General features: G+C 51.9%; 5 protein-coding genes across 7 annotated transcripts in view; 1 reads left to right on the top strand and 4 right to left on the bottom strand.

Moving 5' to 3' along the window:
- DNAJC16 (DnaJ heat shock protein family (Hsp40) member C16) overlaps positions 1-8,250 on the bottom strand; it is a 34,755-nt gene extending 26,505 nt beyond the window's left edge. The window contains exons 1-3 of the mRNA XM_021683465.1: positions 8,084-8,250; positions 4,220-4,286; positions 2,854-3,193 (exon numbers count right to left, since the gene is read on the bottom strand). Of these exons, the coding sequence (XP_021539140.1) occupies positions 2,854-3,193; positions 4,220-4,286; positions 8,084-8,250 (574 nt within the window). The remainder of the gene's footprint in view (positions 1-2,853; positions 3,194-4,219; positions 4,287-8,083) is intronic.
- A 3,851-nt stretch (positions 8,251-12,101) lies between these two features.
- CASP9 (caspase 9) lies at positions 12,102-29,148 on the top strand. Of its 3 annotated transcripts, XM_044913887.1 has the most exons (11): positions 12,104-12,235; positions 14,980-15,180; positions 15,283-15,361; positions 17,395-17,406; positions 17,893-17,927; positions 18,467-18,643; positions 18,865-18,954; positions 20,160-20,307; positions 25,621-25,800; positions 26,441-26,550; positions 28,356-29,148. In XM_044913887.1, exons 1-11 carry the CDS (start codon positions 12,104-12,106, stop codon positions 28,443-28,445), a joined length of 1,254 nt encoding a protein of 417 aa, XP_044769822.1. In that variant the 3' UTR covers positions 28,446-29,148. The 3 variants fall into 3 exon arrangements, with proteins under 3 accessions (XP_044769821.1, XP_044769822.1, XP_021539139.1); XM_044913886.1 differs by lacking the exon at positions 17,395-17,406 and adding an exon at positions 17,203-17,207 and having other exon boundaries at positions 12,102-12,235; positions 14,980-15,365; XM_021683464.1 differs by lacking the exon at positions 17,395-17,406 and having other exon boundaries at positions 14,980-15,361.
- A 9,415-nt stretch (positions 29,149-38,563) lies between these two features.
- Positions 38,564-44,726, bottom strand: LOC110575364 (glyceraldehyde-3-phosphate dehydrogenase-like). Its single transcript, XM_021684379.2, has 2 exons — positions 44,716-44,726; positions 38,564-39,281 (listed from the first exon to the last, which is right to left on the bottom strand). The coding sequence occupies exons 1-2, from the start codon at positions 44,724-44,726 to the stop codon at positions 38,564-38,566; spliced, it is 729 nt and encodes a 242-aa protein (XP_021540054.2).
- Positions 44,727-50,697: 5,971 nt separating this feature from the next.
- On the bottom strand, positions 50,698-56,826 carry LOC110574688 (chymotrypsin-C-like). Its single transcript, XM_021683463.1, has 8 exons — positions 56,710-56,826; positions 55,507-55,598; positions 55,313-55,410; positions 54,314-54,439; positions 53,225-53,361; positions 52,278-52,423; positions 51,299-51,451; positions 50,698-50,759 (listed from the first exon to the last, which is right to left on the bottom strand). The coding sequence occupies exons 1-8, from the start codon at positions 56,747-56,749 to the stop codon at positions 50,745-50,747; spliced, it is 807 nt and encodes a 268-aa protein (XP_021539138.1). The 5' UTR covers positions 56,750-56,826; the 3' UTR covers positions 50,698-50,744.
- A 5,316-nt stretch (positions 56,827-62,142) lies between these two features.
- The window catches only part of EFHD2 (EF-hand domain family member D2), a 16,205-nt gene continuing 9,721 nt past the window's right edge, over positions 62,143-68,626 (bottom strand). The window contains exons 2-4 of the mRNA XM_021683462.1: positions 65,867-66,014; positions 64,847-64,981; positions 62,143-63,707 (exon numbers count right to left, since the gene is read on the bottom strand). Coding sequence (XP_021539137.1) covers positions 63,576-63,707; positions 64,847-64,981; positions 65,867-66,014 — 415 coding nt within the window. The 3' untranslated portion in view covers positions 62,143-63,575. The remainder of the gene's footprint in view (positions 63,708-64,846; positions 64,982-65,866; positions 66,015-68,626) is intronic.

Genomic DNA, 68,626 nt, shown 5'->3' with positions numbered 1-68,626 from the left:
CTATGGATCTAAATTCAGCTTCTTACATTCTTGTCACTTGAGTCCCGACTTACTATAATCAAACAGCATGACAACCCAAAAGAATAGCAAGATCTTCCATCATCAAAGATTTAAGGACATTAAAAGGCCATACGGCATGGTGTGCGATGCACGGACTTAGGGCCAGACTACCATGGTTCAAATCCCAGCTTTGCCGAATGCCAACGGTGGGACCCTGACGAGGTTCCCAAAATGAGCTACATGTCTGTAAAAAAAGGGATGACAGCAGCACCTGCCTTGAATGGCTGTTGTTTCATATGCGTTGACAGAATTGTGCTAGGCGTATGGTAAATTCTCCATAAATACAAGCTAGTGTTACTATTTTCATGTCGTCATGTGCAGTATGTCCAAACGTAGTTACGATTTAGAACAAGTTCTCAAATCCAGCTCTTCCCTGAGTTCCCTGCCCATCCACTGGCTCAAGTCAGAATGCAGAGTCAATCTTGTCCCCCTCTCTCCTTTTTTCCTCATTCCTCACATTCAGGTGGTCTCCAGGAGCCAGGTCCCTCCAGACTTCCACGATCCTACCTCTCAAATATCTTACCCTTGTCCACCTCTCTCTTCCTTCTGTCCTAGTCTGGTCCAGTGGTTGCTGTCTTGCCAGGGCTGGTGACCTCCCTGCCACTCTTCTGACCTTCTTCAATCTGTCCTTCAAGCGGCTCTTACAGCTTTCTAAAGTGTAGATACGATTAAATCACGCCTCTACGTGACAATTTTCTCTTGGCTTTATTACACACTGTAAAATAAAGTCCAGCTTCTTGAGCCTGGACTTTAAGGCTCCTTACTACCTGGTCCCAGCGTGCTCTTCCTGCTTGCTCCCCCTCAGCTACACCAGAGTCACACCCTGCGACCCCCTCTCCCCTGGATGCTCTTTGTGTCTCTGGCTGCTCTGTTCCCTCTGCCTGTAATGTTCCTCCTTGGTTTCCTGCCCATCCAACTTCTAATTACCTTGTGAGACTTAGCTGAACGTAAGTCAAAAGTCAGTGCCTGGTAGCCAGTGAGTTCAAGAAAGTAGACTCATGTATTTGAGACTGATTTTTAAAAATTTATAAAATAGGTGTTTTAAAAATTTTTACTTTGGTAAACCAGAAAACCTAGCTCATTAGAAATTCCCTAGGGCTCATTTTACGTTTGTGCTTAATATATACTAGAAACTTAATAGATATTTTTCTCATTTAATCTTCGTATCAATCATGTTGGTTTGACATTATTACACCCATTTTAGAGATGGAAAATGTGTATTAAGTAATTTGTCCAAGGACACAAAGATAGTAAATGACAGAGCTCAGATCTGAACATTGGTCTGCCTGGTGCTCGCTGGAGCGGCACATACACTGAACACTGGCCTATGACTCCCAAGCCCAGGGATGGGACACAGGTAACCACCATGCTTCGCTCCTTCACGTTGTTCACCTGGCATGTTTAAAATAGAATGTTGGCCCTAATCTGACTTTGGTGTAAACGCATTGCCTTCCTAACTTACGCATTGGTTTAACGTTTATGTTCTGCTATTGGGTCTGAATGTCGGCTCCTAGACGAAGGAAGTTAAATAGGTTTCAGTATACCACCTAGTGGGGTATAAAATGCAATTACACTTTTTGACGAAGAAGCTGTTCAACCCAGGGGCTTCCAGCTGATCTCACCCTCTCGTTCACTCATTATGCACCACCAGCAAGCATCTGCTGACTGCCCACCACATGTTTGACACTGTGCTAAACTTATTTCCTCATCTTCTTCCAAGAACTTCTTTACTCAGTCTCACGAAAGCATTTCAGCACACTGGAGTGCTTCTGAACCATAAGCTGAAAATTTCTGTTTTAGGATAAACGAACTAATGGTTTTCACTGGTCTGTTCTCTCCAGAGACACCCAGGCTCTTGGCCCCTGTGATTGAGTTTGGCCTTTTTTAGTTACTCAAGAATAGGTCTGCTAATACCTATAAAACACAACACATACACACACACACACAATTCAGTAATTCCAACTTTTCAGAGTCATTAAAATAAATACCCTGTCTGGATTGCTGGCATTTTCCTGGCACTAAGTGGTAACCATGAACACAGGAAGGGCTAATCTGTGATCCAGAGTGGTAACCCATGACCATGAGTGTTATGGACAGAGCTGAAGTCCTCACCCCCAGTACTTCAGTATGTGACTGTATTTAGAGATAGGGCCTTTAAGGAAGTAATTAAGTTAAAATGAGGTCGTTAGGGTGGGCCCTAATCCAGTATGCCTGGTGTCCTTGTAAAGAGATTAGGACACAGAAAGAGAGAGAGAGATACCAGAAACATGCACATGGAGACACAACCATGTGGACATGCAGGGAGAAGGCGGCCATCCGCAAGCCAAGGAATGAGGCCTCAGAAAAAAAGAACAAACATGCCGACACCTTGATCTTGGACTTCTAACCTTGAGAGATGTGAGAAAATACATTTCTGTTGTTTTGTGGTATTTTGTTATGGCAGCTCTAGCAAATTCAATCATACTGATGAGAACAATCTGCAGATCCCACCAGCATCAAAACTGATGCTTGAGGGCTGCTCTGTTCAACCAATAATTTTTAAATTTCTCCTATGTACTAGGCCCCCAACTAGATGTTAGGAAACTATACATATAAGGCTTCAAATTCGTAGTGCAAAATGAGAATGGCTGACACATTTTTTCCTCTGAAAATGTGTCCCTGGAAAAACCCCAGTCACCATGAACTTGTGAAGAGAAATCTCACTGTCCCTTCTCCCCAGGAGCCCATAAAATTCAAGATACAAAAGCTACCTTCTTCTATAACGACACCTTCTAGCAAATAAAATTATCTTACCCAATCCTTCCAGTTCTTGAACTACCTCTTTCCAAACAGGCTCGATGTGGATACAGCTAAAGCACCAATCTGAGGTGATCTTGATGAGGTAGGGTTTCTTGAAGCTATCTGGAACCACTTCATTCACGTAGTGTGAGAAGTGCAATAAATACTTCTCATCAATGGAGTCCCGCCGCTCCGAATTAAAAGGGAAGTGAAAAAAGGACTCATCAAAGTAAAAATTCTCATGGAAATGCCGGAAGCGATATTCCCGCTGTTGCGGCTGCTTCTGGTAGCCCTGGTTCTCTCCGGCATCTCCATAGTGATCGTAATTGGACCTCTTTTCTTCATTGGAAAGAATCTATAAGGAAAGACAACAATAGGAAATCTGTGAAATGGAAAAAGTTTCACCCCAAGGACTATCCTGTGAGCAGCACGGAAGACACAGGAAGAAAAGAAATGTTTAAAGCTATAGCACGGCTCGACATTCCGCATGCAGTCTCCGACATGCCAGGAAACTCCTCTCTCAATAGAAACGTTCAGTATTTCAAGACCGAAAGACTTCAGTCCTTCAGATATTCGCGTTCATCTTAGCTTTAGAGATTTTGAGTTCTCAGAGTAGTCGACACATCAGTAAAACAAATAAAACTTAACATAGTGTTGACCACAAAAAAATGGCCTAGGTCATGCCACTTAAGTTGGAATAACTCAAACCGAGATAGGAAAAGCTGCGAACACCAAAAAGTCGCCACAGAACTGAGTTCAGTGTCTTGTACGTTAGCTTTGTTTTACTCAGAAATAACTCTGAAGTCTACACTTCGAGAAGCTGTTTTAGGATGATGTGCCATTCTATGAGCCAAGCGCTGTCTCTCGAAGAGCATTACCATACACAAATCAGGAAGCCACGGACTTATCTTTTGTGCACATTCTAGACCAAGCTACTTAAGGTGACCTGTTGGAAAATTGTTGAAAATCTTGTGTTTACATGTACCTGTAACCTTGTGCGACTTTAATAAATACAGGCACACCAGTCTTTCTTTAATAGAAGCTCTAGTATATATGCTGCTGAGGTGAGCATGTGATAAAAGTTCCTACAAAGGAAACAGAGACCTACATTTAGGAATTCTGAGAATTCTACAATTCCAATTAAAGCCTTTAAAATAGGCCAGTTTTTTTGTTTTGTTTTGTTTTTTTTTTAAGGGCTGAATTATTCAGGCACCAATTTCAACATATTGGATGTGGCTGAATATGCTTTCTCTACCGTCATCTAGAAACTGGGTCAAGGGCATTGGGAGCGTGCCCTTTTCTGAGAGGTCTTTACAAAACTGGCCACTTAAAAAAATATTTTATCAGAGCTAATGGATGCATCACAAGTTTGACATGATACCTCATAAGCCTTGCTAATTTGGATGAACTTGTCTTCTGCTCCAGGATCTCTGTTTTTGTCAGGATGCCTGAAACACAAATGGGCAGGCAGTGAGCGTGGATTTAATGTTTTACACACAATTAACATCTTGTACACACAGTTCACTACATCTGAGGCAAATGGAAGCCCATTCTGTTAGGACGATTTCTTAAAAATAAATGGCAGAAGCAATCACTTGCTTCACGTGACCATAATAATTAAGTGAAACTTTGAAACAGGTGTTTCTACCCAAAGCACTTCAGCGGGGCACATTTTCAAAGCGCCAGGGAGTTCGGCAGCATCCCACTGAGGAAGGGTGTGCTGTAGGCATGTCTTTACCTGGTTCCTAAACACTGCTGAAGCTGGTTCCAGGCTAACGACACTGAGCCCTAAGAACCGACTTCTCTTCCCAGGATGGCAGCATCTCATCCCAACGTTAGAATGTTACCAAGGAAGGGATTTCTTCTGACAACTCAGGTAGACACAGGAAATAGCTTTCCGATACGGCGTGAATTCATTTAAGTGTCAACCATGTTCCAAATAGCATTTGGCTGCTGATGTTCAAATGAGAACATTTCAGTTTCGTTATTGCTCTGCTTGTCCCTTTTTGCCTAAAGTGGCCTATAAATGGATAATGACTTCTAGGCCCCATGTTTTAAGAGGTGAGAAAAATCTACAGTTTATGCAAAGTGATTTAAACTTCTGTTACAACTAATGTTTGCTACTTTATACAGCTGACAAGTAACTGTATCCATTTGCGGTCATACTTATTCTGTAATCTGCCTGTGCTTATGCCAGTTTCCACTTTGGAGATTTTTAAAGTCCTGGAAAGTAGGGGCTAGGTTTTACTTCCTTAGGATCCCCCCAAGACCTAAATCAGTGTTTTATACTGATTTTTCAACGTTCTTTTTGTTAAGAGACTCTATCACAGAGCCTATTCTTCATGTAACCACTTCTGCTAACTTTTAGTAAATTTCCTCTAGCAAAGGTTCAGGAAAGAGAAACAAACCACCTGGAAGCAAATGACTACTAAAAACAGCACCAAGTACATTGGAATAAAGAAAATTTATGACTTGATCAGCTTATTCTGGCAGGAACATGTTTGAATGAATTATACCACATATTCTGATTTCTCTAAAAATAAACTGAAAATGGCTGGCTGTTGAATTTAGACACCATTCCTCCCTTAACTATTTAGTTCTCATTATGGATATTGGTGAGAAAAAAAAATGTCAGCTGGGTATAATGAAAATAGTACGACTTAAGGAAACAAGATGGTGGTTCCAAAGCATGTTTCTGGATGACCAAAAAAAAAAAAAAAAAAAGTGTTTTAAATATTCAAACTTAGGCTAAAGGCTGAAAAGAGAGAAATGATGCATTCACACAAATGAAGATTTAACATACAGAATGTGGTAGGGGAAGAAGGATTGGAAGGGGCTTTTGAGGAGACCAAACCAAGGGGAGGGCTGTGAGGGTGGCTGGGTTAGAACCACAGATCCTGACGCAGACAAAACCAAGGCCAGAGAACAGGGGAAACCACAAGACAGTTTCAGGTTATAAGGGATATTTTCCTAATTGCAGGACACTACCACAAGGTGGCAAACGTGTAGAAAAAAGGATAAATCCAGCTCTAGGAAAGAACTGCCCAATACTATTTTCAGTGTGTAGGAAACATGTCACCGACCGCAATATGATACACGTCCTTTAAACCTGGAAATGAAGAAAATACTGTACTTGGTATCTACTGGCTGTAGAAAAAGTAATACAGAAAAGTCATAGACAAATCGTCTTACTGTTCCAGTGACTGACCATGTTATACCCATTTGTTTCCTATCAAGTTTTAGGACGCCTCTTTCTTGGGGTGTGAGGGTGTTTATTTTGCCAATGTAGATGACAACAGAAAGGCGCCTATGTTAAAACTTAATTATTAGGAGAGAAACATAGCTTTCCTGAGAGAAAAAAGTCACTTGAAATGGTTTCACCAAAGAAGGAGAAAGCTCTTGAGAAGCTTAAGAAACATTACTTAGTAGTAAAACCTAGCAGAGGAGAGTTACAAACCCAATTCAATGATTAACCACTTCCCCCGGCTGCTGTTCATTCCGAAAAGTCAAACTGGCTATTTTCAGTGCATATGAAGCCATCATGAAGTGAAACCAACGATTTTAGGGATAAAACCCTGCCATAGCCAAAACGGCGACAAGGAATAACACAGTGAAAATACAAAGGTGAAGTAAAATTTTAGACTTTCCCTGGATGATACTCTCTATATTTCTAAGGTGATGAATGACTCCTAGAGAGAATCTAATTAAGGAAGAGAAGCATATGACTCATTTAATTAATAGCATAACACCCTTTCAGCTCTGGAAGACAGAAAAGACAAAGCTGTACATTTTAATAAATCCCACATACTCAAGCGATTTCTGCTTTTAAAATGTTGCCAAAGGCTAGTACCCTGTCCAAAAGAATGTTGCTGCCTTATGAATTTATTGCAGATTTATGTATTTTGCTTTGAATATAAAGAGGCAAGAGTTTGAAACGATTTTGCTGTAAAGAGAATCCCTGGAAAGGGGCCACACATAATCAGATTGTGTTTTTAGTATCGAATTCTGGATTCTCTGTGATTGGAGTTTGGTTTAAAATATTTATGTATTCAAAACATTGTATTTTAAACTATATTTTACCTTTATCGCAACCAGCTTAAAACTAAGTTAAGTCCTTCACTGAAGAATAATGGTGCCAGGCAGAGTCATGCACAGCCTGCAATGTCATCTGCATGGGGAAGCTTTGCTTCCGCCTAGCTTCCTGCCCGCCCCAACACTAACCCACTCAGTCTTACGTCTGCTCAGACGTGTACGTGATTAGAAAATAAAAAAAGCAATAAACTACTATTGGCACAGAAGGTCAAGCTACCGAGCCCAGAAGTAATACTTAGTAACAGTGAGCCTAGGTTTCCCCACAGGTAAAAGAGGGACAGCATATCTCCCTCATAGGGTAATTATAAGGTGTAAATAAGATAAAAAGCATAGAACCTGGAGCCTAGCACGCAGTAGGTGCACAACGATCGGTCTCATCCCAAACCTGCTTTTATTATCTATGACTGGCTCCCCCAGCTTCTAGTCACCTGTGCCCTTCCCATCCTTTCCCCTCCTGCTGCTCCCCTCCAGCTATATGATCCAGATACTTCTACTTCTTTGGCATGTCCAAAGCATCGGGGGAAAAAACTGACGATGTCTGTCCGTAAGTTTTAAATTCATTGCTATCCTGCTAATTCACAAACACTTGTATACTCTTTAGCAAATACAAAACCTATCTAGGTAAAATCATGATTTTTCTACAGGATGATTTTTAAGAGTAATGTACTCAGTTCCTGAATATTGTAAAATTGAGGGCAAAAAGCTCTTACTCTAAATTTTCTTGAAAGCTTAATATTAATAATTTAGAAAACAGGATTGGAGGGTGTTCCCTTCAGCAATGACACTCATAAAGAGTTACTTTATGAATAACACATCATGGGGATGGTTAGCTGATCCATGGTTGATTATTTACACATGTATTTTAAAACTAAAGCTCCCTTTGCCTTTAACATTAAATACGCTAGCAGCATCTAGGGTAATCCTTTAGGCCAAAGAATTCTTAAAAGTGGGTTTCATAGCAACACAGGCTTTGGATCTCATCACTAAAAATTAAAGAATAACATGAACATTAGTTCTCCCCAATAAAATATTTTAGACAGATACATATATTTATAGAAACAGAGATAAATAAAAGCTAACCATAATTTAGGCTTCATTCCCCTACTAAAACTGCTTAGCTTATATTAAACTGCTATTTCTTTGTTTCACCTACCATTCCCGGGCGAGCTTCTTATAAGCCTTTTTAATATCAGCCTGACTGGCTGTTCGGCTGACCCCTAGGACTCTGTATGGGTCAAAATCCAACGCAGACAGAATTTGCAGGATCAGAACCAGAACTATCAAGAACTGCCAGGAAATGCTCAACTTTTTCACTTCCATTTCTCTTCCTTTCCAGAGCTGAAATGATCGAAGAGGCAGTAAGTTTCAGTGGTAGAAACCTGGACAGTCTTGCTTTTTAGATAAAGGGATAAGATATATAGATGAAAAATAAAACAAACAAACTCTATTTGGCAGGAAAAGTGTCAATCTGTTTGACCAGGTCTTTTAAAATCAACAATTTTGCTACTATTTTTGAATATATCATACATAAGAACTATAATAAATGAAAAGATGAGCAGTAAGAATTAACAGCAACTTTCCAGACTCCTTGGATTAGAAAAGCTCTAGAAATGACTAAAAATGAATGAGATGAAGAAATAATAAGCAAATGTGGGAAAACATACATAGGAAAATCAAGGCAACTACATCTTAAATACACTGTTTTACTTATTCTGACAATAATACTTTAAATTTAAAAATACGTGGCTTAAGAACACTTCACTGAGTACAGGCTAAATAAATTCATGAGATTGTAAGATTTGCCAGGTGCAAAACTATGAAATTCAATAGCTGGGACATTCTTGGGGTTAAATAAGTACAAGTAGGAAAGTGATATACTCTAAAAAAACAAAAAACAAAAACGGTTATCACATTGTGTACCCCAATTCTATTCTCACCACACCCACTGGACCAAGAAAATAGGGACAATGCTCTTTAACCATGAGCAATATGGTTATTATAAATGGAGACCAAAGATGAGGAAAAACTGGGGAGAAAAAATTTAGTTTTCCACGTGAAGGGAGATTAATGGCAAAGGCTGTGGACCAGGCAGGGTCTTCAAATGTTAAAGATCCATGTCTGGTGAGTGCAGTAACTGAATTCACTGTGGGTTCAGAAATAATCCTGGTTGGTTAATGAACAAGGTAGTGCTGTATTGCACGGACATTTACAGTACAGAATTATGACCTTTGTGCTAACATACGGTGAATTTTCAAGGGTCATATTTATCTTGACTTTTCATGAATTACAAAAGTTTTAAGGTTCAAGTGTCTAATGCGACACCTTACTTAAGGAAGGCAAAGCTGTAACAGCGGTGGATTTTGACAAGCGGAAGTCTAAACAGTGCGTGGGAGTGCTCACGAAATTGACTCATTTGATTTCCAATTTTTAGGACTGCATGCATGCTGAACAAAAATCCTAAAACAATTCAGTTTCTTCCTTGTTAAGGCAACCTATAACCTATTCTGCCCTATAAAACACGTACAGAGCGCTAAAACTCGGGAAGGTGAGGTAGCTACTGGTTAAGCACACAGGCTCTGGAAACAGTCATATTGGGATCTGTCCTCCACCACTTTATGACCTTGGGCAAGTTAACTTAAACTTGCTAAGCCTCAGTGTCATTCATAAATGGAGGTGAATAATACCACCTTGAAAGGATCAGCAAGGAAGTTAAATGTATGTAAAGGATTTACTGAACATAGGGTCAACAGTCAGAAAGTGATACTTATTATTTTTTCTATCACGCAGTGCAATCGCTGCCTTATTCCACCGTGTCAGTCGCCTCCAGTGAGCAGCCCAAGAGGCGGGGGGGCTGTGAAGTTCTTTGGCTGGCAGTCTCGAGCTCGACTGTACCGGCCTCGGGGCAGGAAACCACCTGCCCAACAGGTAGGCTACCGCCCGCGGGCAGTATTCCCTGGTCAGAGCAGCGGCTCCAGGAGGCACGCTCCAGGTCTGAGCTCCCGCCGGAGGTCGCAACCCTCCAAGAGACGGCCGCCTTCCCCGCCGCCCACCGACAGCCCTGGGCCGGGCCCTGCCGGCTCCCGGTTTTCCCCGGGCCCGGGGGAACCGAGAACGAGGAGGAACTGACGGGAGATCCCCGAGCCTGCCCGGCCCCGCCGCGTCCGCGGCTCCGCGCGTCACGCCGGGAAGGAGTTACCGGGAAAGGGCACCGGCCCAACCGGCTGCAGCGTCCGTGCTCCAGTAAGTCCGCCGGGTCGGGAGCCTCCGCTCCGCAGCAGCGCTAGCCTGGACCTCGGGAGGGGAGAGGGGCGGGGACGAACGGGAGGGGTCACGTGACACTTAAAGGCTCGGCTCACCGAAGGCGCGGACTGAACGGGTCGAGGACTTCTACTTTGCGAATCTGTTTTGACCCTTGCTACCTGCCGTCTGCGCGTGGACCTGGCGCGGTTGCCATAGGAACGAGGCGCGCTCTTTGGCTGGATCCAAAGGGATGATCGTGACCAAGGAGGCCAAAACGTGCCTCCTAGAGAGGCAAAGTCGCGATGCATGATGGGATGCCCCAAAGACATTCGCGATTCAGGGAGGAGTTTCCACTCGTACCAGGAGATGGCCCTCGTCTAGTAACAGTTGCTACGGTGGGGAAGCAATCGCTGGTCCCTGTTTTCTTTAACCCTATTCATAGAATCCTAGAGCGTCGGAGTTGGACGGGGCCTTAGGGAGCCTTTCTAGTCCGACTGCTCCTTATACCGATGGCGAGACTGAGGCCCAGAGAGGGGCAGGGACTTGCCCAAGGCCTAGAGAATCCAGGACTCCTAAACTTATTTACCAAAGCGAGCTCCGCCATAGAATGTGCCAGGGACTGCCCTCAGCACGGGAAAGGGATGCGTGTGTGTGGCGGGGAGGGAGGGGGAAAGTCACAGGTGAATGAGGTAAACTTTCATTGAGCCAATGATATAGGTTCCTTGGGGATATAAAGAAAGAGATTTCATATCCCCCCCGCTCTGTTTTTATTATTTAAAAAAAATTTCCTTTGCATTTATCACCAACACACTGTATCCTTTATTTCTTTATATTGTTCATCGTCTGTCTCCTCCCACTGGAATGTAAGCTTCTAAGCGCAGGGCCTTCTGTTTTGTTCACCTGGATCTTCTCGGACCTCGGCACAGACAGGATCTTAATAAATATTTGTGGAATAAATGAATGAATGGGGCTGAGGTTTTGATGCTCAGGAGAATGGATTCTAAGGTGGACTTGAGTCAGGTTCCGGTTTAAATTTTGGCTGCCTTGTGCCACTTACTACCTCTGGGACCTTGAACGGAGACCACTTCCTTGAGCCCCATCTGCAAGATGGGGGAAAAGAACACTTTTTGGTATTCCTTTGGTAGGACTGTAGTCAAGGACAAGTGAGATAACGCAATGTAAAGTGACTAGCTCAATGGCTGAGGCTTAGCAAATGCTCAATAAACAGGAGCAATTATTTTTGAAATGTGGAAGTGAGCTGTACAAATTGGAAGTTCAGATTAGATTTCTGCCAGTTTTTTTTTTTCTTCCTTGTAGGAGGTGCTAGGGTGGGAGGGAGGGAAGAGGGAGATTTAAGACCGTGAAATGTGGGCTTGGTTGGGTGAGACAGGAGAGTTCGGAACAGTAAACGACGACATCTGGGCACGGGGCGGGGGCAAGAGAATTACGGTTTTATTACCGGCGGGAAGGGGGCTAGAGGACACCATAGCCAGGAGGGGCTTGAATGGGGCGGGACAGACCATGGCATGGGTGTCCCTCTTACCAGCAGTGTGACCGCCTCCGAGTTTTTGTAAAAGCCGAGTGGCCGTGCCTTCTTGCTAGAGATTGGCGGCGCGGACTAGGAGTGCGCTCTGGGGGAGGGGCGGTGACTCGGAGTGAGCCCTGGGGGCGGAGCAGCGACGCGGGGGTGTGTCCTGGGGCGGGGCGGCGACGCGGGGTGTGTCCCGGGGGCGGGGCGCGGAGGCAGAGCCGCTAGGGCGGAGGTGGTGCGGTGGCGGGGCCTAGGGGCGGGACTCGGGGGCCGAGGGGCGATGCGGGGGCGGGGCTCAACGCGGTGGCGGGTCCCGAGGCGGGTCCTGGGCGGCGGGCGGGGCGCCGCGGCCGAGGCCCGGAAGCGGTCCGAGGCCGCCCGGGTCCTCGTCGTCTGGCTGCCATGGACGAGGCTGACCGGCAGCTCCTGCGGCGATGCCGGGTGCGGCTGGTCCGCGAGCTGCAGGTGGCCTCGCTCTGGGACGTTCTGCTGTCCCGCCAGCTCTTCACGCCCGCCATGATCGAGGACATTCAGGTGCGCCCCAGCTGGGGTCAGCGAGGCCGCGCGGAGAGGGTTGCTGAAGTCACAGCATGACTTAAAGGCCGAGCTCCCGCTCTCCACTCCTGGTCTGTGCCCCCGGCACCCATCCCTTTTGGGGAACCATCGTGTGGGAACCCCCTTTTCCCTCACGGTGTTGAGCCCGCTAGATCGTCCAGCGGAACCGTGCGATCCCGAACACCTCTTCCAGGGTTGGCTAGAGCGATTCCACGCCCTGCACCACCAGCATGCACTGTTGGCTGCTGCAGCGCTGTTTCTGCCCGGGAACTAGGCCTGTGTCCGGCCTTCTAGCGTGGGAGGTTCAGGGCACTCAGCTGGAGGGGGTGGGTCACACCGCCTGGCTCTGTGTCCCCCGCTAAGTCACTGAGCCTTGGTTTCCTGGACTGTGAACTGGGGACAACAGTAGTAGCGTGAGAACCAAATGAGCTAATGGATGTGAAACTGTAAGGTCAGAGTCCGGGCCTAGATGGCTGTGCCCTGCCCACTTTGTCCAGCCCCTCCTGTGCTAAGTTTATGTTTTCCTAAGGGGTTTTGGAGATGAGGGGCCTGATGCAGGTAATGGAGAAAATAAACATGTGACGTTCTCTTTAAAAGCAGTTTCATGTCTTACTTGGCTCTCACCACAGGCCACTGAGGTTAGGAGGGGTCTAGGAGGTATTTCCTACCAGGAGGTGTGTTTGGCTTTCAGGAGGCCTCTGGCCACTGCCCTGGGGATTGCTTGCAGACCGAGTGTCCGTTTTCTCCATCATCCAGGAGCTTGGCCTGACCTAGTGAAGAAGTCTTTAATAGGATAAGGGTCATAATGAAAAATTACCAATGAATAATAATATTAAAAAAGTCTCATGAGCATCTGCTCTGTGGCCTGTACTGAGGAGTGGAAATTGTTTGAGGCCATATCCTTGCCTTCAGATACAAATTCAAATGCCCACAGAGGCCCAATGGGTGGGTGCTGCGGTGGGCAGCCCCCCAGCTCCAGCTCATATGGTCATTCCAGCATGCTGGCCCTGTGTTGCCAGATTTTTAAAGAGAAGCTGAAAGTCCTGATTTTGATGTTAAATTCCCTGATTTTAAATGTTAACAACAAATTCAGATTTTAAAAGAACGTCACACGAACGACAAGGCCGCCATTTTGCCACACCTGGTTTGGCTGAGCCGCATGGATCTGGGTCCTCATCCTGGCTTTGTTACATATTAGCAAGTTGTAGTGCCTTTCTGGGACTCAGTTTCCCTCATCTGTAAAGTGGGGATAATTGTAATTTAACCCCTTAAGGTTGTTGTGGGGGACTAGATGAAATGATGCATTTAACACAGTGTCTGTCTTACTGTGAGTGTTCCATAAATGTTGAGAGAAAGGCCCGTAGCTAGTTGTTTTGTTAGTGAGGTCTTTTCAGTGACATTGTAGGTCTGTGCTGTTCAGTACAGTAGCATTAGCCACATGTGGCTATTTAAGTGTAAATCTGAAGTAATTAATATTAAACAAAATAGAAAATTCGGTTCCTCAGTTGTAGGACCCCAGTGCTCAGTAGCCATGTTGGTTAATGCCTGCCATCTTGGTCAGCGCAGGTGAAGAATATTTCCATCATCGTAGAAAGTTCCCTTGGACAGTGCTGCTATAGGATATTTGAGGCCAGGGTGGTGTCTTATCCCTGTGGATCCTGAGGAACTTGGCCAGAGCTGGGTCTGAAAGGATGAGCAGATAAACAGTTTCTTCCTTTTCCCTGTGTCAGTGACCAGCCCCACCATCCTGACACCTGTTAACCTCAACCATTCCTGCACTTTACAGTCCACCTGATGAGTGCCCCAATCCTGTGCATTCTCCTTCTTGATTTTTTCTGGTGTGTTCACTCACTTCTCCATTCCTGCTGCACTGTCTTTGCCACCACCTGATCTGGCTGTGGCTCACTCCCTTCTGTTGTCCACCCTGCCCCTAGGATGATTTTTCTAAAAGGCAGATCTGACTCTGTCACTTTCCTAAAATTCCTCAGTAGCTGCTCACAGCTTTCTTGGCATGACCACACAAAGGTCTCATCCCTCACGACTGTTTCCCATTCCAGCTTACATTTCTCATTTCTCTGAATTCACTCTTCACTTCCTAATGTCCCTGGGGTCTCAGTAAAGACATCCCCTTCTGGAGGCCTCCCTGGCTTCCCAAGGCTGAGTTGGATTACCCTGGACCCTCCTAGGCCCATGTACTTTCCCACCTGACACTTCTGTGTTTGGTGTGTCACTGTTGATTTGTCTGTTTGCAACCCTCACTAGATGTCTGCTTCTTGAGGACTAATAATGTTCACTGCGTTATTTTCAGCACTTAGCAATGCTGGGCTCATAGGAGATGCCTCCAAAATAATGAATAGATAAGCAGGGCGCCTGGGTGGCTCAGTCGGTTAGGCGTCTGCCTTCGGCTCAGCTTGTGATCCCAGGGTCCTGGGATAGAGCCCCGCGTCGGGTTCCCTGCTCGGTGGGGAGCCTGCTTCTCCCTCTCCCTCTGCCTGCTGCTCCCCCTGCTTGTGCTCTCTGTCTCTCAAATAAATAAATAAAATCTTTTAAAAAAATAGATAAGTGAAGGCTGGCAAGTGGCACACACTCAGTGTAACTGCAGGCTCAAATTTTGCCCACGTGACCGATTGTTTAGACTTAGGCTAGATGGGAAATGGGGGGTACAAAATGAGAGTCACAGGACATTGTGTGGATAACACTGCCATGTCTTTCTTTCCAAACAGCATGCAGGCTCGGGATCTCGGAGCGATCAGGTCAGGCAGCTGGTCATAGATCTAGAGACCCGAGGGAGTCAGGCCCTTCCTTTGTTCATCTCCTGCTTAGAGGACACAGACCAGGACGTGCTGGCTTCATTCCTGAGAATGAGTCGGCAAGAAGAAAAGCAGAATCCAGAGGCTGTCAGACCCCTGAACCTCAGGCCTGTGGTGCTTGGACCAATGGGCCTCACACCAGAGGATCTCAGAGAAAAGACGGGTCCATTAAAGTCGACTCCGAGAAAACTCGCTCCAGTGGTGCTGGGGCCTGAGCAGCTCTGGCCAGCCAAGCTCAGGCCAGAGGTTCTCAGACCAGAGGTGCCCAGGCCAGTGGACAATTGTTCTGATGTCTGTGAGTACCAAGAGAGTGGTTGGTGGGTAGTTGGACCTATGAGGTTAATGACCTTGGATGTCCAGATCTCTCCCCAGGTGTGGGAAGTTCTCAGCCATTATTTTTCTAAATAAGCCTGCTGCCCCTTTCTCCCTCTCTTCCTTCTTTTGGGACCCCAATAACGCATAGATGTTTCTTTTCAAGATAACCCATAGTTCATGTAGGCTTTCTTCATCTTTGATCTTTTCTCTTTTTTCTCTGCTGATAAGTCAAATGACTTGTCTTCTACTTCGCAGATGCTTTCTTCTGCGTGACTGAGTCTGATGTTGATGCTATCTGTTGCATTTTTAATTTCATTCATGGCATCCTTCAGCTCCAGAATTTCTGTTTGGTTCTTTTTTATGATTTCTATATCTTTTGTTCACGTGTTGTTTTCCTGATGTTGTTGAACTGTCTTTGTGTATACTCTTGTAGCTTACTGAGCTTCCTTGAGACAGCAGTTTTGAATTCTTTATCTGACACATTGCAGGTTTCTATTTCTCAGGGGTCAGTTTCTGGAAAATTATTTTGCTCCTTTGGTGGTGTCCTATTTCCTTGATTTCTCATGTTTCTTGAAGTCATGTGTTGGCTTTGCATTTGAAGGAGGAGTCACCTCCTCCAGTCCTTACTGACTGGCTTCTTCAGTGCATCTAATTTTGGATTACTTTGCACCACTGGTGTTTTGGAACTCCTCTGCTCGATTCCTGGACTTCCACAAAGGCAGTCTCATTTGTGGATGATTGTCAAAATGGGTGTTCATTGTCGGGGAAGGTGGTAGAAAACTCTTAATTGTGCTACTTTGATGATGTCCCTCTCTCACTTTGTGGATCGATACTACTAATTTGGGGAATGAAAGAATTCTTCAGTTGTGGATAATAGTTATATTGTTGGGGTGCAGTGGGATTTTGGAAATGAGCAATAGTTCCAGATTTGAGGCTGTGAATTACAGGATTCTTCAGGCAGGTAAAACCATTTCCGATTAAAAAATGGGATGTGAGGGGTGCCTGGGTGGCTCAGTCGTTAAGTGTCTGCCTTCGGCTCAGGTCATGATCCCAGGGTCCTGGGATCGAGCCCTGCATCGGGCTCCCTGCTCCACGGGAAGCCTGCTTCTCCCTCTCCCACTCCCCCTGCTTGTGTTCCCTCTCTCGCTGTGTCTCTTTCTGACAAATAAATAAATAAAATCTTAAAAAAAAAAAAAGTTACTTTAAAAAAAAAAGGGATGTGAATGCTTTTCTGGCATGGCTTTAAAACTCTTGAGAGAATAGTTCCCAGCAAGGGGTCCCGGCCCTCTGTGAGCAATGAATGGCACCATTGTGGGATCAGGAGAATAGGCTCCAGTGCAGTTCACCTTACATTGCAACTCAGAGAGAGCCACCAAGTTCTCTTTGTTTAAGAAGAAAAAAGGTCCTCCTACCTTATAGGCTGGTGGGCAGTGGACTTCCTGCTAATCAAAATGAAAACTCATTTGACACTGAAGGAAAAACGATCACCTTTACTCATTTATTCATTCTGCACATATTTGCTGAGGACTTTCTGGGTGCTGGGCTGCACGGATTCTACAGACAGGAAGCGTCCACTCTCCTAGAGCTTCCCTTATGCCTTTCTGTTTTAGAATTTCATATGAATGGAATCATGTCACGTATACTCTTCTGGCTTCTTTTCCTTGGCATAAAGTTTTGTTTTATCCGCAGTGTTGTACATTTCCAGGCTGTGGACTGTTCCCTTGTATGGCTTCTTCCATAAATTGTTTATCCATCAACTTGTTGATGAACATTTGGGTTGTTTCTGGTTCCCGGCATTAAGAATAAGGCTTCGTCGTTAAGCGTCTGCCTTCGGCTCAGGTCCTGATCCCAGGGTCCTGGGATCGAGCCCCGCATCGGGCTCCCTGCTCCGCGGGAAGCCTGCTTCTCCCTCTCCCACTCCCCCTGCTTGTGTTCCCTCTCTCGCTTGTGTCTCTCTCTGTCAAATAAACAAAAAATCTTTAAAAAAAAAAAAAAAAAGGATTAAGGCTTCAGTGGGGTGCGTGGGTGGCTCAGTTGGTTAAGCATCTGACTTCATTTCAGGTCGTGATCTTGGGGTCCTGGGATCGAGGCCTGCGTTGGGCTCTGTGCTCGGCGGGGAGTCTGCTCCTCCCTCTCCCTCTCCCACTGTTCCTCCTCCCCGCTTGTGCATGCATGTGCTCGCTCTCTCTCAGATAAATAAATAAAATCTTTAAGGAAAAAAAAGAATAAGGCTTCAGTGATCATCCACGGCCAGGTTTTTTTGCGCTCACTGCACTCATTTCTCTTGGGTCTGTACCATGGAATGGAATTGCTGGTCAGAGGGTAGGTGTGTGCTTAACCTCACTGGAGACTTCTGAGCTGTTCTGCAAGGTGGCTGTGCCCCTAGTCTCCCACCAGCACCCCCTAATGCTTCCCGAATTCTTGCTCTTCTGTATTCAAAGACCCTTTTCCCACCCCCGTTGGGCCAGGTGTTCACGTCTTGTCTCTCTTTCTATCTCTCTGTTTCTCCAGGTGCTCAGGAGATTTCCAAGCAAAATCCTGATTTGGTGAGTCTTCCTGTGACTTGGGGCCAGCTGCCTTGGCTTTGGGCTCTTCTGCTCTGTACGTCCCAGGTCCTTCCCTCTGCAGCTGTGTCGGGAGCCCAGGGAACTAAGCCCAGCTGTTGGGAGGGTCCCAGGCCCCGTACCGCTCCCTGATGCTGACACAGCTCTTCCTGGAGCAGGCTGTCCGAGCCTCCCTGCTCTTCCCTTGTCTGTGAAGTCAGGGGGTCAGACCTCACAGGAGGGGGTCAGACCATCAGCATCGGCTGTGGGATTGAATCACTCCCACTCGTGTGTGGGGGTCTGGGCTCCATGCCGGGATACTGGGGAGCAGACCCCTTGTGTTTCTAGCCCCTGTGGAGCCATCAGAAGCTAGTTACACAGAAACATATCTCAGTCTCAGTCTCAGTCGTGTTAAGTACTGTGGCAAAAAGAACAGGCTGCTGTGAGAGGGGATTCCAGGGGACACGGGGCCCAGGGGCTCGCCTTCTCTCCAGAGGGGTGCCGTGAGACCCCAGCTGACACTGGTCCTTGTGCTTGGGCAGGCCTACGCCCTGAACGCAGACCCCTGCGGCCACTGCCTCATCATCAACAACGTGAACTTCTGCCTCGAGTCGAGGCTCACGGCCCGCACCGGCTCCAATATCGACTGTGAAAAGCTGCAGCGACGCTTCCGCTTGCTGCATTTCACGGTGGAGGTGAAGTGCGACCTGATGGCCAAGGTAGGGTCGCTGTCCATGGAGAGGTGGGGGAGGGGCGGGGCGGCGTCCTGCCGTACCTGAGCACAGCACCTGGTGTCCAAGAACGGTGGCTCTCGTGACTGTCGGGATGGTCATTACTGCGGTGTTGGCCCCGGGAGCAGGGAAGGTGCTCTGCCCAGGCGGGCCCAGCGTGGGGACTGGATCCATCAGTGCTCCGGCTCATCTGCCACCTTCTCTTGCAGCAAATGGTCCAGGCTTTGGTGGAGCTGGCGCGGCGGGACCACAGCGGCCTGGACTGCTGCGTGGTGGTTGTCCTCTCTCATGGCTGTCAGGTAGACGCTCCTTGGGTAGCTGCCCCCAAGTGCTGAGCTGAGAGGCCCTGACGGAGCCCCGTCCCTTCCTGTGTCCTGGCCTTGTGGGAAGAGCTGTGGGGCCCTGTCTATCCCCTGTTGTCTTCCTGGGAGCCACCCGGCCCTCTGAGGAGTTGGATGCTCCTCCTGGGAGGGGCTGTGTTCCTGGGAGAAGCCAACTGGGAAAGGCAGGGAGGAGATTCTGCCCATAGAGCTCCTACCCTGGATTTTATTCAGAGCCGGGCACAGCACACAGGAGCTCCCAGCTCCTGCCTCCATCCCGCTAGGCATTGTCCCAGGCCCTTTGCCGTTGCCTGGGTGTCAGGACACTGGGATCCACTCTAGGCATGGCCACTAACGTGCTGCGTCATTGTGGCCCAGCCCGTCCCACTGCCTGGGCCTCAGGTCCCCGAACTTTTCATGTGAGGGTTGGACAGGTCAGAGGCTCCAAGCTGGAGGCCTGTAGTCCCCCTGGGGGTTGCACAGTGTTTTCAAAAGTGGCAACTTTCTCAGAGAAATCAGGATTTCCAGCTTCTCTTGAAAAACCACAATGGTCTGGCCTTACTAGGCCACATCCTCACAGAGTGAAACTCTGGCCTGTAGCTGGGCAGGGACTGCCCCCTTTTCATTCATGGTGTGACCCCTGGACCAGCAGTACAGGCTTCACCAGGAACTCGTGAGAAATTCAGACTCTCAGGCCTTGCCCCAGACCTCTTCACGGGGAGCCTCTGCTTTGATAGGGTCCCCGGACGCAGAAAGTCTGAGAAGAACTGATCTAGAGCAGTGGTTCTCAATGCTTAGCTGCATCAGAGGCTCCTGAAAGACCGTATCGCTGGGCCCCACCACCAGGGTTTTGAGTTAGGTCTGGCAGGAGCCCAGGAATCAGCATGCCTTACAGGTTCCCAGGTGATGCAGATGCCACTGGTCCAGGGACCACGCTTTGAGAACCACCAATCTAGAAGAAGCTGGTCAGCGCTCTCCAGTTAGGCTAATGTTTTAGGCACATGAGTCTGAGACCTCTGGAATAGAGACTGCCTAGGACCCATCCAGAGCCTACCTCTGTCTAAGTCAGGCTTGTGCCCTTGGCTGGGACCTTCTAAACGCTTGGCCCCACAATGCCTCTGAACAGTGTGTTGGATTCCTACCCCAGCTTCTTGGTTTTGTAACCAGGATTTTTGGTCTCCTAGGCGAGCCACCGCCAGTTCCCAGGGGCGGTTTATGGCACGGATGGATGTCTTGTGTCCATCGAGAAAATTGTGAACATCTTCAATGGAGCCAGCTGCCCCAGCTTGGGAGGGAAGCCCAAGCTCTTCTTCATCCAGGCCTGTGGTGGGGGTAAGCAGGTCCTCAGTCTCCCTGCCGATGACTCTAGTGGGAGGAGCCGCCCCTGCCTCCTTCTCTCTCCAGTCCCTCCTGATGCCCAAGGGGCAGCCAGAGGGTCCTAAACATGGCCCCTTTGCCGGAACGGCAGCACCTGCCTCTGCCTCGAGTAGGTCTCAGCTTTGTCCGGCCTGTAGAGGTTAGAGCCTTCCAGCTCACGGTGCAGGAGCCTCTGGGGCTCATTCAGCTCTGGCAGCTTCAACTCCAGAGACTTGGTAATCACAAAGCAGAGGAGAGGAAAAAAACCTCTTTCATTTTCCTTATCACTCCCCCGACCTCCGTCAACTAGACCTTCTTTCTGCTGTCGCAGAGAAAGGGAGGCCAGAGCTAAATTAAATTCCCAAGGGCCCAGGTACTGGAGATTTCAGTAATATTATGTGTGTGTATATATACATAAACATATATATGTATATATATGTATACACACACACAAAATATATATATATTTGTTTGTTTGTTTGTTTTAAGAGAGAGAGAGAACACGAGCAGGGGGGTGGGGAGGGACAGAGGGAGAGGGAGAGGGAGAGAGAATCCCAAGCAGATTCCATGCCGAGTGCAGAGCCTGACGCAGGGCTCATTCCCAGGGCCCTGAGATCATAACCTGTAGCATATACTTTTTTTTTTTTTTTAAGATTTATTTATATATTTTAGAGCAAGAGCGTGGGGGCGGTGGGGAGGGACAGAGAGAGAGGGAGACAAGCAGACTCCCTGCTGAGCAGATGTGGGGGGTGGAGCCCGATGCGGGGCTCGATCCCGGGACCCTGAGATCATGACCTAAGCTGAAACCAAGAGTTGAATGCTTAACTGACTGAGCCACCCAGGTGCCCCAGCAGCATATTTTTCTGAATGTGTTCATTTGCCCCATACTGTTCCACGTTGGCGGGGGTAAGGTAAGGGGGTGTGGGTTGTCTAGGAGAGCAGGCTCTGGTCACATGACATCTGGTAAGTGTTTATTGAGTATCTGCTGTAGACACCCAGCTGTGTGTTGGGTGCTGGGGATCCAGGATAGACAGGGTCTCTGCTCCCTGGAATTTATAATTTGACTGGAAATGTATCAAGTCACTGTCGTGACCCATGCCCATAGCTTGGCCGTGAGTGACTGGGAATACCAGGTTTAATCTTGGTGGCTACTTATTTCCTGTACAAACATGGGCCAGTTAATCTCTAGAAGTCTTGGCCAGTGGGGATAATAACAGAACCTACCTCCTAGCATCGCTATCAAATATCTAGTGCATGAATCAGTGCATGTACAGTACTTAACACAGTGCCCGGTTCATTTTTGTAGCTGCAGACTTGGACTCTCCCTGTCCCCCTGACCCCAGAAGACCCCGTGTTGCATAGGAGCCCTCTGTCCCCCTGTCCCCAGCACAGTTACCTCAGTTATGGTAAGAGGAAGGTGGAAAGGCTGCTGCTCTTGGGGTCGTAGAAATCCTCTCCAACTCATCGTTTTTCTTATGATCCCAAATGTAGTCAGGTGATGTTCTTACTCTGAAGCAAATGGCTCTTCTTTCTTGTATGAGGAGAATGAAAGATGAAGTGGGCAAGGGAACCATGGATGGAGGCTGAGCTGGGATGCTGGCTTTCTGGGAAAGTTATGGTTAGCTGGTCTTCAGGCTCAGTGCCTCCTCATTATCCATTCTCAGCAGCATGGAGGGTCTTTGCAGGGTCACTCTCTGGACCCCTTAGCAAACCCACAAGGTCTCCTGCAGCCTCTGTTCTTCCCTCACAGCACTTTCTCCTTGTATTGAGATGGCCTCACCTCCTGCTCAGCTCTCCCGGGGCAGGGCCAGGCCCATCTGCCTTCAGCCAGGTCCCTTCAGCCTGGCACAAAGCTCACAGGATGGTTGTATCTTCTGTGGATTCTAATTATTTGATTTTGAAATAGAACCGTATAAAAATTACTGTGAGCAAAATTTTAAATAATATCGATTCCCTCCACTAAAAAATCCCCAACTCGATGGGAGCAGCAAGATTGCAGAGCTGGAATGCAGTGATTAGGATGCTGCCTTTGGAACCGTGGTCCCTGCTCTGTCCCCAGGCCACTGTTGACCTTGTGTGTAACGCCGTGGCCACACGGGGGCGGTACAGCGGCTGAGAACAGAAATGCTGACCTGCCCCGCAATCTGCGTCTGCGACCTGCGGGGCGTCCTCTTGTTTACAGGCATCTGAACATCTGCCCTGGATTTTGGTGACTTTTGGGTTGCTTTTGCAAAATTCACTGTTGTTACAGTTTCAAACAGTTTTAAAATCCTTTGACAAGTCGCGCACCCCTTCCAAGAGGTAGCGCACGCCCCAGGGCAGAAACGTGCGCCTCAGAGTTGGTAGCGCTGGTGTGGGATGTGGGTGAGTAAGTAGCATGATACGGCGTGACCCAGCCCGATGCACTTGGCCGGAGCCGAGCAGCCTCTGTGAGGCCCAGCTGTTCATTTTGGGGCAGCCCGTCTTCAGACTTCTAGAGCTCATGCTGAGAAGGCAGAAGGAAGCATAATGTGCCCCGTGGTTGTGGATTTTCTGTGCTGAGGGGACAGCTCCTCCTCCTGCTGGGTGTTCATTCTTACGGGGAAATTAGTCTGCCTTACAGGGGGTTCGAGACTCTCCTTAAGAACACAGCTGTGCATAAGATACATAACCCGTGGGCGAGGCTTTCACCTCAGAGTTGTCGAATGAGGAGGACACGTGAATGGAGATGGAGTTCGCATCCCCTGTCTGCCTCTCTCTCTCTCTCTGTCTCTCTCGTATTCCCCTGTCGGATCCCCCTCTTGGATCCCACTGTGTCTTCGCCGCTTTCCCCAGGCGGTCCCTCTGCCCCCCTCCATCTCCTTAGGCCATTCCTGCAGCTTCCTCCACCGCAGTGCCCCCGACCCCGGCCACCCACATCTCAGGTCCCGGCTCCTGTTCCACTTCAAGTCATTCCCAGACACCCAGGGCAGATTCCGGAATCTCGGCCAAGAAAACAACCAGAAGCAGGGACCTGAGTAAGCAGGGGAACAGCCCAGCTCTCACACGTCTCAAGCCCAGGCTTTGCAGGCTTGGGGGCCTCCATGGAAGAGGCAGCGGGGCTGAGAGGCAACACACAGAGGGCAGAATCCCGGCCCTTGAAGGCCAGCTGCGAGAACAAAGGCAAATTGCCCAGTTTCTGGGTCAGATGTATGGGGTGAGAGGTCAGTAGATGTTGGGGCTATTATATGGGGTTGCCAGAACCATCCTTGTCCCGTCTCTGCCCCCTGCAGTTGGGACCCCAGCTTCCCTGGGTGAACTGTGACCTCCTTCCCTCCTTGCTGTTTCCCACCACAGACCCAGCCACGAAACCCGCCTCCTCTCCTGCCCAGGGTCTGCCTGACCTGCCGCTTCCCCCACCAGGACTCTTCCCTCTCCTATCAGAGCCTGGGTCACAGTCACCTGCCCCAGACACCATTCCCCAAGGAGCCCTCCGGGCCACTCTGCCTTCTGTCTGCTTTTTCTGAAGCTCTTTGTAGCTGCTTTCTGTCTGGAGTGGCCCATTGCACCCTGCAGTGATTCCCTGGAGCTCGTCTTGGGAGACCTCTTGCCATGTCGTCACCCCGATGGCTCTGTGGCAGAGCTGTGGGTGGCTGGAGTCCTGCCCTGACCCCTCTGGTTTCCAGGTTTGCCACAGCTTTGGGGGGAATTCGGAATTTGAAACCGAAAAGACAGAAAATGTGAGTGCAGAAATCATCCAGGATCTTGCGAGCCTGACACAGCGGTCTCATTTCTGCCTCTTATCTGTGGATGGTGGCCCGCGGGCACAGTCTGCTTTTTCTCATCCTGTGTTAGCCCGTGAGCATTTCTTCACATTGCTGCAGTCCTCATCACCGCTAGTTCAGAGGGCTTTATAATGCTCCGTTTTAGTGATCGGCACTCACTAATCCATTTCCCTAACGTCCGCCATTGAGGTGATACCCAATTTTTGGCTCCCGTGACCACAAATGTCTTTACATAGAGGGTGTCGATGTCACTTCTTGAATTAGTTCCTGGGGAAAGTACAGGGTCAGAGGGTGTAAACATCTCCACAGATCCCATGACCTATGGTTTGCCGCCGCCTTTGATTCCCTACAAGGATCTGAGATAGCTTTGTGAGTACGAGTAATATAGTAGAACAAAATAACCAGGGAGGCAGGGGAGATGCAAGGACAGAAGAGTACGACCCATTCAGCAGACATACGATGGACAGAGAGACGAGAGATGTCTGGAAGGAAACACACCGATTGTTAATAGAGGCCGCCCCCCTGAGAACAAGATCGAATAATGCTACTTGTTTTTTAATGACATAAAGTTGATCATTTTAACCGTTTTAAAGTATACGGTTCAGTGGCAGTGAGTACATGAGCACACATGCCCGTGACCTAATTCTAGAACTTTCTCATCGCCCCGAACAGAAGCTTCATACCCATCAGCACTCACTCTCCGTGCCTGCCTCCTCTCAGTCCCTGGCAATGACTCGCCTGCTTTCTTCTCTGTGGTTCTGCCCATTCTGGGTCTTTCACGTACACGGAGCCAGAGACGTGGCCTTTGGCATCTGGTTCTTGCGCTCGGCATGTTTCCAGCGCCCGTCCACAGTGCACCAGGGGCCGGCGCTTCCTTCCTTTTCAAGCCAGAATGAAATTCCACTGGATGTGTGCAGCCCGTTCTTTATCCATTCGTCTGTCGTGGACGTGGGTTGTCTCCACTGTTTGTCTGTTGTGAATAATGCTGCTGTGAACATTGCTGTGCAAGGTTTTGTCTGAACACCCATTTTCGTTTCCCTTGGGTGTTACCTTGTAACTTGTTTTTACAGCTTTTAAAAAAAATTGTGATTAGATATAATTTTACCTAATGTATGTGTAAAACTTTTGTTATAGTAAAAAGTAAAGGTTTGGGGACTCCTGGGTGGCTCAGTCGGTTAAGCATCCAACTCTGGATTTCGGCTCAGGTCGTGATCTCAGGGTTGTGGGTTTGAGCCCCGCATTGGGCTTCATGCTCGGTGGGGAGTCTGCTTGAGATTCTCTCTCTCCCTCTCCCTCTGCCCCTCCCCTGCTCACACACGCATGCTCTCTCTCTCAAGTAAATAAATCTTAAAAAAAAAAAAAAAAGAAAGGCAAAGCTTCGGTTTCTGTTTCTTGCTGATATTTGCTCAGCCCCAGAACCCTGGCTCCAGAGGGAGTGCGGTGGTCTCAGGCTGGGACAGGCCGGATGTCACCAGGAAGTGAGGAACAGGAGCTTTGGCCTGTGTGTGTCAGTGATGAGTGGTGTGTCTGTCTTTCGTCCCTGCAGAGCAGAAAGACCATGGGTTTGAGGTGGCCTGCGCTTCCCCTGAAGACAGGACCTCTGGCAGTGACCCGGAGTCAGACGCTGTCCTGTTCCAGGAAGGCCCAGGCCCCTTTGACCAGCCGGACGCCGTGTCTAGTTTGCCCACACCCAGTGACATCTTCGTGTCCTACTCCACCTTCCCAGGTGAGCGCATCAGGAGAGCTCCTCCTCCCAGCCGGCGGGTCCCCCCGCCCCGGTCTGCCCTAGAAGCAGCTGTGTTGTGAAGGAAAGGTGTGGGGGTGAGTCTCAGCTCTGCCTCTTGCCATCTGTGGGACCCTGAGCAAGTTACTTCGCCTCTCTGAGCCTCAGCTCGGGGCGAGGCAGGCGAGGCGCTTAGGATGCAGAATTTAAGGGGGCACCTGCTCTTGGGTTTGTACGCCTCACTTGCCTCACCCTTGTCTTGGTCCTGCCTCGGTCTTGTCATCTTTAAAATGGGAAGAGCAGTCCCACTTCAGGGGGCGCCCTGGGGGTTCGAGAAGTGGTTAGTGCCTCGCTGAGCACGGTGCCTGGCACGCAGCAGGTGTGACGAGCGTTAGTCTCCTTCCTTTCTTAGCCCTCCGTGACTTCTCAGAGCCTTGTTCTCCTTGCTGGGAAAGCAGGAATCACAACCAAAGGCCCAAGGTGGTGGGGAGGGTGAAGTAAGGTCCTGACCGGGACAGAGCGCAGGGATGTGGGCCGCTCCTGCTGGACGTGTGAATGGGCCCAAGTCCAGAGGCGGCTCCAGCCTGCACGTGGGGGTTGGCTAGTGGCTCTCCAATAAAGTTCAGCCTCTCTGCTTCTGCAGGCTTTGTTTCCTGGAGGGATACCAGGAGAGGCTCCTGGTACGTGGAGACCTTGGATGGGGTTTTTGAGCAGTGGGCTCACTCTGAAGACCTGCAGACCCTCCTGCTCAGGGTGAGCATGGCTTTCCTCTGGGGAAGGAGAGGGAAGGCTGCTGGGAGGGGCATGCGTCCTCCTCGGGAGAGGGCGGGAGGGGGGGCAGGGCCCCGGGCCCACACCAGAGGTTTCTTCTGCATCTTGGCTTGCCATGAGGTTGGTGCTTCTGCTTCTCTTAATTGCGAGGTGTTACTATTACGTGACATTGGCCCGTTGTTCAAAGGGCTGCCTTCCCTGGCTCCTCTGATGTCCCAGGCTGACATTGGCATCCCCACTTGCAGAGCCAGTCCTCAGTGCAGGGCAGGATGGCGCAGTGGCCAGAGCGTGGCATTTCCTGAAGGCAGGTCGTGGGGCCTGCACCCTTCGCCCCACAATGTAGTCTTCTACCCTTGACCCTCAAGAATTATGATTTCTTCAGTATATGCCCTTCTCGGGGGACCCCAGTGAGAGAGTGGGAAGGATGGCCTGATAGGGTCCCAGCCTCTCTCCTTGGGATCCTGCTCAGAGCAGCTGCTTCCTCCATGGGTCTCAGAGCACACGTGGGCCTCTCCCGCTTGCTCAGGTGTTTTGTGTCATGAGAAGGGTCTGGAAGGGCTGGGACCATGCCTTCCTCCTGGAGAGGCTCTGGCTTTGTGCTTTGCGGTGCGGAGCGGAGGAGAAAGGAAAAGCAAGTACAGGACTTGAGGGGGCCCCATGCACTGTGGCTCTGGGCAGGTGACCTCAGAAGCAGCCGAGCCCTGCAGGGTCAGGCTGGGAGTCCGTCAGGGCCAAGCGGTGCACTTGGCTCCTGGACCTAATCTCTTCTCTCGGCATTTCTTTAAGCAAACCTCTCAATCTGATTTGAACTTTGTGAAGTTTTGAAGTTTGAAATTTTGAATTTTGAGTTTTCTGAACTTACAGTGGATATACTCTTCTTTCAACACCCTCCCTCCCAACTCAAGAAGGCTGCAGGTTTTTTAAATTGTTCTTAAGCTTTTATGTAGGTATGTATGTATTTATTGAAGTATAGTTGTCATATGTAGTAATGTAATGTGAAGTTTCAGGCATACAACACGGTGACTTGACAATTCTGACATCACCACGATAAGTGTAGTTGCCATACAAAGTTATTACAGTATTATTGACTATATTCTCTATGCTGCACTTTTCATGCCCGGAAGTTTGTACCTTTTAATTCCCTTCTCCTACTTTGCCCATCCCCCCTCTGCCCTGCCCTGCAGCATTATTGACAACAGACAAGATTTGGAAGCAGCCTAAGCATCCGTCCATAGATGCATGGATAAAGAAGACATGGTCTAGATGCACAATGGAATATTACTCAGCCATAAAAAAGAATGAGATCTCCCCATTTGTGACAACATGGTTGGGGCTAGAGGGTATTATGCAGAGTGAAATAAGACAGAGAAAGACTAATACTGTATGGGTTTCACTTATATGTGGAATTAATTGTTTTTAAAGATTTTATTTATTTATTTATTTGAGAGAGAGAGAGAGAGAATGCACAAGCAGGGGGAGCGGCAGGGAGAGGGAGAGGGAGAAGCAGACTCCCTGCCAAGCGGGGAGCCCGATGTAGGGCTCGATCCCTGGACCCTGGGATCATGACCTGAGCCGAAGGCAGACACCCAACCGACTGAGCCACCCAGGTGTCCCTTATACGTGGAATCTAAAAGACAACCAACAGACAGAAACAGACTCATAGACACAGAGTACAAGCCAGCGCTATGTCAGGGCTGGGTCAGTGGCCATTCCCCTGCAGCCCCTCCCTGGACCTCTGACTTCCATCGAGAGCCCTCACAGACTTCCCCGTGCTCATGTTTTCACAGGTCGCTAATGCTGTTTCGCAGAAAGGGATTTACAAACAGATTCCCGGTTGTTTCAATTTCCTCCGGAAAAAACTCTTTTTTAAAATGTGATGCGGGCCAGAGCCCCTCCGCCTCTCACCCTGCTTTACTGTTAACCCCAAAACCTTCCTGCTCCGGGCCCACGGCAGCCAAGGCCAGGTCTCTTCTATGGCTGTGGCTGTCGTTCTTTCAAGGGGTTTGTGGCCTCTCGTGGGTCTGCTCTTTCCCCACCAGTGCCAGACAGGCTCTTAGCAGCTTCCACGTTGGAGACAAATGACCTGCGAGAGGAAGAGGGGCAGAAGACTACCAAGGACACTGCAGGACTCTTCCCAGCAGCCCTTTCTCCAGCCAGTGGCTGGGGCCTGTGACCCCATGGTTGTCTCTACAGGAAGGCTTTTGACCTCAGTACTATTGACATTTGGGGCCAGATAATCCTTTGTTGTGGGGCCGTCCTGTGCACTGTAAGATGTTGAGCAGCGTCCCTGGCCTCTGCCCATAGATGCCTGTGCACCCCTCCCCAAGTAGTAACGACCAAAAATGTCTTCAGACACTGCCAGATGTCCCCCCATGGGGCCCCACTTGAGAACCACTGATCCAAAGGAAGTTTTGGTTACAAACAAATCAGCATCTCTCTTAGATCAGCAAGTATGGGGCTACTGGAGTCTGAACAGTTGGAGTCTGCAAATCCTAAGTGAAGTTTTAAAAGTTACTTATTTTTCTTATGTTCTAGTATGCTTAAAAAAATCTTAGGTGAATATGGACCCCCCCCCTTTTTTTTTTTTTGCCTATTTCCCCCCTCACTTTGTTCCAACTGTTTGTTTTTCCTTATAAAGGAGATTTTTTGCTTTTTTTAATTTTAATTTTTTTTTAAAGATTCATTTATTTGAGAGAGAGAGAGTGCACGTAGAGAGGGGAGGGGCAGAGGGAGAGGGAGAGAAGGTCTCCAACAGACTCCACGCTGAGCTCAGAGCCCAATTCCAGGCTTGATCCCACGACCCTGAGATCACGACGCTAGCCGAAACCAGGAGTCAGATGCTCAACTGACTGCGCCATCCAGGCGCCCCAGATTTTTGCTTTTTTAAAAACATTTCCCCGCCTCTTACTTTATTTGAACCCCACCCCATCCAGAAAGGTGACTGGGCTGGGAGCTGTGTCCTCAGGGCAGTGAAGTCACCGGTCTAAGGGAACACAGGTAAGGCCCCAACCCTGAGGTCTTGTAAGCTCTCCTGACCCTGGCCAATTTGTAGCTTTCAGGGCCTTGGACGTGAGGCTTATTTGTTAAGACTCACCAAGATGGGATTCATGAGGTTGTCACCTCATTATTATTTTCCTCCTGCGACCTCTCCAAGTCTGAACTAGTCCCCGGGACTACTGGTGGTTAGTAATTTGCAGTCACCTGCAGGATATATAAAAGAAAATAATCAGGTTGACCCAGCAGAGCAGAACTGTGCTTGGCAGTTTCCTGGCTTACTCCCTCCAGGCTCTGCGCTCGCTGCTCATGTGAATCAGGTGGTCTTCACTTGGGGGGCCCTAGTGACGTTCAGGAGAACGAGATGTTATCACCGCTCTTCATAGACCTGCTGGGGGTACTTAGCCTGAGGTTCTGTTTGGACTTCAGGGCAGCGGGCCTACGAACTCCTAAAAATCAGATGCCGAATGTATGGATGGTTTTTAGATGTCATTTGTTTCTCAAAGCGATCGAGAGCCCCGAAAGGGTTAAACCAGCGGTGCTGTTTGCAGGGCACTGTTCTGTGTTGCTTTTAGAGGCCGTTTAGCAGTATCTGTTGAACCTTTTACTGGGCCAACTCTGTCATTCAGTGATGCTGCTGGAGCTCCCCAGCGCAGATACTTGGCTCTTGTGCAAGAGTGTGTGTCCAAGGGGGTTCACTGCAGCAATGGGAGAGAGGACGATAGGGAACTGATGAAAGCGTCACTCGTTATGGTCATAATACGGAATATTACTGAGCTGTCCAAAAGGATGACCTGATACGTAAAATGTGATACGGTGTTAGGTGAAAAGACTCAGTTGCAGGACAGTATGAAGAGTGAAATGCTATTTTTGGTTAGAAGATATTCTATATTAAAGTACATAGAGAGACACTTGATATAGGCATATACATAAAGTCCGGAAGACCATCCACCCTGCTGTTAATGGTGATTATCTCTGGGAGGTGCGATTGGAGATGTAAAATGAGGGGGACTTTCCTTTTTTTTACTGGGTACACGCCTATATTCTTCTAATATTCTGACAAAGACAATGTATTACCTTCTCAAATAAAAATAAACATTCAGCTGGTAGATGCTGAAGATGCACGTGTTGCCGGCGTTCCGTGAACATGTGTTGAAAGGATGAATGCCCTTGGCCACCTGTCCCCCATCACCTCCCTGCTCATATGTTTCGTTGGCAGCTGCCTGACCTTGCCCCCCGCCCCCTCTCCCCCCAGGTCTGGGTTTGTGCGGGCGGGTGTCCCCGGCTGGACACAGCACATCCCGGGCTGGGAGAACTGCGAGGTTTCAGCAGCCTCTCTGCAGCTGCTGGGGCGGCCTCCACCAGACGACAGCTGCCTGCTCGGATGTGCCGTCCCGGAGCCCGTTACCGGGCACGTGTACTTGTCCCGGCTGCCGTCCCATGAGCAGGGGCCTCTGGCCAGCTGCCGCACCAAGCTTGCCTTCCCCGTTGAGCCCCTCCAGCATCTGGCCATGCTTTCAGCTGTGACCTGCTCTGTGGTGCCTGTCTGTGGCTCGGAACAGCTAATGCTGGGACAAAAAAGGACAGTTGCCCTGCCGGCCCCTGCTTTGGGTCCCCAAGGTGCTGCCAGGACCAGCTGCTCGGTGGTGACTCCTGCAGCAGCTGGGGCTGGGAAGGGCCCCAGGGTTTGGCTGGGGAAATGGCCCAAGCTAACCTTCCAGCCGCCAGTGGGTTGGATGGGCTCCTTTGAAATGTTGGTGGGAGCCTCCAGTCCTGCACTCGGATTTTCCTTTGCCCCAACGGAATCACGGCTCCCCCCCCCCCATCGTCTCCCACCCCCGGCAAAGAGTTGCCCCCAGACAGACAAATGAACAAGGAGCCGGCACGGCGATGAGACTCGGAGACAGCCACCTGCTCATTTTGGCGGTGCCCGTTTGACAGTATAGTTTCTCTCCTGCGACCGCATGCTCATGCTATGGTTTCATACTGGAATTTTATTTTTTATTTTTAAGAATTTATTATTTTTATTTTTTTTTTAAGATTTTATTTATTTGACAGGGACAGCGAGAGAGGGAACACAAGCAGGGCGAGTGGGAGAGGAAGAAGCAGGCTTCCCGCGGAGCAGGGAGCCCGATGCGGGGCTCGATCCCAGGACCCCGGGATCATGACCTGAGCCGAAGTCAAGAGTCAGTTGCTTAGCTGACTGAGCCACCCAGGCGCCCCTGACTGTTGGGGTTTATGTCAAAAGGAGACTCACACTCAGTGAGATCAGGTGGCTCATGAGATAGGTACGTTTTCAGGTTGGGAGTGGTGCATCTGATGAGGGCTCCGGGGGCCTTTGCGGAGGTCATAGAGTGAATGCTGTTTCAGATTCTGACCTTGGGCCATACAAAGGGACTTCTTTGCCTGATGTCACGTGGTCCTTATAACCCTCACTTCATCTTAGGGGCAACGACAACAGCAAACACACGGCAACTACTAGGTGCCAGGCACTGGTTTAAGTGCTTCCCGTGGATTGTCTCCTTCAATTCTCTTACATTCAGCTGGTGGATGCTGAAGATGCATGTGATGCAGCTGCTTTTATAGTCCCCATTTCACAGATGAAGAATCTGCAGTGTGGACAAAGGCTAAGTAACGTGCCCACAGTCACACAGCTAGGAAGCGGACAAGCTGGGGTTCGAGCCCAGGCAGTTTGACTTCTTATCCGTCTGTGCTCTCCTGCCTCTCCCAGGCAGCCCCCACTTCTTCCAGACGCCCCTGGATGGTGAATGTCAAGAGAGCCCCTGACTAGACAGGGGTGACCTGGCCTCCTTCCCCTCCCGAGCCCTGGACTCCCGGGGCCCACTTAACTCTGCTAGTCTGTGAGGTAGCAGGCATGGTTGTTGGGTAGAAAACAGCCCAGCTGGCTCTTGCTGGTCAGGGTTGGCCAGTTTGAGCTGGGCAGTGTCGTTCCTGGGTCGGTAAAGAGGCAGAACACAAAGAGTTGACTGTTCCTGCCCAGTTTTATTTCTGATCTAGCCCCAGCTGGCACCATCGAACCCTCTCCTCATCCAGGCTGATTTCGAATCTTCCTTCTGTTGGGGCTACAAGTGATTGGATCAAACCCCAGGACTGCATTTTGTCCCTGGTGGAGCTTGGAGCCCTGGATTCCTCCACGCCTTTTCATGGGACTGCTCAGAAGTGGGGGTCTGGACAACAGTCCCAGTGGACCCTCCTCCTGACCCCCGTTGGTGAGGGGGGAAACCTTCCAGATGATGCAGCCCAGCCACCACCGTGTGTCTGTAACCTCACCAGAGACCCGGAGTGAGAACCGCCCAGTTGAGCCTACTCAGTTTTAAGTCATTAAATTTTGGGGTGATTTGTTATGCAGCAATAGGTAACCAGGAGAGTGACATGGATGGATAGGACAGATAGGGACAGTCCTTAGTGCTGAGGGGCTTCTGAGTTCTTTTTTTTTTTTTTTTTAAGATTTTATTCATTTATTTGGAAGAGAGAGAGAGAGAGTGCATAAGCAGGGGGAGCAGCAGAGGGAGAGGGAAAAGCAGGCTCCCCACTGAGGAGGGAGCCCAACACAGGGCTCGATCCCGGGATAATGACCTGAGCCGAAGGCAGACGCTTTACCGACTGAGCCACCGACGGGCTTCTCAGTTCTAATACACGTTCTCAGCCATCCCTCCCATAGTGTCACTTCATATAACCTCTATTCCCACTGGACTGCTCTGCTTGCTGCCCCAGGACCACTGCCCCTTCTGTGACCAGTCCTTTGTCTTGGCAGTCCTCCTGACCTGAAGAGCCCCCAGTCCACTGTCTGCCCCCCACCTCCTCCCCATCTCTCAAGGCCTTCCCTGACACACGCTGTGTCATTTCATAGCATTCCAATGTCTTGTCTGTGTGTGTCTCACCTACTTGACTAGTCCCCTTGAGGGCAGGGCCCGGCTCGTGCCTCGGGGACCTCCGTACCCTCTGTGAGCCATCATGAGCGCTGGATCGCAATAGGCTGACTCGATGAAGGGACGCTGAGGGTTATGGCCACGGGGCGTCCTCCGGCTCTCTGTGGGTCTGCGATGAGGCGTCTTCTGGGAGACTGGGCAGAGTGAGCTCTCCGGGCAGCCATTCAGCAGCGGCCCCTTGGGCTGCAGAAGAGGCTGTGTGTGTGGATGAATCATGCAGATTTGAAGGGATGGCTGAAGGCCCTTCTGGAACTGCAGACCTGCTCTCTGGACAGGGAGAGCAGGGGTAACAGGCACCTCTGGGTTCCGGGAAGGGGATGTGGGGAAGCAGGGAAAAGGGAAGATCACTCTATGTCCATGATGTTAAAAGGTATTGAAGGCCTGCTGAGATCAGGCTCTCTGCTAGGTACATCACACCTCACTTAAGGCTCCTTTATATGTCTGTAACTTCGGGCAAGTTCTGTAACTTCTCTAGGTCCCGGTTTCCTCGAGTGTGAAACGGGGATAAAAGTACCTCTGCCTAAGTGTGCTTGAGGAGTGAGTAAGCTGGCTTACTAGAACAGTGCCTGGCACAGGGGAAGCACTGAGTGTTAGTTTGTATGATTGACAGAGAACTCACTTGGAAAGGCATCCCGGAGTGCAGGGTTTCTGGAGGGTTGCCAATCCCTCAACATTACCGTCTATCCCAGTCGAAGAGCCAGTTGTCTGGGCACAGATGCGAGGGTCACAGGGACGTGGGAGTCGAAGGGGTGTCCCCCTGAGCTGCAACGAGCTGCTCAGGTTTAGGGGTGGCCCTAAACTCACAGGGCTGGGGGTCTCACTCACTGTGTGTCTCACTCACTGCTGTTTCCCCGATGCCTAGAACAGGACCTGGCACATAGTAGGTGCTCAACAGGTGTTTGCGGAATGAAGGCGAGAATAAACCTGTGGCTCTGCATTTTGTTTAGTGCCACCTGGATCTCAGGATTAGTGATCACGGAGGAAGCCTGATGGTCCGGCAAATACCCCTGGCCCCACTATGTGCCCCTCCCCGGGTTGGGGGCTAGAGATTTGGGGGTGAGTCAGGCACAGCGCAGTCCTTGCAGAGTCCTGGCTGCATCTCTAATGCGGCGAACCGTGTGCCTCGATGGGGCTTGTACCATGGCAGCAGGAAAGGGCAGGAGTGAGTGGTTGATTCTGCCCCAATTCTCTCCTTTCCCCCACTCCCTGGGGCCATTCCCCACTGTCTCGATGGCTCAGACGCAACCCCCAGTGCCGACACGCCCGTCCTGCACCAGCGCCCGCTCCCGAGCGGGGTTCTGTGACTCCCCAGGCCCCTTTCCATGTGCTTTATACGTGCACTACTCCGCCGAGCCTCACAACACCCCTGCTGTCGCCCTCGTTTTACGGAAGAGAAAACTGGGGCACGGAGTGGCGAGGAAGTCACGTGGGGCCACACAGTCATGATTCGCATCTAAGACACCAGGCTCCAGGAGCTCAGCCCCTAACCACGACCCCACACTGTCTCATGGCCACACTTACGTCCATGAGCTCCCCGTGGGCTGGCGGAGTGACCCATGCATCTCTGCATGTCTGGCACCCAGCAGGACATACGGTCCATGGGGGTGGTCAGCGAAGGTGCCAGGTGAGCACAGGATGCTATGTGCTTATCTCCAAGGAGAGGTGGATGGGGGCTCTCCTGTTTTCCCTGCGGGTCCGGGAATACTTGCTGGGAGACCTCCAAGGGCTCTCAAGATGGTGGCCATCCTCCTGTGCACATGACCCCAGGATGTCCCATCCTCCTGTGCACATTACCCCAGGATGTCCCTGCAGGGTGTTGGGGAATCTCTGAAAGTGTAAAAGGTCTTGTTGGGAGGGGTCACAGGGTGGGCAAGGCAGGAGGGACTGTGTCCTCCTGCACCGACAGTTGTGGGGATTGCAGACCCGTCCCTGTGTCCCCAGGTCTTGGTATGGAATAGATACAGGGTCAGCGAGTGCCTGGGGCGAGCAGGGGACCTGCAGGCTTAGCTGGCAGGAGGCTCAGGGGGCTCTGATGGTCTTTGCCTCTCTCTCTCCTGGTTCCCGCCCCCACTCCCACCCCAGGCAACTTTGAGGCAGGCTCTGCCTCCCAGGGGTCAGAGCTCCTTCTCCCTCCCTACAGAAGAAACAAAGGCGGGCAAGGGGTTGCATTCACTCTCTCCTTCAAGAAGCGGCCCCCACCCCCGCCCCGCCTCTCCTCCACATCTGTGCTCCTGCCAACCTAACGTGCAAGTGCACTCAGACGGAAAGGGAAGGTCCCCTTTGCAGAGCTGGTTGCAGTCCTCTGAATACTGCAAGCTTGGGGATCTTGATGCCAGCGAGCTGGGCTCATCAGTGGAGAGGCTGTGCCTGCCCAGTGCCATGGGGTGGGGCCCGGAAGAGTTGGGAGAAAGGGGGCTGAGCCAGAGGGTGATCCTTCGCTCTCTCTGGCCCCTCAGGGGCAGGGACACTCCAGAGGCCTGGCTTTGGACAATGTTGGGATGGGCCCAAGTAAGCCTGGGAATTTTTCTTCCCCAGGGACAATCAGTTCTTTATAACATAATAACTCTAACTACATAATAATTATAACCACATCATACTAACCATATGCTATAACAGAAAATAAAAGTTACAATAATATAAACTCTCTATTATTATGGGGAAATGAATTGGACATAAAGAAAATAGGAGTCATTTGCCCTCAGGGGCATTTTCTAATTGAATCTCCCACCTCTCATTTTTAGGGGGGAAACTGAGGCTCAGAGAAGAGTAACTGATCCAGAGTCTCACAGCTAGTCAGTGAGAATCCCGAACTAGGAGTCAGGACTCCTGACTCCTGGCCTCTATTCTTTCCCCACCACCTCGCAGAGCTCATAAATTAGGTGGGGAGAAAGGGCAACTCTGGCAGTGGAGGGGGTCCCACTGATGTAGATAAGCAGAGGTCATGGGGGGGAGGACGACAGGTGAACAATGAACATCATAGAGCCTTTTCTTTCCCTTGTGGGCCTTTTTTTCATTTCATTTTTTTAAGATTTTATTTATTTATTTTAGAGATTGGGAGAGAGAGAGAGTACAAGCGGGCGGAGGGAAAGGGACAAGCAGACTCTGGGCTGAGCGTGGAGCCTGATGCGGGGCTCGATCTCACAACCCTGAGATCACGACCTGAGCCGAAATCAAGAGTCAGATGCTTAACCGATTGAGCTACCCAGGCACCCACCACCCCCACCCTTGTGGGTCTTTGTAATGGTGACTGCTCACTTTCACTGAGCCCTTACTAAGTGACAGGCCCTTTAACGCATCATCTCATTTAATCCACATTCAGTTGTCTGCTTTTTTTTTTTTTTTTTTGGCCAGTGATGACATTGAAGCTTGAGGTCATTCAAATCGCTCATGGGAACTCAGTTCCAGATCTGGAGACCACATCTAGTACCCCCAAGAGGACAGGACATGGGTCTCCTCCTCCCCACAGACCCCTCAGTACTCTGGCCAGGTTCCAACTTGCAGAGATGCGTGCTGGCTGTCGGGGCGAGCGGTGTCGGGAATAGCGGTCACCCGATGCGGCGGGCAGCTGTCAGGGCCCAGCTGTTGGTCGTCGGAGACCCTGGGCAGCTGCAGCCCTCCCACCGCTGAGCTGCAGGTGCTCTGGCAGCCCAGGGCGGGCCTCTCAGCTCATTGGAAAAGATATTATTTGTGGGCAACGAAGTGTGGCCAAAAGAGCGAGGATTGAACCAGATGTAAATCCCCACTTTCCCTCAGGCTAACTGGGTGATTTGGGGGCATTTATATAACCTTTCTGAGCCCTCATTACCTTATCTGGAGAATGGAGATCCTAATACCCAGTGTTCAGGGCTCTCAGGATGATGAGTAATCAAAACTTCTGATCATTTGAGCACTTACCATATACCAGACACTATTCTGAGCTCAGGATGTGGATCAGCTCACATCATCATCGGAACAATCCCATGAGGCACTATTATTGTTCCCATTTCACAGATGAGTAAACTAAGGCAGCCCACAAAAATTTGCGTGATATGGTCCTTGCCATAAAGGCTGTTAGATATTTTTAATATTAACCACTGAGAGAGTTAAATTGAGTTGCTCCTGGTCACGCAGCTGGTATGTGGCGGAAGAGGGATTTGAGCCCGGATTGTCTGGCTCTAGAAACGTAGTTTGGAAACTATACATCTTACTTTCGTTCTAAAGCACCTAGCACTTATTTTCGAGTGCCTGGTGGATTGTAACCTAGGGCCACAATCTTGGGTGAGTGGAGAATAAAGAGGCCTCTCAGGAATTGCTGAGCTGGGTTATATGAATCCTGGCTTTGTTTAAAATTTTGGTATACTGTTCATGGGTTATTTTTACATTAAGTTTGATTAAAAAATACATTAATATAGTATTCATGCTGGTTACTGAGTTGCGTGGTACCCTCTTAAATTTTGCCCCAACGTGGGTGTCTTGCTTGTCTCATCCTCGTCCCAACCCTGCTTGACCTGCCCACCCAGCCCAGTAAAAAAAAATCTCCCAGGGCAGCAGAAGCAGGGAATGGAAAGACTCCTCCAAGACTAATTGGTTCCCAAGGCAAGGATTCATTTGTATGAGCCGTGCCAACTGGTCCAGAGGGTGGGGCAATATTTTCACAGGCAGCACCGGTGGGTTCTCAGCACAAAGGTGACCTCTGCTATGGGGGTGGAGGGGCAGGTAGATGGCTCCTCTTCCAACTTCCCAGAGAAAAATTACTGCAGGAGCCTGAGAAAAGGAGGAGCGCTGGCATGCACACAGAGCCAAGTCCTACATTGTGAAATATCAGTCCTCATTCTGCGACTGAAGCTCTCTCTTTTTTTTTTTTTTGGCTGGGTACAGTATACTTTATTGATGGTACATGACAAGGTAGGGCTCCCCAAGCCCCTCCCCTTCTTCAGGGGGTCTGGGATGGAAACAGTGGAGGTCGGGAGATTCTCAGTGTTTGGGGGGATAAGTTGCGGCAGGGACTCCCCAGCAGCTGAGGGCCTCTCTCTTCCTCTTGCTCTCGCTGGGGCTGGTGGTCCAGGGGGCTCTTACTCCTTGGAGGCCATGTGGACCATAAGGTCCACCACCCGGTTGCTGTAGCCAAATTCATTGTCATACCAGGAAATGAGCATGACAAAGTGGTTGTTGAGAGCAATGCCAGCCCCGGCATCGAATCCCTCCATGATGCTGAAGTTGTCATGGATGACCTTGGCCAGAGGAGCCAAGCAGTTGGTGGTGCAGGAGGCATTGCTGGCAATCTTGAGGGAGTTGTCATACTTCTCATGGTTCACACCCATCACAAACATGGGGGCATCGGCAAAAGGAGCAGAGATGATGACCCTCTTGGCCCCGCCCTTCAAGTGAGCCCCAGCCTTCTCCATGGTGGTGAAGACCCCAGTGGACTCCACAACATACTCAGCACCAGCATCACCCCATTTGATGCTGGCGGGATCTCCCTCCTGGAAGATGGAGATAGACTTTCCATTGATGACAAGCTTCCCGTTCTCAGCCTTGACTGTGCCGTGGAATTTGCCATGGGTGGAATCATACTGGAACATGTAGACCATGTAGTCGAGGTCAATGAAGGGGTCATTGATGGCGACAATATCCACTTTGCCAGAGTTAAAAGCAGCCCTGGTGACCAGGCGCCCCATACAGCCAAATCCGTTCACTCTGACTTTCACCATCGTGTCTCGGGGACGCGGCTGGCACTGCACCAGAAGATGCGGCTGTCTGTCGAACGGGGAGGAGCAGAGAGCCGAAGTTCTCTTAATTGAGAGGCTGGCGTGGAGCTTGTCCGCTCATCCCCTTTCGGCTCCTTTGTTCCCAAACGGCTCACACTGCCATTATGTAAATTATTTAAGCATGTAGCCAATGAAACGGGAGTTCAAAAAGTGAGTTGTGATTTATGCAGAAACAAAGTGAAACGCTTGGAAGACACTGGATAACCGTGACCTTAAGAAATCACTACGGGATTAGGTGTCTGAGGGAAAGCTGAAAGCCTGGGAAGGAAGGTGGTAAAAATCTGGAAGGACTCATGCAGATTGCTTCGTGAGTGTCTCAAAGTCATTGTGCTATTTTCAAGAAATGGAATTATGGGTGATATATGATGGCAGTGGTTTATAGAAGATAGAAAGTGAAGAACCCAAAGGATTGGTGAACACATCTATTTACAAGTTTTAAATTAAAATGTTTAAAGAATATGTGTGATTTGTAATAATCTCTCTAGCCAACTTTTCACTTACGCAGTCCCACTCACGTCAGATAAGAGAGATTTTCCTATATTTGTTTATGTCAATGTCATCCTCCATATATCCTTTGGGAGTCCCACGACTGATAGGTCCTAGTAATTTGTGTCTGTGCCGCACCCAGCATTTTCGAGTCTTAATATCACTATGCTTACTTCACGGCAAGGAAACATTTACTTTCATTGGTTAAAATCAGTTGGCCTGTAGTTGAGAAGTCATTTGCATGAACAGCACTGATTGGTTCCTTAAAGCAAGGAACATTTGCAAAGGTGGCGTGAATGGTTCATAGGCTAACAGTACATTTGTAAGCCAGCGTGTGGTTGATCACCAGGGTAAGACTCTCCTTGTGAATTCGTGCTTTATGGGGAGTGGAGTGGGGCAGTTCCTTACCCAAACTGGAGAAGGCACCTCTCCCTCCAGCTCCAAGGATCACCAAAGGCCACAGAAATGTATTTTATTAGTGAATTTTCCTGATCTTTGCCAGTGCCATAGACCCCATGGTGGGGGGCAAAGGGATGATGTGAGGTAGGTAAGTGCAGGGAGGGGAGAAGTGGAGTGTGGGTTTACTTACCTTCCGGGGCCAGCTGTTGGGCTTCCCACCTTCACTTCCAACCACCCTGGGCAGCTGCGGCCCCTAAGTGGGGAGCCCACAGCTAAGTGTTCTAAAAAGAGAAAGGGTTTCGGGTCCAGGAAGTAGTGACGCATTCAAACAATATAACTACACTTGCTGCATTCCCAAACCCCAAAGAAAAAAAATCCTTGTTCTGGAAAGATCCCAAGAAGTCAGTGTCCTGCCCTTCGCTCTACTTCTTTGGAACTTCCATCCAGCTTTCTTAAACCATAGGACTGAGTCCAGTGTGGGCAGGGAGGGCCCCAACCCACCGGGGGACTGGGAAAGTGCCTCTGGGTGACAGGGCTCACCTCCAGACACCAGTGCAGACAGCAGTAGGGCCCTGGTCACCGTGTGTCTGTAGGAGTCCTCTAAGTGTGGCTCTGCCTCAGGCCCTGGCTTTATGAGTCGGCTTACAGGCCAGAGATACACTAGGAATACAGAAGATGGGGATTTTTCTCGAAGCCAAGTGGAACAAAGGGCCTGTGTGCAAATATTTTTTTCCATTTCTCTTCTCACCTGTCACCCTGGAAATACTTTGAAAAAGATGCCAAAGGTGGATATGGAGATATGGGTTCTATTTGCTTTTAAGAGATTATGTTATGTGTTAGAGAAAGAAGGAAAATAGTGGTTGTCGGTCCTCAGAGTTGTGTTTTCAAAGAAAAGATCATGTTGGCATGCTGAATGCCCCCAGTAGGGCTGGCATTCCCGGCCAGGGGACATCTGGCACTGTCTGGAGACATTCTCAGTTGTCATGGTAGGGCCTGGGGCACTACGGGCATTTAGTGGGTAGAGACGAGAGGGGCTGCTAAGCATCCCACAATGCACAGGGCAGCTCCTCACAAGGAATTATCCCGCCCCCAATGTCAATGGTGCCAAGGTTGAGGATTCTGTTCTAGGCTGTGCCATGGCTTGCCGTGTAACCTTGTATGAGTCACGTACGTTTCTAGGCCTGGCGCCTGCCCATCAGTGAAACAGGGAGAGAAACGTTGTAACATTATGGTGAGGATTTGAAAAACACAGGGAATGTACTTACAGGAGAGGAGCACAAGATAGATCTGCACAACTGGGGTTTGGCAGCGCCAGCGCCAGCCACGGGGCGAGAGAGAGAGTACTAGCAGAGGAAGGCTTGGTTGGGATGGATCAAGGTGTGTTTTATTGTCTGCCCCCAAGACAACAGCAGTTTGCACCTTCTCTGATAACTTCATCTTCCAAATGGGGTCAAAGCAGGACCTTCTTAGAAAGGGGGCTGACACTTGCCAAACACCACATATATGTTAGATGTATTTGCATGTCTTATTTAAGCTTTACCAAACCCTGCAAGAGGGTTCCAAATATTAGACGAGGAAGCTGAGGTTCAGAGAGGTAAAGTGGCTTGCCCAAGATCACACAGCTTCTAAGGTAGAACAGGAATGCCAACCTAGGTTGATCTGTTTTCAAAGTCCCTTTTCTTGATGCCACTGGTGCTGGCCTTCTGAATCTCGTCCTGCAAGAAGCCCCTTGTTTTTGGTGGAGGAAGGGTGGAGAAGATGAAGGGTTTCCTCACTCTTCCTTAGACTCTCAGCCTCCTTGATTGTGGTCAGGGCCCAGTGCCAGGCAGGCCAGGCTTTGGGGAGAGAGCCCTCCTCTGTGACCATAGCCGGAAAGGCAGAGAAGAAAGTGGACGTCAACAGTTAAGACCTGGGCTCAAGTCTGGGGCGCCTGGGTGGCTCAGTCGTTAAGCGTCTGCCTTCGGCTCAGGTCATGATCCCAGGATCCTGGGATCGAGCCCTGCATCGGGCTCCCTGCTCCGCGGGAAGCCTGCTTCTCCCTCTCCCACTCCCCCTGCTTGTGTTCCCTCTCTCACTGTGTCTCTCTCTCTGTGTCAAATAAATAAAATCTTTAAAAAAAAAAAAAAAAGAAGACCTGGGCTCAAGTCCTCACTGAGTCAGATTTGGACGTTCTATCTTGGACAGTTCACTCATCTTATGGGCCTGAGTTTCCCCAGTCACCATCTGGGTCCTGTCACAGGTGTGAGACCCCTTGACCCCTTGAGCTCAGGATTGATCCCCTGAACTCAGGACTGACCTCCTAAGCTCAGAAAAGTCCTAGAAGCTTTGGCCTGTCCATGTCATCTTTTAGACACTAACTAATGAATTGGAAGAACAGGAAAAGAAACGTTTGGGGACCACGCCTGCCCAGATGAATCAGAAATTCTCCAACAATTACCTCAGCTTCATTAGAATGTTAAAACTCCCTCTGAATATTCATCTTAAGCCCTAATAAAAGGAGTCTGCTGGGGAGTCCCGGCTTTGGAAGCTATTCCCCAGTGACCTCCTTGTTTGTACAAATAAAGTGACTTCTGGGACGTCTGGGTGGCTCAGTTGGTTAAGCGACTGCCTTCGGCTCAGGTCATGATCCTGGAGTCCCAGGATCGAGTCCCGCATCGGGCTCCCTGCTCGGCGAGGAGCCTGCTTCTCTCTCTGACCCTCCCCCCTCTCATGTACTCTCTCTCATTCTCGCTCTCTCAAATAAATAAATAAAATCTTTAAAAAAAAAAAAATAAAGTGACTTCTGCCTGGTGTAGATTCGGTCTCCAGTGCAATGGGCCCACTTTGGTCCAGCAACAGCCCCAACTGCAGGATTGCCGTAAGGCTGAGAAAACTGGTGTGAAGAGTTTTGTCATCACCCAAGGGTCACTTGAAGGTGAGGGAGGCAGGGGTGCAGAATCCGGCTGGACTGGAAATCAGAACACTGGGGTTCTAGTTCCAACGCTACCCCTAAGTCCTCCTAACAGTTTGGGTTCTTTTTTTTTTTTTTTTTAAGATTTTATTTTATTTATTTGAGAGAGAGAGAGTGAGAGAGAGAGCACAAGAGGGGCTAGGGTCAGAGGAAGGAGGAGACTCCCTGCTAAGCAGGGAGCCCGATGCGGGACTCAGTCCTGGGACTCCGGGATCATGACCTGAGCCGAAGGCAGTCGCCTAACCAACTGAGCCACCCAGGCCCCCCAGTTTGGGTTCTTGATTATAGTCAGCTGCAGTCACTACCACAACAAACTATTTCTAAAGTGTTCTATTTATCTCAAAAATTAATGTGAATTTGGCATTCTGCTCCATGTAGCTGTGTTTACTATAAAAATAAGGTTTGTCCTGTATGAGGTCACTGAACAAATACCAGTTTGGCATATGTCCTGGGCTTGCTGTGTGACCTTGGGTAAGTCACACAGGCTCTCTGGTCTGGGGTTGCCCATCTATAAAACAGAGAGAGGGATATATGGCCAGTCTGTTTCACCACGTTGCTGTGAGGGGTTAAAGGTGATAGAAAACTTCAAACAAGCGGAAGCTGGTCATTGATTGGGCCACAAAACGGAAAAGTCCAGGAGCATGTTAGCTTCAGGCAAAGCTGGATCCAGGACTCCGCTCCTCTCCGTCTTGGGGCTCTGTCTTCCACAGTGAGGGGCCACTCTCAGGCTCTATTGAGTGGACTGTAGCAGCTCCAGGAACAAGATGGCTACAGAATCTCTGGCCCAGGGTTTCTCAACTGTGGCACTATTTTGGGCAAGGATTCTTTGTTATCAGGGCCGTCCTGTGTACTGTAGGATGTTTGGCAGCATCCCTGGCCTCCAGCCACTAGATGCCAGGAGTCCCTTCCCCCAAGTTGTGGCAACCAGAAATCTCTCCACACATTGCCAAATATACCCTGGGGAGCAAAATCACCCTTTCTTCCTCTTTCTTCCCACTTTCCTTCTGTAGTCTCACACCGACCCAATAGAGGGGTGGGTGAAAGCCTTCTAGTAGGACTCCAACAGAAGTCCTGTGATGCTCTGATTGGACCTGCCTCAGGTCACCCCTGAACCAGTTGTTGTGCTGGAGAGGGGATGCAATGTGTTGATTGGCCAGGGCTGGAGCACAAGTCCCGCCCCTACATCTGAGCATAAGGCTCCACCCAGACCATGGGGAGAAGATGGAGGGGGGCCAGGAGCGGGCAGAAACAAAACTCCAGGCTTCCGGAGAGGGAATGAAATTTAGGCCAGCAGAGAGCAAGTGACCCCACATTCCGCTCTCCCCTCTGGGCCTTAGTTCCTTATTTATATGTTGTTGGACAACAAGGCAATCTGGAAACTTGTGAGCTGGGCTGGGTCCTTGAGGTCTCCGTGTGGGCAGGGAGATGCAGAGGTGCACTTCTCATGGGGTTTATGACTCATTCAAAAGGATTCCTCTGAGAAGCCGTATTGTTCGGTGGTTAGGGGCTTGGGTTTACACCCCTTGTGCTTCTGTGTCCTGGCCACTGTTCCCCCTTCTTTTTGGTTCTTTATACTCAAGGATGGTCAATGTATCCTTCAAAAGGTACTTACAGGACTCACCTTAAGCTCATGGTTTGGATCCTTGCTCCTCAGAGGGTGGTCTGGACCAGCGGCAGAAGCATAGTTTAGGATCTGATTAGGATCTGGTTAGAAATGCAGACCCTCCCACCCAGACCTGCCTATTCAGCATCTGCTGTTTATTTAATAAAATACTCAGGGGGTTCTTCTGCATGTTGAAATACGGGAAGAACCGGATTAGGGCAAGTAAATGTGTACTAAAATGTTCACTCTTTCAGATTTTATTATTTATTTATTATTTATTTGAGGGGGGGAGAGAGAGAGTGCGAGTGGGGGGAGGGGCAGAAGGAGAGGGAGAGAGAGAATCTCAAGCAGACTCTGCACTTTGTGTGGAGCCTGAGGCAGGGCTCAATCTCATGACCCTGAGATCATGACCTGAGCCAAAATCAAGAGCCGGAGGCTTAACCCATTGGGCCAGCCAGGCGCCCCTAAAACGTTCACTCTTGAATCCTCAGACCTGCAGGCCTCAAGTATTAGAATAGCACAGCATTCTTCAAATTTTCCTCAAAGAATCCTAGTAGATGGAGGTTGGCAAACTTCTTCTGTAAAGGACCAGATAGTAAATATTTTAGGCTCTCGGGCCGTACGGTCTTGGCTACAAGCAGTCAGCTCGCTGGTACAGCGGAAAAGCAGCCATATGGCGTAGCTGCGTTCCAATAAAACTTTATTTACAAAACATACTTGGTTTGCAGGCTCTAGTTCGCAGTGGAGCAATGATCTGGCATCTAGCGCTCAGCAGTCACATCACAAAAGGTCTCAGAAGTCTCATCTCTCCTCCGGAAAGCTGAATCTGAATTTTGCAGCTTACTTCATAGCATAGCTGGGTTTAATATAATTTTTTTTTTCCTTCCCACCCAGTCTTCATAGGAAATTGATGCTTTGGGAAGAGACTTTGTGTTTATTCTCTGCCTTTACATCCCCCACCCCAGTCTGCCACCAAACGAACCTTCGCAGACACTGGCCACACAGGCCTGCTAGGAATGAGGCTCTGTCTCCGAAGGAATGAAAGCGAGAGGGAAGGGCTGCTCACAGGGCCCAGGTATGAGGTCAATAGTACTAATGACACTTATCACAAGGCTCCATTATTTTACTGGCTCCCGACAGGGAAGGAGGGCAGAGGCCCATTTTACAGATAGGGAAACTGAGGCTCTGAGAGACTAAGTGACTCGGCCATGATCCTCCTTGTCAGTGGTGGTGGAGTGCAGAGCTTCGTCCCAGTGAGTGCCCTTCCTTCTGCCCTGTCATAGTTTGTGCTCTTAATTTGTGCCAGAGGTAATGTGGAGGGGCTGGGATTGCCAACGTGGGCCTGATTCTTCAGCCTTCCCTGTACTCAAGGCTTCAGCCTTGTCACTCTGCTGTGTCCTTCCAGGAGGGGGGTGAGAGACACGTGGAGCCGAGCTGTCCCAGCCAGACCAGCTCAGCGGCTGCAGAGCCCTGGCTAGGGGTGATTCCAGCCCAAATCATCGGGGCCACCTAACTGACCCCCAACTGACCTCAGATGTGTGAATAGGAAATGCTTGTCATCGGATGCCACGGAGGGTCTGTGGTTGGTTGTCACCCGGGGCTATTATTCACGCCACCACTAGCTGATACGGTGCGTGCAAGCTGCTTGTGAACACCTGTGAGCAGTCATTCTCCTCTCGAGGGGCGCCTGGGTGGCTCAGTCGGTGAAGCCTCTGCCTTCAGCTCAGGTCATGATCTCGGGGTCCTGGGATCAAGCCCCACATCGGGCTCCCTGCTCCGCGGGGACTCTGCTTCTCCCTCTCCCACTCCCCCTGCTGTGTGCGTGCGTGTGCATGCGTGCGCATGCTCGCTTTCTCTCTCAAATAAAAATAAATAAAATCTTAAAAAAATAAATTAAAAAAATAATTCCTCTCTCGGTTTCCTGTCAATCTGGACTCACTGGCAGCTTCCTTGAGGCTTGTCAGCACACCCATGCTGCACCTCTCCCTGGCAGACCTCCCCAGAGGTCTCTTATAGCTCTGGCAGGGCCCCTAGGGGACTGCACTGTGCCGGGGGAGGGGGGCGCAGGAGGGGGTGTCCTTAAGATTTGGGGACTAATGGCAGAGTAACATAGTTGTTAGTCACACAGGCTGGGTTTAGGTCGTGGTGCCCGTTACTTGCTGTGTGATCTTGGGAGAGTTGTTAAACCTCCCTGAGCCTCAATTTCCTCATCTGTAAAGGGGGATAATAGTCAGGGTTGTCATGATTATTATTATTATTATTTTTTAAAGATTTTATTTATTTATTTGAGAGAGAGAGAGAATGAGAGACAGAGAGCACGAGAGGGAAGAGGGCAGAGGGGGAAGCAGACTTCCCGCCGAGCAGGGAGCCCGATGCGGGACTCGATCCAGGGACTCCGGGATCATGACCTGAGCCGAAGGCAGTCGCTTAACCGACTGAGCCACCCAGGCGCCCCAGGGTTGTCATGATTATTAAGAGATTGGCCGCCTGAAGCCCGGGGGTGGCGCCTGGCACACAGATCACCAGCGCTCAATCCTCAGCGACTGCGTTAGGCTCCCCACAGCACTCAGTGGTCGTTGGCATGTGGGGCTCTGGGCCCCCAGGCCAGGGGTTCCTCTGCCAAGGCGGAAGGTGGAGGTGGGAGGTTCAGTGCCCCAGTGCCCACTTTCCCTCGCTTCCAACCATTGGTTTGTGACCTCTTGACAAAGTCCACAGATCCTTGCTGTCACCCAAGGGAGTCCCTCATGACCCCTCCCTTCCTTCTCCCTGCACTCCCATGGCATACTCTAGATTTTGCCAGAAGGGAGGAGGGATGGCATACTTATTCCCTATTGCTGCTTTAACAAACTATCACACATGCAGAGGCCTAAAACACATAGAGTAATTCTCTTATAGCTCTGGAGGCCAGAGGTCCACAGTCAGTCTCAAATGGGCTATAAAGCTCTGGTTCAATCTGGAGGCTCTCGGGGAGAACCCCTTTCCCAGCCTTTTCCAGCCTCTAGAGGCTGCCTGCCTTCCTTGGCTTGTGACCCCTTCCTCCATCTGCAAAGCCAGCAGCGGAACGTCTTCAAATCTCCATCTGACTCTGACCCCCTGCTCCTGCCCTTATCCCTTATCCCCCCTCTGCCTCCAAACTTCCTGCCTCCCTTGTGATGACATAGGGCTCAGCTTGGTAAGGCAGGATACTCTCCCCATCCTGAGGCCACACATCAATCACATCCGCAAAATCCCTTTTGCAACACAAGGTAACACACTTGCAGATCCTGGAGATCAGGACGTGGACATCACGGGAGGGCTGCTTTTCTGTTTGCCACAGAAAGGCGTGGGACGCGACAGGGGCTCTCATCCCCGAGTCTGAGAATTTTACACTTTCGTTGAATGAACAGAGCCATGGCTTGTGTTTTATCCTTTATTAGCTAATAAAAAGTAATTTGGATAATTCAAACACATTCACAAAAGCTTATTTAGATTTGAGATGGGGGGTGCAGCTCTGCAACACGACACGGATGCCTCTTAAATAAGTGCTGAATTGTTACTGAACCCCTCTCTCCATCACTGCCTAGGTCGGGCCATGTTGATTTTGTCCTAGTTCATTGCAGTAGCCTCCCAGATGGCCTCCCAGCTGGCCTCCCTGCCTCCACTCTTGCCTGCTCCAAATCACCCTGCATACAGCTGTCAGATGCACACTTTGGGGGTACATATCTGCACCCAGGGGTCCCTTCTCTATCTACAACCTTTCTATGGCTCTCCGCTGCCCTCAGAATAAAGTTCCAACAGTCCTCTGCCATAGCCACAAGGCTGTCCGTGAAGGGCTTTTGCTCACTTTCCAGACACATCTCTTGTCACTCCCTGCTTGGGTGGCCAACCATCCCAGTTTGTCTGGGACTGTCCCAGTCTTAGCTCTGGAAGTGCCCACATCCTGGAAAACTACTCAGTACCAGGATCATTGGTCCCTCTATCCCTGCCCTGCACTTTATGCTCTAGCAACACCTGCTGCTTGGAGATGTCTTCCATGCCCTTCTCTCTCGTCAGGAAAACCATCCCTTATGTTATCTCCCCGGGTACCAGTGAGGCGTGTGCCGAACTGCAGGTAACGGACAACCTGATTATGGTGGTTAAAACAAATACAGGTTTGATTACAGTGGTTAAAACAAATGCAGGTTTATTTTTTTCACATAGTAAGGCATTCAGAGCCTGGTTGCTGGCATTGGATTTGCAGCTTGGTGATGGTGGAGCTCATAGCTGCAGTTCTCTTGGCCACAAGATGGCTGCCTCAGCTCCGTGCATCACATCCATATTCGTATTCTTGCAGGGCATTAGAGCATGGTGGTCAAGAGCATGGTGGTCAAAAGCATGGGTTCTGGAGCCAGATCACTAACATCTGGATCCCAGCCCCATCACCTCCTAGTTAAATCACCTTGGGAAGTCACCAGCCCTCTCTAGCCTCAATTTTTTCATCGGTAAAACACCTCATAGGGTCGTTTTGGAGATTCAGTGAGGTAATATATGCAAAAACCTGTAGAATAGTGCCTGGCACATAGTAAGTGCTCAATATGTGTTAGCTTTTATTTTATTATTGTAGCTGCAAGGGACCTGAGGACAGCAACTATTTAGCATTTATAACCTCCAGTAGACACAGAGACAGGCACACAAGGAGGCGGCTGGGAATGAAGTTTGGGTCAAGCCACCAGCAGCATCTTCTATACTTGGGTACCTTCTATTCACATTTTAAGACTCAGCTTAGGCATCACCACCTCCAGGAAGCCATCCTAGACTCTTCCTCCCAACTGACACCGATTGCAGTTCCCCTTTCTATGCTCCTGGTCTGTACTGCAACCTTCATACTCACACCAGGGAATTCAGGAATCTCTCGGTCTGTCTCCTGCAGAACAGAGATCTTGTCTGAACCAGCCCTGGAGTCCCAGGACTGAGTGGATGCCAGGCTGCTTGAGGGCCTCTTCGCTTGTTGAGTAGCTAAAATCTTTCCTGAGAATCGCCTTGGTCTAGTAAGGTATGGGAGGTGTGTCTGGTCCCCACCTCCGGGAGCCGTACTCTGATGGGGGAAAGCTGACAGCTCAGGACCAACCAGACAGAGGCTGCTGTAGCCGGGGGCACTCCCAGCAGGAGTCCAGAGCCGGGGTGGGTGCACTCCCTCCATAGATGAGTGCATTCTCAGGAGCACCATGCTCAGGGGTCCAGAGCCCCACTTGGACACTGGATCACCCTCTTTTTGGGCTCCACTTGCCCTCTTGTTGGCCTCAGGAGGGCTCCCTTCCCCGAGCCTCTGGGGGTCATGCGTTACTGGTCATCCTGACCTGGCCCAGCTCTGTCTTCTCTCCAGGCCTCAGTTTCCCTGCCCGTCTGATACAGTGCAAGCTTTTCCAGCTCTGACCTGCTGTGACTACGTGTGGAAACCACTCTTTTCCTCAAACCTGTGCCCCCTGAGGGAGGCGCTGGGGCCTCGTCCTCCTCACGGTGCCCAGAACAGGGCTGGCATAAGTCAGGGCTCATGAAACACTTTTTGACTCAGAGATCCCAGGCTGACAGCAGTTATGGGGTCTGCTCTGGGGTAGGGGCCTACTGGGGAGCCTCTTTCTCAGGGACCTAGTGTAACGGGCATCCTCCTTTGGCCATCGTTTTCAGGTTGGGGAGCTGCTCTTGGGGAGACCCCATCGTCCACCTGCAGCTGGGGGGCCTGAGGACCCACCAGACTCCTCTGTGGAGGAAGGATCAGGAAGGGGGTGATTTGATCAGGTGACTGTGGTTCACAGCGTGTGAAATGTTGGGGGGCAAGCGTCTGGTGTGTCCTAACTTCTATCCTCTCAGGCTACCATGGGGCTTTCTGAGATTCCCCTTCCGTTAGCACCCCAGCAGCTTACCCCACAGTCTAACCAGGCTGGCTGAGGGGGGCTCTCTTTGCATCCCTGGTGTGGCGAGGGGCAGCCCCTACAGAGCCCGGGACCCCGCAGGGGAGGCACACATCAAGAAATGAAGGCAGCCTGAGTGGGGAAGGAGTTTTATTGGGGTTGCAGGCTCCCAAGGATGAATCACTGCTGCATTTTCTGGAAGAGCAGAGAACAGGGTGAGGGACTTGGGTGGAGGGGTGTGTGTGTGCCCCCTCTGGAGAGAACACTGCCCGAGAGTAGGAACGGGGGCATGGCAGGCAGCCCTGGGTCTTGACAAGCCAGTCTTGCTCTGCTGAGCCCCTCAGCACTTCAGACCACTGGGCAAATGGGGCTCAGAACACACCCTGCCCCCGGCACGAAGGCTCAGAGCCCAGGGTGACCCTCTGTTCCCCCACCACCCATGCTGACCCCTCCCCCCTGCTGGGCCCTGCTCTCATGGGGCCACGTTTCACTCTGGGGCCATGGGTGTGTGGTGCCTGGGATGGAGCTGTAAGGATTTGCTGAGGCCAGCGGATGAATGGATGAAGTCAGTGATTGTGCCCCTCACCGCACCCAGCTCAGCACTCGGGGCCTCCCGAATGGGTGTGTGAACGTGTAAGCACACGAGTGAACGGGTGAACGGGTGGGCGAAGGAGCAGGTGAGTAGGGGAAGGGCAAGGGGGGGCAGGAAGAAGGGCTCAGAGACAGGCACCCACCTCGTTGATCCAGTTGATGTAGGCGGACACGCGGGTGAAGACCGTGGGCTTCTTCAGAGTGTTGCAGCCCAGCCCAGAGCCGAAGCTGACGATGCCCCGCAACTCCCAGAAACCGTTCTCAGCCTGGCAGTTCAGTGGGCCGCCCGAGTCCCCCTGTGCCAGACCAGGCTCTCGTCAGCCACGGGACCTCCCCCAGAGGCAGGCTTGGGAGGCAGGGGTGGGCAGGTCACAGTGGGGGATATGGGCCGGTGCCCCCTAATTTGGCCTCAGCCTGTCCACGGTGAGGGAGGCAGAGGAGATGCAGTTTGGGGGTGCCAGACTAGCTCTTAGGTTGCTGTGTGATCTTGGGCTAATGATAACCCTCTCTGTGCCTCGGTTTCCCTAGCCATTCAGGTCACTATGTGTAAGGCTCTGCGAGCTGCCCAGGGAGGTGAGGATGCCGGGAGCCCGGAGGGGTGTTGGAGACCTGAGAAAGTGAGGAAGGTGGGAGTGGGTAAAGGGGCTGTGTGTTTGGAAACAGGACAGTGTCTGATTGTTCTAGATGTTTCTGTGTCAGACTCCCTAAGTCCTCTGCCTCCCTGGATCGATGGAGCTGATGGCGTGGAGGAGCATGTGCAGAGACTTCACCGAAGTCTCTTCTATACTTGTCAGATTCGGTCCTCACACCAGCCCCGTGCTCACGGCGTCTCCGTTTTATAGATGGGAAAATTGAGGTGCAGAGAGGGCGAGCAGCCTGCGTGAGATGGCACAGCTACCAAGTGGTGGGACTGGGACTCCACCTCGGATACTCCTGCCCTCGCCGCGGTGCTCAGGGGTGGGGGTGACAAGTTTCCCCTAAGCCTCCTGGGCCCAACCAGGGAAAGGGCTCACTGGCTCACTCGTGTGGCTCGCCCACTCCCACCCTCCTTTGCCCTCCTCACTGCCCCCTTTCACTCGGCCACCTGGAAGAGGGACGGGGCGCAGGGCCCTGGACACTCACGTTGCAAGCTGAGATGACACCGTCACCCCCCGCACACACCATCGTGTCCTTCACCATGTTGCCCCACCAGTCTTTCTGGGTGCACGTGGCGTGATCCACCACGCGCTGTAGGCCCTGCTGTAGCTCGTCGGCAATGGGGCCGTTGGCTGGGAGAGAGGACAGAGGGTGGCCCTGCGTCAGCCAGGCAGCGCCGAGCCTTCAGGGAACAGAGGGCTGGATGGGGCCGGGGCAGGACCCAGTGAGCTCTGGCTAGACTTTGTGGGACCCACACATGGGCCCTTAATCGAGAGGTACGACTCCGAGCCTATGGTCCCAAAGTGTGGGTCAGGACCCCTCTAAGGGTGGAACAGGGGGAGCCCACCGGCGGCAGAACTAATCTGTAGAAAGCCCTAGAGGAATAACCATGGAGTTATCTTTAATTTGGATTCTGCGGTTTCCATTGTCAATCACTTCCTGTAGGTCTCTGACTGCCGTGTCACGTCAGTAGAGGTCTTTCTCACTCCAAGATTTTCCAAGTATTGACCTGCATTTTCTTCTAAGTCTCCCATACTTTCATTTATTTGCATGCAACCTTTTAACTTAGGCATCCGGTTTACCGTAAGCGCTAATCCCCTACCCCCAATGGCTTATTTAGTTTATTTTGTAGTCACTTAGATGGCACTAAGTATGCGCCAAGCACTGTTCTAAGCACCTGACAACTTCTAATCCATTTATCCTCACAACACCCCTTCTATGCGCTTGTTAGAGTGTCTGCCACGTGGTACATGCTTAGTAAATATTAGCTGTTATTATTACAAAGGTAAAAAAGGTGAGAAGATGTTTACACAGAAAGGAAAAGTGGTGGGCAAATGTGGGTGGTATGCTTATTACAGGAGCTGCTTCCTCCAGGAAGGCTCTCATGATATGCGGTGGTGGGGGGGGGGGAAGGGAGGAGGGGCTGTACTCACTCCAGAGGCGGCCCCAGCCTGTGACGTAGCAAGGGTAGTCTTGAGACAGCAGGGAGTCCACCTCCGGCAGGCAGGCCACCTGGATGGTGTCGCTCAGTTGCACGGGCTCCGCCAGCTTGATGAGAGCGATGTCGTTGCTGGAAGCCAAAGCGGAGGTGGTGAGTGCGTAGGAGGGCCTTGGCCGCACAAGTCAGTGCTAAGCAGCCCAGACTGTCAGGGGGGAGTCAAGCCTAGGGTGACCAGGAGTCCTCCATGAATATCCTAGACCGCCAGTTCCTTACTGGACAAACGATCCGCCTTCTAAGGCCATGGCCCGCCCCTTTAGAGGAGGCATCTGCCTCCTGTGCCTTCCGGTCCTGTAGGGCTCTACGGTGGGGAGGCAGGAGCTTTCCGAGCCATTGCAGGCTATGTATTAACCAGAAACTAGAGCCAATTGGAAATGATCAAAGAGGGGCCCTGGCAGATGCAATTTTTAATATTTTCACGTTAACAGAATGAAAGCTGGTGACCCTAGACAGACCTGGTTTGATTCCCCGTTCTGCCACACACTGGGCTGTGTGACCTGGGGCATATTTCTTAACCTCTCTGAGTCTCGGGTCCTTGTCTAGGGCTGTCGTGAGGATTAAATAAGTCGTGGTATATAAAGTGCTTATTGCCATGTGGGCATATGCCATAGGCACTCCGTGAAGGTGAGTCCTGGCTCAGAGACTTCAGGCAAGACATCGTGGGGGCCTCGGGGTTTTTATTCCCTGTGTACCCCTGGGAAAGCTTGGCCCATGAGCGAGATGGGAGAGGAGTCTGTCTCCACTTAGCATTTTCCCATTTTGTATAAAGGGGTCATCTGCTGGCTGTTCAGCGGGGAGGGGGCAGGGGGAAAGAGCATAGACCTTGGGGCTGGGCGGACATTGGTTCAGGTTTCATTGCACGGCTTTGGGGAAGCCATCTAGCTCTCTGGGCCTCAGCTTCCCTTTGTGAAATGGGAACAATGGTCCAGGGACAGGGTGGGGGCAGGCTCTGCAGCTCCATGTCAGGGGACCCCCTCCTTCCTGCGCGCTTCCCCCTGGGGGCCGTGAGACGGTCAGCACTCACCGCACCAGTAAGGAGTTCCACTTCTCATGGACAATGATGGAGTCCACATTTGCAAACACGGAGCCTTTCTCATCCTCCACCACCAGGTTGTTCTTCCCCAGGGCCACGCGGTAGGTCAGGGTGTTGCTGAGCAGAGGCAGGGGGCTGGGTCAGCGTGGCTTCCTGCCCTCGCCGGCCAGTGGTGTAGGGAGGGAACTCAGGGCTTTGTGACCCAGCCCTGTGGCCACCGTGGGAATCGTTTGCAGGAGTGGGGGTGGGGAGGGAGAGACACTCTGTACTGACCACAGATAGACAATCTGCACTGACCCTTCCCAGGGCTCAGGGTAAGGACCCTGCTCTTGGAGTCAAGTCTATCTTGATTCCTAGGTGGGCGGTCTCGGGCCTCAGTTCCCTCATCCGTGTGGCGGAAGACAGTTTTGGAATCACCTCCCAAGGCGGCTGCGAGGTGAGCTAGTCCAAGTCACCACTGCTTCCTGCCCATATGATCTCCTCTCTCACCCACCTCCTGCCCCCCTCACACACTCTGCTCCTGCCGAACCCGCTTCCTCGTTATTTCCCCAACCTACCAAGTAGGCTCCCTCCTCCTGGTCTTTGCACTCGCTCATCCCTCTGCCCGGGACACCTTTCCCTTACTTCCTTCAGGTCTTTGCTCAGATACCCCCTTTTCAGAGAGATCTTTCCCTGGCCACCTCATTTAAAATAGGACCCCTTGTACTTTTTATCCCGCCTTATTTTTCTTCACTGCCACTTGATATGTTATATATTTACTTCTTTAATGGCCTGTTGCTCTTTTGCCGGAGTCTAAGCTCCCTGGATGCACAGAATTTGTCCTGGCTGCTGTGTTCCCTGGCACATCGGGGGTGCACAATAAATACGTGTTGAATGAGTAAGTGAACAACTGAGTTACTGGATGTAAGTAGCTTATTTAGCCCTGTGCCTGGAGTGTGGAGTAGGTGCTCAATAGAAGCAGCTTCTTAGGCTCCCACTGGCCCCATTTACCTGATGCAATGGGCAGCTGTGAGGACGTAGTTATTGGCAATCAAGGTGCCGCCGCATGTATGTCTCCATTTGCCATTCTTGAGGTACTGGAGAGAGATCTGGAGCGAGGCGCAGGAGGGCCACGCATCAGCCCCGGGACCTGCACCCCGCCACCCTCTCCAGCCCGCCTCCCACCCCTGCAGCGGCATGCTTACCTGCCAGGGCCAGCTGTGGGGCCTGGCACTGTCTCCTCCCACCACTCGGGCTGATAGGTTGGGCTGGAAGATGGGGACCCCGCAGCTGGAGGCTGGGGGACCCAGGAGAGGAAGCGCACAGGTGAGAGGGGCTGGCATCCCCAGCAGGGAAGGGGCAGGGGGAAAGAGCATAGACTTTGGGGCTGGGCGGACATTGGTTAAGGTTTCACTGCACGGCTTTGGGGAAGCCATCTAGCTCTCTGGGCCTCAGCTTCCCGTTCTGTGAAATGGGAAGAATGGCGCTAACCTGGTGAGTTTGTCCCGAAGACTCAAATTAGACAATGCATAAGAAGAGTTTGGTGAAAGGCCTGGAACAGAGTGAATGTTGAACACACTGAAGGAAATACAAAAGTAGGGGTGTGTGTGCGCCCAGGTCTACCTGTGTCCTTCATCCTTACCCTGTGGTCCCTTTTTAGACCACAGCATAATGGGGGTATGCAAGCACTGAATCCAAGGGTCCAGACTGTCAGAGTTGGGGAGCTGTGTGGAGAGGTCAAGAGCATGTGCTCTGCATGGAGACAGACCCGGTCTCAAATTCCAGCTCTACTACTAACCAGTCATGCGATCTTAGGCAAGATACCGAGCCTCATTCCTATCTGTAAAATGGAGATATTAATAGGCCCTGCCTCTCAAGGATCATATCAGCTCCTGAATGCAAAGGGCTTAGCACAGTGCCTGGCACATAGTAACCATGCAACAAACAGGAGCTGCTATTATTATTTATGACTGTTGTTGTTGTTAGCTGGAAGGACTCTTAATCAAGTGCTCTCATTTGTCAAAAGAGTCAGTGAGATTTAAAGAGGTAAAGGGGCTTGTCAAGGTCCTGCTGAGAGTAAGTGACAGTCAAGCCAAGTGCCTTGATTCCTATCTGGGAGAAGGCCCCCAAAACGGGTGAGCACAAGCATCAATCCCCAAGGCAGAGATGCAACACTAGGAAAGCTAGGCCTTTCCGGTCCCTGGAGTGAGCCCAGGATGGGCAGTTACTGTGTCCCCAGGCCACATCCTCAGCCCTATTCTGCAGATATGAAAGCAGAGTTGCTAAGCAGGTAAGTGGCTTAGCTGACATGCAGCTGGTCACCCCAGAACTCCTTTTCTGGGCCCCCTGCTCCTCTCCTTGTCCCCGGGAGACAGCTGGCTGCAGCTGGTTCCCAACCCACAGCTTACCACAGGCCAGGAGCGCGGCGAAGACAGTGATACCCAACATGCTGCTAGTGGGATTGGCTGAGGACCGAGTGGCTGTTGAAGCAGGTGGGGATTCACTTATAGGCAGGTGTGGGGGTGGGCCCATCTGCTCAAGGCTGAGCCACCCCTTGGAAAGAAACCTGTTCTGACAAGGCCCTTTCCCTGACCTTGGGTGGTTACTGTTTAATTTGGGCAGGAGATGGGGTTGGCTCAGGGGCATGGATCTCCCAAATCTCCTGAGACAGCAAATTCTGAGGCTTGCAGGTTTGGGGGACCCCCCCACCTCTCTGCCTGGAGCCTGTTCTCATCCTCTCTCCCTAACTCATTCTCTTTAGTTATCGTCTACAGGGCATTGTGCCTGGTACTTCTTGGAGTCACCCAATTGTCCCAACAACACAAAGGAGATGCTTTTATCTGCTCAAGGAAGAGGAGGAAGCCGAGACTCAGAGGGTCAGCGACTGCCCAGGGTCACACAGTGGGGCAGCACCCGAGCCAGGGTCTGAAGTCAGGACTTCTGACAACGGGCTGGGGTTCATCCTACGGTGATACACTGTTTCCTTCTCTCTCTTCCTCTCCTCTTTCTCCTTCATTCGACTAATATTTTCTGGTCTTGGGGTGCCCCCTGCCTTCCTGCCCCAGATGGAGGCTGAGGTCCAGGCAGCCCCTGGAAGGTGCCCAGTTGGCCAAATTCCTCCCCAGAGCCAACCCACTTATCTCCCTGCAAAGTCCTCTTCTCCCTGTCTCTAAAATGGGTGCATAGGACCAGATGCATCCCAGGCTCCTGTCCGTCCCAAGACTCCATGACTTGAATGTCAGGGTCAAGCGGCAGATCTGGGTTTGCGGTGGGGTTTGTGGTGGGTCCAAAGCTCTGCGTGTCCAGAATTTCCATCCAGAGCCCTGGCAGTTTGGGGTCAGCCCGTCCGTTGTAGGGCCTTGTAGTAAGCCATTTGAGCCAAGGCCTGCCTTTGGCCGGCCCAGTTAGATTCTGCTCTCCCTCCCCTTTCTATTCATCTGATGCTCCTTGGAAGTCGTTTTTTGAACTGAGCCCACTGCCCACCTTAGGAATTATTTCCTAAAAGCAATTCAGAAAACTCTGCACTCTGCTGTTAACAGTGGGTATCTGAGGGTAGGGAAGGACTCTAACTTATGTAATTTATACAGCTTAGATTCTTTTTAAAAACAAGCATGCATTACTTTGGTAATATAAAAATCAAGAAAGTTTTGATAAAAAGAGACATAAAGACAGGGAGTGTAAGGGTATGGATAAGAGGGTCTGTCCTGCTGTGATGATCTCAAGCCCCAGGCCTGGGGTGTTGGGATCTCAGGCTGTGGGGAACTTTCTGTTGAATTCGAGGGGCCGGTCCTGCCAGCGGGGTCAGTGGCTACTGCCAATCCACCTCAGACCCAGAGCAGCTGGTGGCCAAGCTCTGCAAAGGGTCTGCCTGGCCTGCAGACTAATGTTGGACACGGAGATGTGGACCGAGCTCCGTGGCAGATCTTGGGGGCGACAGGGCTCAGGCAGCTGGAGAGAAGGCTCCTGGTTTCTAGCTCACTTAGGGACCTGGATCTTGGGCAAGCTCTTTGGGCCTAAGTTTCCCTCTCTCTCTTTTTTTAAGATTTTACTTATTTATTTGTCAGAAAGAGAGAGAGAGAGAGCACAAGCAGGGGGAGCAGCAGAGGGAGAGGGAGAAGCAGGCTCCCCCCTGAGCAGGGAGCCCGATGTGGGGCTCCATCCCAGGACCCTGGGGTCATGACCTGAGCCGAAGGCAGACGCTTCACTGACTGAGCCACCCAGGTGCCCATGGGCCTCAGTTTCTCTCGAGCAACCTGGGGAAATGATGAACCGGTCTTCTACGTGTGGAAGTTTGCTGGTTTCCCCTCGGACATACAGCAATCTCTCGGTGCCCACCTCAGTCCCGTGCACCTTCCCGTAGCTGCACGAGCACAGACAGACAGACAGACACGCACACCCACGCCTCCATATCCACAGACACACATGCACCAGCGTCGTACATAGGAAGCACCCCCTCATCTGTAACGCGTGCAGAGCCACGTGCCCCACATTCGAACCTGCACCCGAACATAGGGATAGCCGCAAACGCGCAGGGGCACGAGGAGTGAGGTCCCAGACGAAGAGTCTTTGCTTTTTTTCTTTTTCGGAACATCCCCAGAGAAACTGACCTTTTTTTTGGAGGGAAGTTGCTGGCTGCTTGGAGGCGGAGACAGCATCAGCTTTAGGGGACCTTCCTGGCTTGGAGGCTTGGGGAAAACCGAGGTCTCCTTCATCTGCTTCACATTCTGGAGACGGGATGTTGCGGGCTTTGCCTACTGCTGGGCCACACTCGTGAAGGAGGGAAAACCCAGAGCCATCGCTTCCTGGCTGTGTGACCTTGTGTTAATGGCTCAACCTCTCTGTGCTTCTGTGCCCTCATCAGTAAAATGGGGGTAAAAAATGGTACTGCTTCTTACTGCAGGGAGTGCCTGGCATTCGGCAAACTCCATGTAAGTGTTGGCTGCTCTTCTTGCTGTTGTCTGCTTCTTACGAGAAATCTTGAGTCTGGACATCGCTGGGCCCTTTGGCCTTCGTGGGCCCCTTCCTCCATCAAAAAATACTTAAAAAGCATGTTTTCTGACTGCATAGGTATAAAGACTAATATAATCTAAGCTGGTATAATGGACTAGAAGCCCGGATTGTATTCTTTTCCTGCTGATTTTATAAGAAACCGAAAGATTTTCGTGGGCCCTAAAGGTATTGTGGGCTCCACGCTGCGGCCACAGTGTGGATGGACCAGTCAGCCCTGGCCGTGACCCGTCCTTATGCCGAGATATGTGCGACTGAGTGACGGAGTGAGACTTCGGGGAATGTTCTGTGGATCACTGGAACCTTCTCTGGGCCCCAGAGGTGCCTCTAGCTGTGTCTTGGCGTGGCCAGGGAGAAAACTGTGTTCTCACTGGGAGCAACTGGGCGGAGGCGGGAGCTAGGGCCGGCCCCTGCTGACTTGGCCTTGATGCAGGGAGCCCTGGTCAGGGGATGCGGTTACGCCAGTGGTCCAGACTGCCCAAGTTACAGTGCTGACGTGTAGGGGCCTGACCTGATTTGCTGGCCTTGGTAGGTAATCAGAGCTAAAGAAGCGCCATGGGGTGCGGGTTGGGGGTTGTGAATATCTGCAGAGGGGAGCCCCGTGGAGTGGATTTCCTGGATTAACTTGTTTGAAGACTTGACTGTTTTGTTTGCCCAGTCTGTGGGGTGCTGACATACTGTGTACCAGAAGCCACCCATCCGTCCATCCGTCTATCCGTCCGTCCATCCATCCATCCCTTCCTCCCTCCCACATTCGCTGAGCATCTGCCATGCACACCTTGCGCTCGAGCTGGAGCTGCAGAGGTGAGACCCTGCTCAGCGCCGCTGGAGCTCCCTGATGGGCAGGGCAGTAAGCGTTCCTCTGAGTGTTCCGGGCCGAGGGCTGGGAGCCCTGAACGAGAAGAGGTTCGTTTGGGCTGGGAGCTCAGTGGGGTGCGGATTGAGAAAGGATTCCCTCTCGATAGATTCCATGTCCAAAATGAACTCGAGGACTTGAGGGTGTGAGAATGCTGGAATCCCCATCCTCATCCCCTTGAACTCTGTGCTTCCAGGATCCGGAGCAGAGCCTCTCAGGGCCTGGGCTGCAGAGTCTCCCAGATGCTCAGGGCCAGACTCTCCTGGAAAAATAATCAAGGGTGACTTGGCAGAGGCTGAGCTGCTGGAGGGGGGACCTCAGGAGAAGCGGTGCCAAGGTTGGGAGCGCGGGTTGGTGAGAGCCTGAGAAACAGGGCAGGTGACATTGACTGGGGCCCATAGTTTCTAATGGCTGGGACAGGACTCTCAGGTGGCATCTGTTTCTTGGGTGAGGGCCACTAAGGGGCCAGCAGGGGTGGGAGGGGGGAGAGGCTGAAAGTGTTTCTCCTTAGAACCAAATGGAAGTATTGGGGGTTCAGAGGAGGCCTGGGGGCTCACTGAGGTGTTTGGCAATGGGGACCCAGAGGATGGGGCCTTGGAGGGGATCAAGGAACTGTATACTTTTCCACTCTCAGGCTCTGAGTCACTCTGGGCCTCTTCATTCCGCAGCCTGATTCCTCTGCTGGAGTGGGGCCCTCGGGCAGGCCGAGGCTGAGGGCCCCCTCCTGGCTGAGACCTGTTGGTGTGGTGGAGGGTCCTGGTGTGGGACAGCTGGCTGGTGTCTCTCATATCCCGAGGGCCCGAGGTCCACATCCATCATGGGCCAGCTGGAAGGCGGGGCTCGAGAGTTCGAATTTTAGTCCTTCCCAGTCAGGGTCCTCTACCCCTTTGTTCTAAGACCCTCTGAGCTTGGACGTTAGGGGTTCTGATGTTCTTCCCTTGCGGAAGGGGTACCGAAAGACAATGCTGAACCTAACGTGTTGTGTTCATGATGGTGGCATCTTTGGCATTGGGCGGCTTGTGCCGGTGACCTTCCCCAGGAAACCCACTCCAAGGACAGGGCAGGTGAGGGAGCCTGGGGCTGCTGCAGTACCACCCACTTCCACCTGGGGGCAGCGATGCCCAGCCGAATCGCACACTCCCACACCCCAACTCAGGTTGCACCCAGTACCTGGAAACTGCAGGGCTGGGAAGACCCTAGAGACCCTAGCCCACCCTCACTTTGAACAGACCTGTGGGAGCCTGTGACCCAATAGGAGCCTGATCTGTCCAATGCCACATGGGGAGCACCCTGGGTCTTTCCTCATCATGCTACCACCCCAGCCTGTCTTGTGTGTGTGTGTGTGTGTGTGTTGGGGGGGCGGTGGAGGCTTGGGGTGTGTCTGCATGGGGGAGAATCTTGGGGTTCTCTTGGGTACATCTATCTAGAACACCCACAGTGGTGGCACCACTTCCAGTGCATGCCCTCATCTGAACTTGCCTGGCGGGTGAGCGGATGGGGAGGGGGACCGGCTGCGGGCTGCGGGCCTGGGTCTGCATTCTGTTCCCCCCCACCCCCCAGCCCCGTCTGTCTCCTCCCAGCCCGTGTGCCTCTGGGAGACTTTCTGGGAAACAAAACAGCACCCCTCATGGGCTGGTGGTGAGGATTACCTGAGTAAATATATGTAAAGCGCTTAGAGTAGCCCCTGGTGAGAGGGGTGGGCATCACGCTCAGCCTCCCCCCTTAGGAAAAGTCTCCTCCCGGGGCCTCTGACAGGACACGGGAGCCACCTGAATAAATGCTGCCCCAGCACCAGGTGGCCTCGTCCCCTTCCTCCCTCTCCCAGCCCCTCCCCTCCTCCACCAACCAACAAGAACCACACACACATAAGAATATAGACTTTTATCTTATTTTAGTTAAAAAAAATAATTGTACCACCAAATGAAGAAGTAGCTTTCTTTGTGGGAAGGTGAGAAGGGGGGCGGGGGGAAGCAATAAGCCAAAGAAAAAGAACTTTTTATATTCATCTGTATAAACATATCTGCTAAGGCAAACGCAATCCAGGGCTAAGGCTGCCGCACTAGGGTCAGTACCTCCTAATTTCTGCAGGTTCTAAGGCCAAAAAAATAAAACCTCTGCAAATCCAACAGGAGTTTTGTGGACTCTTGGGGCATCTTACTAAAATAAAGAGTTATCAGGTTTACAAAGCAGTGACGTCATGACACACACCGCAAGTTGCATAACCGTGGCCTCGAGGGCCACTCACTGGTTTGGACTGGGTGACGGGCACAGTTTCACGACACGGCAACGGACACGCACGCGCGGAAGGGAGCACACTGGGAGCTGCGTGGGACCAGGCTGGTGGCACAGGCTTGGCCGCCGCCCGTCTGCGGGTGGGCACAGGGAGGGCTGGGGTCCCCATGCTTCCTTGGGGGGGGGTGAAGGGACAGGTCCCGTCGCTAGTGACAAGACGGTGCCCATCACTTGGGGGAAGGATGGCGTGAAGGGGCCACGCAAGGCCCCTGCTCCCCACCGCCTGGTCCGTGCAAGCCACTTAAAGCACTTTTTGGACGCGTCCTGGAGAACGGAGCCGGGCGCCGGTTTCCTTCCCCGTGAAGGGGCCGATCCCTCCTCCCCACCCTGCTCTCTCCCAAGCCCCTGGGACCCTCGGGTGGTTCCAGGGAGACTGCAGAGTGGTCTTTCTGGCCCCGGAGCCTTCCCTGCCCATGATCCCTGGCACGGGCGGCAGAGCGTGGGCCCGTGAGGTAGATCAGCACAGCTGCCCCCTCCCCTGCCTGGCTGGGGCTTCCGTGTGGACATGGGGTGCCGGGGCCTGGGTCCCTCTGCCTAAACAGAAGCCCCCCTCCCCCCCCAGCAGAGAGAGGAGGCAGGGCTGGAGGAACAGTCGTCGGGGGTGGGGAGCCCCCGTGCCTCTGCTTAGCCCCTTCGGTCCTACTACAGAGCTGGAGCCCGCCACATTCCTGCCGTCTGTCCTCCCCGGACTGGGAAGCGGCTCGAGGGCCCCAGGGGCCACGCGGTCTGCAGGTTAAGGGCAGGGGCCGCTGGGCGGGGAGGAGGAGGAGAGTGTATGGAGGGCAGCGAGTCCCCCAGGCCCAGGAGCTGGGCTCGGAGCTGCGGCAGAGCTGGAAGGCAGGGGCGGCCAGGGGCGAGACACACACCGGGGTCGCCAGGGAGGGCTGGGCCAGGCAAGGAGCCAGCACAGGCGGCCGGGCCTCAGGAAGAGCGGGAGGAAGCGGGGGGCCGGGCCGCCTGGGACACCCCTCAGCTGGCTCCGTTCACAGACTTGGTAGGTTTTCCGTATGGTCCCTTCAGACAGAGCCCAGGATTCAGGCTCGGCCTCCAGTCTGCCCACCCCTGCTGGCTGGACTGGGCGCTGGGGCCGGGGCCAAGCGGTCAGGCCGCAGCTTCTTGCTACTTGAAGGTGGACTGCAGCTCCTTGAAGGCTGCCTTCCGCTGCTTCATCTCCTCCGCCTGCTTCTTCCTCTCCTCCTGCTCCGCCTTGATCTCCTCCTCGAAGCGGCTGGACACATTGATGGCCTGGACCTGCAGTGGAGTCGGGGTGATGGGGGTCAGGGCGGGAGGGGCGTCTGGGCCTCCACCGTGGGCTCTCGGGCCCTCGGTCCTGTGCCCTCCCCCTGCCAGCCCGCGGACCGCTCTGCCTCTCGCTAGCTCGGGCCCGGGGCCGGGGGCTTCACTGAGCCTCAGTTTCCCATTCAGAGCCTGAATAGCTCAATAACTGACTTGAGGATTCATTGAGGGGATTGGAAGCTAGAACATATATTTGGTGGTTGCTGCCTAGCGTGAGTCCCATAAGTGGGAGCTTCGATGTTGCTCTTTTATTTATTTATTTATTTGGGGGGGGGGTGGAGAGCACAAGTTGGAGGGAGAAGAAGAGGGAGAGGGAGAAGCAGACTCCCCACTGAGCAGGGAGCCGGACACAGGGCTCGATCCCAGGACCCCGAGATCATGACCTGAGCCGAAGGCAGATGCTTAACCGACTGGGGCGCCCAGGCGCCCCCTGAAGTTGCTATTCTTATCCTGCTTCCCGTCCTGGGAAGCCCAGATGCATACCAGGTCCCACTGATGAACCCTGGAACATCCCATCAACCCCAGAAGTCCAGAGGGAGGTGGGAGGCAGCCTTCAGAAGCAATGTTCTTAGTTAACATGGGGAGAGGGAGAAAGAAGGAAAAGCAGGTGCCCTGGGAGGTCAGAATCTAGGAGCTGTATTTGTCCCCTCCATCTAAGTGCGTGCGGCACCGGGAAGCTGCCAAGTACGTGGGCGCCTCTGGGCCCCATACTCTCTCCAGGCCGGGGCTGGTGGGGCTGGGGTCTCTGAGAGGCCCATGAGCCAGTGCCCTGTGTTTCTGGGCCTGCTCTGCCATCTCCCAGGCCCACCTTTCAAGGACTAGTCCTTCGGGGATAGTGGTTCTGTGGGCTAGAGAGAGAAAGGGGAAGCTGGGAGGGATCCCAGTCTGATGGAAGGGGACAGAAGCCAGGAGCGCTGTGGGCCTTGCCCAGGCCAGCCCTGGCATCAGTGCCCTGTCTCCTCTGTGCGGCCTCAGCAGGAACACGAAGGGTGAGCACTGACCCTGGAGCTAACTCAGGGTCCTGTCCTCCCCTCGGGCACCCTTGTCCTTGAGCACCCCCCACCCTGGGCTCCACACAGCCTCCGGTTCCTCACCTTGGCCTCAAAGAAGCTCTTGGCCCCCTTGACGCCCTCGGTGGAGACGTCGATCTCAGAGAGGCGGGCGAGCACGTGTAGCCCGCTGTCCTCCGGCAGCTCCCCAGCCGCTGCCTTGCGGAATATCAGGAGGAACTGCGGTCGGGAGAAAAGCACGTTGTCAGGGAGGGGCAAGGGGCCAGAGGTCTGGGCTCTCTCCTGCCATGCTCTGGGCCTCGGTGTGCCCGTCTGTACAATGGGAGGCAAGGTGACCCATCTCCCGCTCTCCCAGGATCTGGGGCTGCCACAGGCCTGTGTGCCCATGATCAGCTCCCCGGAAGAGCCCCAACCTACCTCGTATCTTTGTCTCCACTGTTCCCCCAACCAATTTACTGAGTCCTCAAGGTATAGGATTGTGCCCATTTTACAGACTGTGGAAGACTCAGAGACAAGGAAAAAACCTGCCCCGAATCTCAGCAGCAGAAAGTGACGGACGAAGGGTCTGAACCCACATCCTGACTCCACACCATCATCGTGCACGGCCTGCACCTTCCTCCCTGGACGTGTCCTCCCCACCGCCTTTCCCTTGCTCTGTCTCCTCTAGGCTTCTTGCTGGTTCGCTGTCATTCACCGGAGGCTGCCTGGGGTCCACTACTGTGTTTTCTGGCTATGAGCCTCCAATTCCTCCTCCTTGGAACAGGCTTGCTCATGGCTTCTGCTCCAGAGTGAGGACGGACCGAGACCCCGAGTGTGAAGTCACCCAGCACAGAGCCTGGCCCCTCTTGGACGCAGTGCATGTCACTCCCTCCGCCCCGTCCCCCCGTCTCCTGGGTCACAGCACCCTGCCATTTGCTCTCTGGGAATCTCCCCCTCTATACTCCGGGACCCTAGGAGCACAGGGCTTTCCTCTGGATTCCCAAAGTCCCCCGCCAGGGTCAGGTATACAGAAGTCATTCAGTAAGTGCTGACCATGTGAAGGAATGGACATCCTTCCCTCCTCACTCAAGGCAGTAGAGAGCCCCCCACGGGGAGCGGGCTCACCTCCCGGAAGCTGAGCTTGCTGTCAAAATCCTCATCCACCTCCTTGATCATGTTTTTCAGGCCCAGGTGGGTCTGCGGGGCTCCGAGTTTCTCCATCATCAGCTTCAGCTCCATCAGGTCAATGAAGCCGTCCCGGCCAGCGTCGTACCTGTGGGAGCAAAGGCAGAGGCTAAGGACATCCTGACACCCCACACCTGATGGGTCGGAGCACCACGGGCTGGACTGTGAGGAGCCTGTCACCCTGTTGCAGCTGGAAGGGACTTCGGTCCACGTGAAGTCCCGAGGCGTGGCTACTGCTTGGTTACCTCTGATGACGAGCAACTCCCCACATGGCCTGCGGCCTCTGCCATGTGGAACAGCGCTAACTTTTGGGCCAGTGAGATGCGTAAGGAAGCTGAAACCACAGCCTGCCTGTACTGAGTGGGACGGGAGCAGCAGGGAGAAAGAATTCACGACACCACAGGGTATGGCTTGCAGGGACGGGGCCGGGGGGGGGGGGGCGGCGACCCTGATGTTATCTCCAGGGCCAGCCTGGCATCCCTACCGGCCCCATCGCTCCCCTACTCCTGCCTCCACCCAGGAGAGAGGCAGAATGTAGCACATGTTACAGGGCAGGGCCTCAGGAGGGAGGCCCCCGGGGCGAGGTCCTCTTGCAGCTTGCTGGGAGGTGGCCCGGAGCAAATTCAGGGAACAGTTTGTGCAGGGTGTGCCAGCTGTGAGTGGGGAGGGGGGGTATGGCTGGAAAGGGCTGGGACGCTGATTAGGTGATAAATGTGTGTCTGCACACTGCAGGTCTGTTTTCTGCCACCAACAGCCCAGCAGACATGGGGACAGTGTGCGTGGGGTGGGGGGGGCTGTCTAAATGTCGCTCTCGCGGGCCTCCTTGCGGTAAGAGCTTGGGTCAGAGATGGCCTCCGGGCCGTTCCCCCAGCTGGGGAGGTGCTGTGCCGCAGAGCTCATCATATCAGAGCGGATGTGGGCCCTCTTATCAGGCTAACCAAACACCTGCCCTGACTGCCTCTTGGTTGGGGGTGGGAAGCGTGCTCTCAGGGCTAAAATGGGCTTTCTGAGCCGAGAGAAGCCTGCGTAGCCCCAGGCCTCAAGCTTCCTGGGTGTGTTGGTGACAACAGAGCGACACAGAGGGGCTGAGCTGCAGAAACCCGTGGCCTGGTCTTGGCGTTCCTGCATGAACACACACCTCGTTTCTGTGCCTTCCTCAGGGCTCCCCAGATCCCTTCCCCCAGCCCTATTATATGTAAGCTCAGCATGACCTTGAGCAACTAATAGAAACCACTTTTTGAAATCTTTCTTTGTGCCAGGGAACTTTACATATTTTGTTGTACTTAATCCCTGTAATAACCTTATATAATGGAGGCTCAGAGAGGTTAAGTGACCTGCCCAAGGTCACAGAGCAGTAAAGGAAGGGGGCGGAAGCCCAGCTCCTCAGCCTGCGCACCTGCTCTGTGTCAGCCCGCTTCCAGGGGTCCTGGTGGGGCCCGCAGCACGGAGCCGTCTGCCCGGAGCACTGAGCAGTTGGTGCGAGGGGTATAAATAGTTCACAAACGAGTCAGTGGTTGGAAGTGACGGCCCGGGGCAGCACGGGGAAGACGGGGTTCTGGGAACCCTGCAGTGACCATGGTCCTGAAGCCTTTTTCCCCGCAGGGCTGGGGGCGAGGGGGAAGGGAGACAGGGCAGATGGGCAGATGGGCAGATGGGCCAGAGGTCCCCAGGGGCAGTGCCATGGCTGGGGTGGGAGCCGGCGTGAGAGGGGGTGGGAGAAGGCTGTGGGCCTCGGGAGGGCCAGGCAGGCCTACGATCCCATGCTCCAGGCTCCCCTTCAAGCTGGAGGGGCCCTGGGGTGGGGGGGCATGGCAGAGGCCCCTCCTTCCCCCTTTGGAGTCTGGGAAGGGGGCTGGGCGGCTGCGGCGTGACCCCGAGTGACAGGTCGTGGAGTGGAGAGCAGCCTGGTGAGGAGGCTGCCCTTCAGGGAAGCCCCGCTGCCATGTCAGGGCTGGCACAGACCGCCTGGGTTCTGGGAGACCCTGCCCCGTGAGCCTCCAGCCGAGGTGTGACGGTGACGCTCTCGCAGGGTCGGCGTGAGGACTGACCGAGCTCCTGCACGGCCCGCACTTAGCCCCGTGCCCCGCACACGGAGCGGGCTCCAGAAGTGGAGTGTGGCCATCACTAGAGTGAGATCTAGTTGCCTCTCGGAAGCTCCTACTGTGTGCCAGGCAGTTTTTTCTTTACAACTTCTGTGCTCAGCAATCCTGGGAGGATTATTTCCCCATGTGACTGACCAGGGAACAAGGATAGTAGGGGTGAGGGCGCTGGCCTGCTGACCAGCTCGCCAGGGACTCACCCCCCCCCCATCCCTGGGGTTCCCACACTCTACTCCGCTGTCCCACCTGCCTCTCCTGAGCCCCAGCTTTATTTACTGCTCACGTGTATGGGTTTCTTCCACAGCTGGGGGTGGCTCAGTTTCAGAGGAAGTGCAGATAAAGTGACCGAACTTGGACAGACTTTGGCTCCGTATTTGTTGGTCTCTGGCAACTCCCAGGCCTGGCTGGGCTGCAGCTTTATCTGCGGCTTGAACCCGCTGCCTGCATCAATCAAAAGTCAATCAATTACCGGGTCTGGGCTCTCTCCTGGGCGGGCTCTGGTCCCCACGGGGACAGTGCAGGGGCTGGTCACAGTGCCAGCAGATCAGTTGCCAAGGGGAGTCGACAGAGGTCAGGAAGAGGCCAGGTGCTGGGGTGGGAG

The sequence above is a fragment of the Neomonachus schauinslandi genome, chromosome 4, assembly GCF_002201575.2.
Source record: "Neomonachus schauinslandi chromosome 4, ASM220157v2, whole genome shotgun sequence".
Lineage (NCBI taxonomy): Eukaryota > Metazoa > Chordata > Mammalia > Carnivora > Phocidae > Neomonachus > Neomonachus schauinslandi.
Note: the sequence above shows the minus strand (reverse complement) of the source record. Positions and strands in the feature narration are given on the sequence as shown.

Coding starts and splice junctions, on each gene's coding strand:
- CASP9 (XM_044913886.1), top strand. CDS start 12,104: ATGGACGAGGCTGACCGGCAGCTCCTGCGGCGATGCCGGGTGCGGCTG. Junction 17,928..18,466: donor CCAAGCAAAATCCTGATTTG/GTGAGTCTTCCT, acceptor GTGCTTGGGCAG/GCCTACGCCCTGAACGCAGA. Junction 26,551..28,355: donor TGCAGACCCTCCTGCTCAGG/GTGAGCATGGCT, acceptor ATGTTTTCACAG/GTCGCTAATGCTGTTTCGCA.
- LOC110574688 (XM_021683463.1), bottom strand. CDS start 56,749: ATGTTGGGTATCACTGTCTTCGCCGCGCTCCTGGCCTGTG. Junction 55,411..55,506: donor CCCACAGCTGGCCCTGGCAG/GTAAGCATGCCG, acceptor GCCTCGCTCCAG/ATCTCTCTCCAGTACCTCAA. Junction 52,424..53,224: donor AGGCTGGGGCCGCCTCTGGA/GTGAGTACAGCC, acceptor CCTCTCTCCCAG/CCAACGGCCCCATTGCCGAC.